General features: G+C 33.7%; 1 protein-coding gene, 1 long non-coding RNA gene and 1 pseudogene across 3 annotated transcripts in view; 1 reads left to right on the forward strand and 2 right to left on the reverse strand.

Moving 5' to 3' along the window:
* Window positions 1-9912: 9912 nt before the first annotated feature.
* Window positions 9913-29507, reverse strand: LOC133194630 (uncharacterized; annotated as a pseudogene).
* Window positions 29508-37470: 7963 nt separating this feature from the next.
* LOC133195096 (uncharacterized) lies at window positions 37471-53293 on the forward strand. Its single transcript, XM_061330972.1, has 10 exons — window positions 37471-37549; window positions 48930-49001; window positions 49248-49412; window positions 49585-50105; window positions 50228-50478; window positions 50664-50730; window positions 50859-50951; window positions 51196-51363; window positions 51462-51537; window positions 52899-53293. Exons 1-10 carry the CDS (start codon window positions 37471-37473, stop codon window positions 53291-53293), a joined length of 1887 nt encoding a protein of 628 aa, XP_061186956.1.
* Window positions 53294-69594: 16301 nt separating this feature from the next.
* Window positions 69595-72089, reverse strand: part of LOC133194631 (uncharacterized) — a 16967-nt gene continuing 14472 nt past the window's right edge. For both annotated transcript variants that reach the window (XR_009722141.1, XR_009722142.1), the window contains one exon: window positions 69595-71237. This is a non-coding gene — a long non-coding RNA (uncharacterized LOC133194631). The remainder of the gene's footprint in view (window positions 71238-72089) is intronic.

Consider the following 72089-nt stretch of genomic DNA (forward strand, 5'->3'; position numbering starts at 1 on the left):
ATGATACTCGACATCAAAAGTTATTTCGAAAAACTACCCAACGAGTATGACCTATGACCCCTTTCCGAGTTCTTGCCCCTTGTACGAAAAACCTTGTTATCGCTACTCCTTCGAAATCGTAAACCGTAGAGGTACAAAACCTTCATCAATGTCTTCGACTTATTGAGGGGACTCTTCAATCCTTTCATTGCGAAAGTATTCGTCAACCCATTTTATGAGTTATTGCCCCTGAAAGTTTTTGATGTTTACGAATAATTAAAAATTTTTCAAAACGATAAGTCGTAGAGATATGGGACCAACTGCATAAGATTCATTGACCTTTGACCTTAAAATATATGCAAAGGTCAAAGGTCAAGGTCATTCAAAATATGAGAAATTAAGCTCTTTTTATATCTCTTTTGTCTTTCAACATATATTAAATATCTTTGCATCATTAATATGTCCTCTAAAAACTATTTCAAAGATTTCATACTTGCCCCCTGAAATTTACCCCTTTAAAATTTATTGCCCCTTTTATTGAAAACCTCCGAAACCGTAAACCGTAGAGACACAAAACCTTCACTAATGTCTTCAGGGTCTTCAGACACAACTTCAATCTATTTAGTGCGAAAGAATCCGATGACCCCTTATATGAGTTATTGCCCTTTAACGTCTTTGCGCTTACTATTAATCTTATAACTTTGAAACTAAAAGTTGTAGAAGTATGGGGTCAAGTGCAATGTGACCCTTGACCTTTGACCTTGAATATTTGTTCAAGGTCAAAGGTCAAGCTCATTTCAAATTTTTCATTTTTTCTATCTTTCAAGCCATTTATGGATTCTTTTGTATAAAAATTTACTTTGGAGAGTAAAATATAAAAATTAAAGAAATTTAAAGAAGGTGGAAAGACCTCTAATTGTTCGAGAACAATTAGTCTACTAGTTATTAATCTTATTATTTTTCTTCCGCTGATTTTTTGTTTCGACATTTATCACAAAATATTTTTTGTTCATCGTAAAGGACATGAAAAGTTATGAACAAATTTGACCCAGCGGATAAAACCTATGACCCCTTTCGCAGTTATTGCCCCTTTCGCTAGAAACCTTGTTATCGCTACTCCTCCGAAACCATAAACCGTAGATGTACGAAACCTTCATCAATGTCTTCGACTTACTTAATACTTGCTTCAATGTATTCATTGAGAAAGTATTCGTCGACCCCTTTTATGAGTTACTGCCCCTGAATGTTTTTGAAGTTTACAAATAATGAAAAATTTTCAAAACGATAAGTCGTAGAGACATGAAACCAACTGCATTAGATTCTTTAACCCTAGACCTTGAAGTTTATGTCAAGGTCAAAGGTCAAGGTCATTCCAAATATGAGAAATAAAGCTTTTTTTATAGCTTTTTTGTCTTTCAACATATACAGTATATCTTTGCATCTTTAATATGTACTTTTAAAACTATTTCAAAGATTTCAATCTTGTCCCCTAAGCTTAACATTTTTAAAAGTTATTGCTCCTTGTGCGAAAAACCTTGTTATCGCTACTCCTCTGAAACCATAAACCACAGAGACACGAAACCTTCACTAATGTATTCAGGGTCTTTAGACACAACTTCAATTTATTCAGTGCAAAAGTATCCAGTAACCCCTTATATGAGTTATCGCCCTTTAACGTGTTTGCGCTTACTAGTAAACCTTATAACTTTAAAACTAGAAGTCGTAGAAGCATGCGGTTAATTGCAATGTGACCCTTGACCTTTGGCCTTGAATATTTATTCAAGGTCAAAGGTCAAGGTCATTTAAAAAATTGTAAAATTTTCATTTTTCCATCTCTCAAGCCATTTCTGGTTTCATTAGTATAAAAATAAACAGTAGAGAATTAAATGTGAAGAATATATAAAATTTAAAGAAGGTGGAAAGACCTCTAATTGTTCGAGAACAATTAGTTTACTAGTTTTATGTTTGTATTCCATACTTTATCATAATTGGAAGAATGAAGAATTGGTCTGTATGAACAACATGGCCGTAGGAACCCTCAATAATTTTGCCGATATTATAGTGTCCCAACTGAAAATGAAATTGCTTCCTACAGCCCTGAATAATAAAAACTTATATAAAGATATTTTATTAACGTATTTTTAAAAAAAGAATATCAAATTAAAAAAATCGGCTTGGAAGTACATGTAGAAAAACAGACTTTTTTTATGACTTTTTATGAACGGAACAAACTTAACCAAAAAAAAAAAAAAAACAAACAAAAAAAAAACAAACAAACAAAACACACACACACACACCCTTACGTGTATGACGTGCCGACTGAACACCTTAACTTCCCACATGCAAATGGACACTTTTTGTAAAAGAGAGTTAGAAGGCAGAAATGTTAATTTTTTAACTAAAAATAACAACTAAACATTATATCAGACCTGATATGTATCAAAAAAGGTTTATTTCATTCCTTGATTTTTCACTTACCAAGTGAACACTAAACTGATACACAACCAATTGAACACTTTCATTTACACACTATCAACTGAACACTTCTAAGGCACACAGTCAACTGAGCACGTCTGACACACACTGTCATCTAAACACGTATAATACACACAGTCAACTAAGCACATTTAGCACACACACAGTCAACTTATCACCACTGATACACACGATCAACTGAGCACGTCTGACACACACTGTCATCTAAACACATATAATGCACACCGTAAACTAAGCACGTTCAACACACACAGCCAAGTATTCACTTCTTAAATACTTGTACATGGTTAACTGTGCACCTCCAACACACTGTCAAACACACAATCAAATAACCACATCTGATACACACAATCAACTAATTAAAAGCATCTTAAACATACGATGAACAATACCATCTCCAGAAAAAACAACCTAGCAAGATAGAAATATTAAGTCGACCTGCCTCGTTAACATAGTCAGGTATACATGTAAATGTTCTTTATGGACAAGATTTTTTTTAAATGAAAAAAAACAGTTTAACAAGATAGAAATATTAAGTCGATCTGACTCGTTAACATAGTCAGGTATACATGTAAATATTCTTTATGGACAAGATTTAAAGAGGCTGGGGGGTTGTGGCCATTTTTAGACTATATTGATCTCCTTTAGAAGAAGAGCTCCATATGAAGATATAGAAAATGATCAAATTTTAAAACTAAAATTTTTGAAATTTTTCTTTGCCAAATGATAGTTGACAGCTTAAGATATCATATCTAAAAAATTAAGTTAAATCTGGTGGTTAATTTGTGGTTAATTTGTTGACCCCCCCCCTCCCCCAGCCTCCTTAACGCATCCCGGAATTCATGCATGATAACCGATGAACCGAATCGTACAAACAAGTGTCCACTCGTGTTTTGGTTTCTCATGGTGAGAACACTTACAGCGGAAAACGTTTAATCTTGACAATTGAAGCACAATAATATCAATAGAAATGAATCTTTTTTGAGAATTTACTTTGGAAAAGTCCATTAATTCATCTTATTCTGAATTTTAGCACAGCCAAGAATTGTAAATAAACATATTTTGAAATATTGTAAATATATAGATATATTAGGAAAGGTTCTACTTTCCCATTTTTCCGTTTGTCCACCTTTCATTCACCGTGCGTTCAACGTCCGCTCACCATGAGCTCATCATGCGCTCAATATTCACAGTTTTGTGTTCAGCGTTCACCAATCGCTCGCGTTAACCGATTTACAAAGCATTGTTTTGAACATATTTTATTGAGTACATCAAACGGATTGGAAGCAAGTTCTTATAACTTACTATTTTCTCTCCTTATGTATTACATTATGTCATGCAAATTAAAGAAAAATAATACAATTGATACAAGTGAAAAAGCAATTGAATAACATATCAACTAGATAATCTACATGTTTCGTCAATAAATTTATGATCAGCAGCAAATATACTATTATTCATCTGCATGCAAAAAAAGAAATTTTACACATCTTCATGTTTTCCACATGAACATAATGGACTATTAATAATTTTGTTTATATGGATCATACTTTAGTAAACACTCTACAGTAATATTGTAGCTTAGTAGGAATGATATTGGTATCTCGCTTACCGAAAGAAAAGTACGATGGTGGTTTTTTAATTTTTTGTTATCAAGTTTTTTTTCTTCAAAATGTATTTATTGAGATGGCTTTTCTGACCTCTATTTTTAATAAATCCCATTGATTTGCAGAATCAGGTACGACGGAATTTCTAAATAATTCTAATCTACATCTCGGAACTATATAATCTTGTTTGTCACGGGTATTGTATATGGATACATGATCACGCTTTTTGGAAACACTATTGTGCAAATATTCAGGCACTCTTCCCCTGCGAATTTTGAATATAGTAGTCATTTTTGCAATATATCGCCTGATCTTTTAAGTTTCCCAACCAGTTTCAGAATAAAGTGCTTCTCTAGACACAAAAATAGGAAGTCCTGTTACAATTCTAGCGGCGGTAAGTTGTACTTTTTCAAGCTTTTCAGAATATTGTTTAGAGCAGCCATCCCAAACTACTCAAGCATATTCAAGCATAAGTCTGATACATTAAAAATACAATTTTGATAAGTTTTTCCTACCTATTTTGAACTTCATTTTTTTTAAAGGCCAAGTTTTTATTTACACTGCAAACAACACAACTAAACATAATACTAGTATCAGACCTAATATGTATATAAAAGGTTGATTTTTCACATACCAAGTATACACTTAACTGATACACAACCAATTGAACACTTTCATTTACAAACTATCACCTGAACACTTATAAAGCACATAGTAAACTGAACACGTCTGACACACACTGTCATCTAAACACGTATAATACACACACGCAACTTAGCACATTTAGCACACACACAGTCAACTAATCACTATTGATACACACGATCAACTGAGCACGTCTGACACACACTGTCATCTAAACACGTATAATACACACAGTCAACTAAACACATTTAGCACACACACAGTCAACTTATCACCGCTGACACACACGATCAACTGAGCACGTCTGACACACACTGTCATCTAAACACATATAATTGATATATTAGGAAACGTTCTGCTTTCCCGTTTTTCCGGTAGCCCACCTATCGTTCACCGTGTGTTCAACGTCTGCTTACCATGAGAGCATCATGCGCTCAAAGTTCACAGTTTTGCGTTCAGCTTTCAACATCCGCTTGCGTTAACTGTTCACAAAACATTGTTTTGAACATATTTTATTGAACATCAAAAGGATTGGAAACAAGTTCTTATAACTGAATAGTTCTTCTAATGTACTTATACATGTATTACAATACAGTACTGGTATGTCGTGCAAATTAGGAAAAATAATACAATTGATATATTAAGTGAAAAGCGATTAAGGTCTGACGACACGTTCCTCAAATATTTAATTTGTTTCTCTTTGTACTGTTTCAAAATCTATTGACAATTGCCATTCTCTTGTGAATTCTAAACTATTTTGAAAAGGTTTTTGAAAATAAGTACATCAAAAATTGTGATTTTGGCAAACTCAAGCTATTTCTTATAGGATTATACAAGTAATAGCTTTTCAAAAAGCTTGCCTGACTAATCAATCAGTATCTATGGAACGTATAAGAAAGAGAGGTGCTAAACGTTTCCGTAATCAAGGAGCGACATAGATACTTTATTACACAAGATGTATATGTACAATTGACTTTCTCAAATGTCATAACCAAATACTACAGATTAACGAATATCGAAGACATGCCACTATTTGGTCATTTATTAGTTAGCCAACGGGCTGACTAGTTATGTTCGGATGAAACTGCAAGTGAGCTAGCGTAGACTGGAATTCTGGGAAAAATAGTCTGTTTTCCGTCGTTCTCGACGACGAAGTAAATTATGAACAGTTTTAACAGGGAAAGTTGTCTTGAAGTGTTTGAGACGAAAATGTTTCAATGCTGCTCTAGGACTCAAAGTAAATGGCCTGTACACTTTATAGCTAGAGCAAAACATGATACTAATACTCCCCCCCCCCGGACACAACTCACGCAATGATGGTCTACATACATCTATCATAAATGAGTTTAAAAGACATCTTTATGTACAGTTTTAAAATTTAGTTTTTCTTTTCCATCAATTTTAGGACCTTTCTCGTTTCTTCTATAATAACGTGCTTTTTTATGAAATGAAAATCAGTACTGATCATGATGTCTTCTTCATTTTGCCGATTCTTTACTAAGAAGCTTACGGGAGTGAATCCCATTCCTCTACGAGTACAAACCTAACCTTGTAACGTACATTATTAATAAATGTAATAATGAAAGAAATGATGGAAAACAGACTGAATCAAGAAGAGATGACTTTACTAGGTGGAGGGAGTTTGTTTATGATTGGACTAGTCCATTTAATGGATCACTGGGAAACAAAATAGTAACATCCACTGCTTTAGTGTTGCCTGCCCATATACAATGTGTTCTTTTAAAAAATGAGATAAAATTTGCAGTTAATAAAAAATACCTGAAGCTTAAGAATCAGGTTAAAAGAACAAACTTTATTTATTTCCATAGAGGTTATCAAACCCATTCAATAGAACAATTCCAGAAAAAAAAGCGCCAAGATAATTTACTTCTGACATTTGGCACGAAATGATTGCTCACCCTTTTCGTAGAAACAAATGGACTGATCCAGTAGTTTAGAAATGCAGACAAAATGTTACACGGACATGTCCGTACAGATAATCGCAAAGAATAAACATGTGCATAAAAAAAAAACTGGAGGAATTAAACACATCATTATTTTGCATCAGTAATATGATTTTTCTTTTGCAATCTGTATTTGTTTAAATGCAGGTAACAAATTCCGATGCAAATCAGCTTGCACAAAATCTAGTTCATTAAGAATGATTGCTTAGTTTCGGACCATGGAAAACTAATTAATCCTAATACTGCCTGACGCACGTGGCATCAGGCAATAAGAAACACCAACTGCTGGTATCTTGCAGAAATGCCTGGTAAGGTACCTCAATTTTTTTGTGAGGAAACTTTTTTAAGTAGCAATACTTCAATGACATATTCTTGGGGAAAATTATATATTTTTGAGGAACGTGTCGACTAACCTTAAATAACATATCAAGTAAGAGAATCTACATGTTTCTTCAATAAATTTACGAACAGCAGCAACTATACTATTATTTATCTGTAAAGGCAAATCAACATCACCACATAATAATAGACTTATATCAATAGTGTCCAATTCAAGCATGAACAAGCGATTGAAAAGATTAATTCTTGCATTAGTATATTTTTTACATTGTAAACCACAGATGGGCCATCCTTTTTAAAAAAGAGGAATAAAATTCATCAGCTAATTTCCAAAAAGACAGAAAAACCTTTTCTGACAAAGACCTACTAAATAACATAGTACGTGGATTAACAACAGTAAAAAAGAGTAAATTTTAACATTTTATGACTAGTACAATCAGGATTAATAGCTTTGTTTACGGAAAGTATTGATATATTATCTAATACTTCTTGTTCATCAATGATAATATTGCATAATGCACCACATACATGTTTGGCAGTGCTTCATTAGAATCATCAATAGAGGAAATAAATGAAAAATATGAATTTAATGCTTCAATCTTATTAAAGTCTGAATAAGCCACTTGTCTTAAACCTCGGTCAGTAAATATTTGTACGGTGGTATTTCGTAAGATAATTTCATATTAAATGAGTCTTTCATCAACTTCCAATACAACTTATTGTTATATTACTTGAATCTTCCAAGTAGGTTTCTATATTGTCATAATAATTTGATATTGCATGCTTTTTCTTATTGTGAACTAAATTTCAGTCCTTTCTATATGTGGACCAATCGGAATCTTTTTTTAGTTTTTAGTGCTTTATTACTAAGACGATTTCTAATTCTTTTTGCTTCACGTAGCACTGAATCAAACCATGGCTTGTCACGAAGAAGGAACGGTAATAGTTTGTTCATGTGAACATTCGTGAACACAGGAAAGGAATTTCAATGTAAAAATTTCAGCTGCAAGGTCTATAGATTCAGCTTCGTTGGTGCATTTAATCCAATAACAATTTTCGAGAGTTTAGTTTTTGAAATCTGAATTGTTATAAGCCCACACTTTAAACTTGTACGAACGATCATAATTTATACTGGAAGAAAGCGAAATATACTGAAAGGAAAAAAAAGCGCATGGTAAACTTTTTAGGTGAAGTAAGGTTATATGTTTCAGACGTATTTTTCAGTTTTCTTATCTAACATTAAATTTCATCTTTAATAAACATGTAACCAAAATCTCATTTGATTTTCTCCAATAATTCATGAGTTATTGAACCTCATATGACGGTACCCCCCAAAAGTGAAAATTGAAAATTCTCATTATCTCACATGTCTCCCTCGTGCATCTGTTACAGCCTTGATTCTCCCATTCAGTGTGTTTATCCTTCCAACAGGGATATTATTCAACCCTTCCGACAAGGCAGCCTTAAGTTGATTGAGACCAGCTTGGGCATTTTGAACCTTATCGTCCACGTACTCCCAAAGATGTCCGGAAAAGATGGACTTTACGGAGACCAGTCAAGTGGATGAATGTGATAGTTTGCGAGAAAGTCGACAAACCCTGGCAGCACTGGGACGGGGATTAACAAGCCGAAAAAAATAGGCAAACGACGCACGCGTGCGCGAGTGAGAGGGACACCAACGTAAATTTGACGAGCTCACAAACCAAATTCGCGCATGGATGTAACGACTATCATAGCCTTTTGCAATAATAGCAGTTTTGGGGTAATGTGGTGGTGATTATACAGGTGGCAGGATGAATAGCCAGATCTTGACATGGCGCTGTTACGCGTCAACGTCATCGACACGATTGATTGGAAACCATTCTACGCCCTCTTTGACGACAGATAAGACGTTCCATGGTGGAAAACACAACAAACGTCACAGAAACCTGTTGTTGCCTTTAACACAATCCAAAAATAAAAGGGAAAAATCAAAATTCCCTTTTTTTGACCCTTTTTTTCATATATGCAGTCAATTTGAGCAAAAAGACTAATAATGAGCCTTCAGGAGTAAAACTTTGAGGAACGTTCCTCTTTTTTTTACCTTTGAAGGTTCTTGATATTGGAAAGTGTTTAGAAAGAAGATGCTTAAGGAACGTTCCTCTTTCAAAGCTTATATTTAAACATCCTCTAGATTAGAGGAATGTTCCTCTTCTTTACAACCTTTTCGAATTCGTCTGGCATTTGGGGAACGTTCCTCTTTTACTTTCTGAAGGTTTCAAATCTTTCTGGAATTTGGGGAACGTTCCTCTTTTACTTTCTGAAGGTTTCAAATCTTTCTGGCATTTGAGGAACGTTCCTCTCTTAGATTTCTAAAGGTTTCAAATCTTTCTGACAATATGGGAACGTTCCTCTTTTACTTTCTGAAGGTTTCAAATCTTTCTGGCATTTGGGGAACGTTCTTCTTTTACTTTCTGAAGGTTTCAAATCTTTCTGGCATTTGAGGAACGTTCCTCTCTTAATTTCTAAAGGTTTCAAATCTTTCTGGCATTTGGGGAACGTTCCTCTTTTACTTTCTAAAAGTTTCAAATCTTTCTGGCATTTGAGGAACGTTCCTCTCTTAATTTCTAAAGGTTTCAAATCTTTGTGAGAATTGAAGAACGTTCCCCCTTTTACTGTACAAAGATTTGAAATCTGTCCAAGTTTTTTAGGAACGTTCCTCTTTTACTTTATGCAGTTTTCAAATCTTTCGGAGATTTCAGGAATATTCCTCTTCTATTTTACAAAGGTTTCAAATTTGTCTCTGATTATTAGCATCCGAATTTCAGGAAGGTGTCAATCTGAAGAACGCTATTTTCTTTACTCATTACATAATAATTTAATTTTTTAGGAACATTCTTTTTTACAGGGTATCTGGGCTCATTACAAGAAAAATAAGATAATCTCTTTTATGACAAAATCTTTGCAAAACGGTCCTCATTGCATTATATGACTCTAACATTTTTACAGTCTAATTAAATTAATTGATCAATTTAAATATAAAAAACAATTTTAATCAGAACCATTATCTCCATCAGTAATAAACGTAGTCATATACACAGGTTTAGGAAACATAAGTATTTCAAAACACTCATTCATGTATCTTTATGATAGACCTCATAACATATACTTTAAAAGATTAAATTTGTAATTAAATCCTCTATTTCAGTATAAAAACAATACATGTACTGGTATGTCTGCTTTTCACCAGATTGAAAAATGTTTATACATTGAAAAATGTGAACTCACTGTACATTGTTAAATATTTATTCCAGAGCTTTACCCCCTTATCATCTTTGAACCATTTATTTACCACTTGTTTAAAATTACTCAAAGAATGTTTAACATTATCACAAGTGAAAAGGAAAGACATGAAAACTATACAAGTCAGTTGAACAAACATCATCAAAAGAGAGCTCTATATTACAATATACATACAAGTAGATTCACATTCACATAAATGGTAAATCTATTTCTAGAGTTTACATAAAGGAATTTAGCTCTCTCATTTCTCATATCTAACATCATATGTATATAAATTTAAAATGTAAATAACAATTCTGAATTTAAAGTAAACGGCAAAGACATGTACTAGAATTGAATCCCCTTCACACAAAGATGTTTTGTGATAAGTTTGGTTGAAATTAGTACAAAAATGTAAAATTAAACAGACAGACAGATGAACAGCTATACAAATAGACAATGGACGAATCGTAATCGTAATCCAGGGCCCACATCGCTCACTTGAGTACTTTGGCTAGGAAAAAGCAAAAAAAAAAAAAAAATATCATTTCAGTATTGAAAAGTTCAAAAGTATAAATATGACCAATCGCAGCTTTGCTGTTTTCAAGAAAAAAGATTTTTAAAGATTTTCCAATGTATTCCTTGTAAAACTTTGATCCCCATTGTGGCCTAACTTTACCCCCTAGGGTCATGATTTGAACAAACTTGAATTTACACTACTTGAGGATGCTTCCATATAATTATGCCCAATCATGGCATTGCTGTTCTTGAGAACAAGATTTTTAAAGATTTTCCCTATGTAGCCCTTCATTTCAATAGACTTGAACCCCCTTTACCCAAGGATACTTTATGGCAAGTTTGGTTGAAATTGGCCCAGTGGTTTTTAAGAAGATGAAAATGTGAAAAGTTTACAAGAACAACGGCGACAGACAAATTCGATCAGAAAAGCTCACTTGAGCCTTCGGCTCAGGTGAGCTAAAAATGTAAATGTACCATTTTTTCAAAATTAACTAAAATATACATCTGGGTTTTCCTCTTCCTCTGTTAGAATCCGCTGAAGATGCTCTGGCACTGCAGAAAGGTCGTCATCATTTTCAAGTGACTCTTGAGCATACTTCGGAATCTTTGATAGGCCCCAAACGGCTCCTGTTCTTGAGTAGTTTCATGGGTTATTTGATGTCTCATCTAAGGTTTTGAGAAAATTCTCCCACCACGCAATATCTTCTTCTGCCATCATATTTTTCCAAATCTTCATGTTCTTTCTGAGATTAGGGATGTCAATTTTTTCAAATGTTGCATTTAACACTGCGGGTTGTCTTATTGGCATGCTGACAGAGGCATCTGATTTTTGATTAAAAAAGCTTCCATGCAGTGCTTTCCAAGAATGGTCAACATTTTTGCGATAATAAATGTTGATATCCCCAGTTTCCTCATTCAGTCTGTATCTGAAATGAATATAAATATAGAAATTTTAAAATTTGTTTTCCTTTCGAAATAATAAGAGTTTAGATGTCAACTATGTTAAATCATGTTTTGGAGAGTTAATTAAATAAATATTTGATATCATGACTACTTATTAACATGTTCCAAGAATGGCACAGTGGTTAAAGCATTTGCTCCGGAGTCGCAGAGAAAGGAGTTGATTCTTGCATTGCAGGTTCTGGACGGAAATTGAAAATGCAATCTTAGTACCTTCTTTATATGTTTAAAATCTTCATTTGTTAACAAAGTTACTGTATACATGTAGGAAAGGTAATATAGAAATCCATACTAGATAGGACTGTGCCATACTCAATACCAGTTATAAGCTGTGTGTCAAGTGACTCATACTAAAATAGAATTGTTCAGCTGAATTTTTAAATGATGCTAGTGCAAGGTCATACGCATGTTTTAAAGGAAAAAAAATGATGCACATTAAGAAAGGTTTACATCGTCTCCGAAAAGTGCTGGAAGGTAGTTAGTGCTATTTGGGAAGTACTAGCAAATCTGCCAAAAATGTGTACAATAGCTAAGAATCCCTACTTCGCTTTATTTTTGTTATGAATAAAGTTATGAAATCATCAGCTCCATGCACTTTTTAAAATAAACATTATATAAGCAATTGATAATCCATAATTCAGCTCAAACAGACTAGTCTATGCCCTTGCACTTTTGGGGCTCATTAGGAATATTCTCATCATGTTAGCAATATTCTTTATATTCCCTGTTGCTATGCAGCCTCATAGCAACTAGATAAATTGATATACATGTATCTATATAATTGTTTTAAAAAAATCCTTTTGTTTTATTGATTAAATTTATAAATTGACAATGGTTACATATTTATTTAAGGATTTTTGTAATTATTAAACCAGTGAATCTACTCCTCTGGATCACTTGTGCCGCGTCACACTGTACCAAGGCTAGTGACGTCATTTATGGCACAAGAGTAAGGTTTTATTACTTGGCAGTATTGTTATCAAATATTGTGATTTTTCAGGATTTTATAAATAATCAATAAAATAAATCAATGCAATTTGTTTTATATATATATATATATATATATATATATATATATATATATATATATATATATATATATATGCATCATCATGTGGTTAAATTGAATGTTGTTGTTTGTTAATGTTTTTATTACATCACAATTAAACTTCCCATATGTGACCTCAGACCCTCTGTAACATAATATGTGAGTTTGAATCCCACTGTGGGACGTGGAATCAGTCCTTTGGATGAGATTATAAACTGAAGTATCGTGTCTCAGTAGGTGCTGGTACGACAAAAGACCCCTCACTGCTCAAAGGTCTTAAGTGCCAAGTACAGATCCATATTTGCTGCCTCCACCGGCAAGTTGTGGCATCTCATAATGAGTGAAAATTCTCAAAGGGACGTTGAGCAACAAACAAACATTCAAACATATCAACAACTGCAGATTAAAATTGATTCTTAGACAATACAATAATTAAATACCTGAATGTATTTGTCCTTGTGTGATGTTTAACACCTCTTAGATGAGGACTTAACCAACCCGAGATATCAAAACAACCTCCGAGCTCTTCTGCATCATAGAGAATGTTGCTAAGTACTGGTAAAGTTGTAGCATCCTTATGCCTCAAATGGTCTGCGATAACACTAAACATTTGGTCTATATCTTCATGTGTATGGCCCACATGTAGAAAAGATAACTGAACCTGTGAAAAGTTTATATCAGTTTTTAATATTTCTAGTCCATCAGATACTTTGCTTGTTGTAAAGATATGTCAATACAAGAGGTCCATGGGCAACAACGCTCACCCGAGTTACTTTGGCCCTGCTGACCTGCATCAGACCCCCCCCCCCCCCCCCTCCTCCAAGAAGGTTTTTATAGATTTTTCCTATATACATGTATTTCAATCTAAAACTTTGAAACTATGATTCCGTATCTTGGCTCCACCCTACCCCCCAAGGCCATGATTTGAACAATTTAGAATCTATACTAAGGAACCTTCCAAATAAGTTTCAGCTCTTTTGGACAACTGTTTCTTGAGAAGATTTTTTAATGACTGCACTCTATTTTTGCCGTTTATTGATTATCTCCACTTGAAAGTAGGCTTGGCCCTTCATTTTAACAATTAGGAATTCCCTTCAAATAGTGATGCGTTGTACAAACTTTGGTTAAAATTAATCCAGTGGTTCTTGAGAAGAAGTTTAAAATGTTAAAGTTTACAGATTGGCGGATAGACAAAATGATGAACACCAGACACCAGGTGACCAGAAAAGCCCACTTGAGCTTTCAGCTCAGGTGAGCTAAAAAACTATACATTCAGTGTATTAAAATATGCTTATGTATTGTGTATAGTTAATGAAATTACCTCGTAAAAAATCCGTCTTCTGACTAACACCTCCAAGAAAGAGAGTACATACTTGTTTTTGTTCTCCCTAAAGCAGTTGTCTGCTTGAAGATACAGAACAGGTGGCAATGGTTTTCCCTATTAAAGAAGGTTTTTTAAATTTATAAGAAGTTGAACAATTTAATCAAAGCAGTTGTATCTAGAAACATAGATTGTCATACTAAATTATAATATATTTCAATACCTTTGAATGATTCCAAAGAACTTTAAGAAGAACATTCAGTGTTAGACTTGAATCATGCTTATACTGGTGGAAATCTGTGTACAGAATCTTCTTATTGCGACTATGGCTTAGGACCCCAGTCACGTGAACATTTAATTGTCTTGTAGCTGCGAATTCCTACAGTTGCAAAATATAAAAAAAATTCCAATACGATATAAGAATTTACAATATACTTTATCAATTCACAGTTATAAGTTACAAGAAGTATTTGATTTGAAATTAATAATTGTAAAAACAATACTAGCTAAATCCTTACAAAAATATTGACCTCTGTAAAGGAGAAACTTAAGATGTACTGTTCTACAGTATAATAAAGAAGTGCTGTAAATCACATGTGGATTGATCTTTCTCAAAAATTATAAAGAACTTTTAGAAAATTTAAAATCACCAATTTTTTCTTAAGTCGGTAAAACAGTGTATTATTTGAATTTGGAATTATTTTGATTATTGGAATTTGGGGTTTTCAAGAAAAAAGCCCTTAGTCAGATTAACTTAGACAACTAACAAGAATTTCCATTTCTTTTTGTGTTAGTCTTTACTAACTTAGTTAACTAACAATAATTTTTCTAATAAATGTTGGGTTAGTCTTAACTAACTTTGCCAACTAACAAGAAATATTCTAATAAATGTTGGGTTATTATATAGTAATACCACTAATAATATGTTTGAATTCATTCTTTCTCTTTAATTTATAATGATTTTGTGTTTATCAATTTTATTTTTCTTATATAATGTTGTTTGTGCTGGTGTTCTTTTTTATTTGGACTTTATTTTGTGGACTTGGCCTAAAACCAAGGCTTAGTCAGCGTTTGTTCAGTCTCAGCAGGGTTAGTTAGCGCACGCGCACCATAGGGGTTAGTTGTGCCAGGCATGACTAACCCCCTCGAGCCTTCAACACTACAACAATAAAAAACGTCCCAAAATCATTTCAACATCCGTGTTCTGAATATTATGCAGTCTTTGCACTCAAGATATTCAAGAATCCTCACCAACATGCGTAATTTTCGTAATTTCTATCGTAAGTCATTTCACTGGGCATGTCATTTCAACGTTCTCGAATTTTTCACTAACCTTGCAGATTACATTCAAAAAATCCCACCTGTCGCGTCAATATCGCCGAGGAAATGCTGTAATAAATAAAAAATGTTAACAATACGATTACATGCGTTGAAAATACGGCAAAATACGAAGTAATGTAGCTGCCTTCGTCCTAAACACAGCCACTGCAGACGTCACTTCCGCTGTGACGTCATATTCACTCCCTGCACTGAATGAGAGTATGTAGGTGGATCCAAGTGTAACGGGAATTGCAATTTCATTCATAACATACTTAAGACGGTGTTAGGCAATAATTTATCCAATGTTAATAAAGGCATACACATAGAGACTTGTAATGAAAAGTTTTCGAAACTCTATCACGCATAATTTAGTTTTAATGCACAATAAATTATCTTTCAGTGTTTCAGTTTTTATTGCAGCCAATATCACAGGTATTTCTGTCCTTCTAAGTGTTCACTTTCCATCTTTTGTTCACTCGTTTTCAATGTTGAGTTTTCCTTGGTGAAGGTTGTTTAAATTTAGGTAAAATAAGTCAGTTGAAAAATTTTAAAATATGCTAAATACGGAATTTATGAAGGGGTTAAGCCCCTGTGAAAAATTATGTTTTATGTCAGAAATACAACCACCTACTTTCATGTTTCAAAAATAAATAAATAAAAAATATTCATAAAGTTGATTTGACTTTTGTAGAAATATCACCAAGTACATGTGTAAGATGCAGTGATTGCAACTAAATCTGAAAAATATGGTATTACATCTATAACTACACGTACTTTGCCAATCTTTCGAAAATAATAGCAAATATCTTGTTTTACTAACCTTGCTCCAGAGATAAAATATTTCAATAAAAGAAAAAAGGCAGAGGAAATATATTAAAAGCATGTTTAATATTGTAGGTATTACGGATTTTTCCCCTTGCGATAGAATGTGACCGGTGCCATATGCAGAACCAGGAATTTTTGGAGGAAAGGGGTTGGGATGTGTCCATCCTTTAAAAAATCGACCCCCCAAAAAAGAAGGGGGCATCTTTTTATTTACTGGGTACAGTAACTTTATCTGACAATTCGCATTATTTCATACAAGTGTACACAGTGTCTTGCAAGGGTATACGTATTTATATGCAGTTACAACTTAAAAGGAGGCTGAGTTTCCGGGGGAGAGGGGTTAAGATCATCTGAGTGTGTGGGGTGGGGGCCACCTTCCCAAAATAAACTGACAAAGCAAAAAAAAAAATAAACAAAATATTAAAACAAAACAACAACCCCCCCCCCCCCCCAATTTACTGCCCAAATCCTGGAATTTGCCGGTGCTCAACCTTACATGCAGCAACAAAAAGTGGAGGGGGGAGGCAAACAGCATCTAAAGGTAAACTTTCTATAGCTAAATACTATACTCAGAAAAAAAAAATGAGGAGGGGGGCGCCCCACCCCCGTGTTTACGGGCCTGATGACTGAAAATTCAAAATGGGGTCCGTATCTACTACCCTCTTGATCCGCACATGGGTGCAATTGATCTACCATTTTGAATTCTTCACAAACCAATGTGACTAACAATGTTTATGTATGATTCTGACTATAAATGAGAATATACTGAGTGAGGAAGTACGCTTCCTCGTTGGTTATTACTAAAACGCGGAACGGAAAGTGGAATGGAACGGAAAACAGAATATATGATACCTTGATAATATATAAAATATACCAAAACGATATACATTATATATGTTGTTAATATTTAACCTTGATTATCAAGAACGAGTTGATTTATTCATGTTTATTCTCATATGAAGATTCCTGTACAAAAACGGAAAGCGGAACGGAACGGAAAACAGAAAATATGATACCAGTTTTAATCCCTTGAAAATATATAAAATATACCAAACCGATATACATTATATACATGTATGTTGTTCATATTTAACCTTGATTATCAAGAACGAATTGATTTATTCATGTTTATTCTCTTATGAAGATTCCTGTACAAAAAGCAAAGCATAGGGTATACTGAAAACACAAAATATAATGCGGTACACATGGTACATATACATGTATATCATAAATTATCATATGATTGAATAATTCCCATCTCTGATTGGCTGAGATCCAACAATGTTAGAAAAATACTACGTTAAATTGACCTGCACGTGATCTTCCAGGTCAATATAAAGAATTATTTATTCTACATTGGACTAGAAATAGATAGGGAAATTCCAAATCGATGAAAATAGTTTTGGAAAATTATTTCACTTGCACCTGACATCCACTCATATGACCATAACATTAAGGCACATAGATTCTTGGGTAAGAGGTCGGAGGTGGGGGGATGCAGGAGGCCTGCCCCTCTCCCCACCTTTTCAGAATGTTTTTATTCAAATTCTAAGGATAAAAAATTCAATGAAAGCCCCCCCCCCCCATCCCCTCGAAAAAGTTTATGGACCTTTACACAAAATTTTGATTTGAGATAATTCTTTTCCTTTTTCCTTTTTTATGGGGGGGGGGGGGGGCTAGTCAAAGATTTGTTTTCAGGTTAGTCGTCATTCCCCCCCCCCCTTTTTCAAAATCAATCGTATACATGTGCCTGACATTTATTTTTTCTACATAGCACCTAAACTAGAACAAAAAATTCCAAAATAATACAATACAACTCCTTTTTTTTAAGCCCGTTTCTTTCATAATGTTCGGCTAGTACTTCAGTAGATGTGAACAAGTAAGACTGCTTAATAGTGTGTGTCATTTAATCATTGAATCATATAATAAAACAATTATTGCTTTTTTCGGTCAATACGATGATTTAGCCACCTTCGAAGTACAATACTCACCTCGCCCTTCGGACTCGGTGAATATTGTACTCCTCAGGTGTCTAAATCCTCGTATTGACCTCAAAAACCAGCAATGTGGTAAAATATGAGTGAAGTAACTTTTTAAAAGACCACTCTGATCAAAATGAATGGCCAGTATTCGATATTTATACGGGCGAACACAGCCTAATTTTCGATACACAGGTTCCAAAAGCGTGGATAACCATGATATCGTACAGCTCTGCATCCTCATCCCCCATATTTGGCCAAATTGTGAAACTAGAAAAACAACACAGTATAACATTGAAATTGTTATAATGGAGGAATCACACATTTTCCAGAAAATGCACTCTTGTAATTTATATAATATTATTTGGTAGGGAGGGGAATGAAGCATAAATGTAGTCTACGTTGTCCCCGCTCCAAGTGCCTGACGGTGGATAGCGCGTATCCAGGATATTTTTCGGGGGGGGGGGGGGTCAAAAAAAGCGTTTAATGTATACTTTTCCCATTAACTTCACGGGGGGGGGGGGGGGCAAGGTCATTTTTCTTTTATTTACTTTACTATGTAACATAACTCCGCTAATTTCAGGAGGTCCTAGCCGCCTTTAAATCCGCACATGCCTGTAGTTGTAATAAGCGTGTCCTTTATTCTTTCCTTAATGCCAGTGATCGTTGTCTAGAACACAAATGTATACATAATTATTCTCTTATCTCTGCCCCCTCCCTCCATCTGTTTTAAAACACCATTGCCTGTTTCATAATTAAAAAAAGAGTTTTGTCTTTGGTGAATTATTAAGCTTTAAAAATTAGATTTGGACGAGTGATGAATAAGGCGTTCAGATAGATACATGTACTTGGGCTGTGTGTCTAATTAGTATGTATTTCATTGACCAGCGCATGTGGTTCTTGGGGGGGGGGGGTCAAGAATAAATTACATTGTTATGTTATTTTTTTATGAGATATAAACTGTATGATAAAGAATACTGGTTCCTGTATGATTTATTTATGCACGAGGTAAATAATTTGATACAAAATTTTCCGTTCCGTTCCGCGTTTTAGCAACACTCTTCTTCGGTATAGAGGTTTGGTTCTAGGTAAGACTATGGCTGGCAGTAGTACATGAACAGTGGTTCATGAGTGATACACTAAAAGTATACTTCAACTGATCGTAGCCTGAGGTAAAATCGTCTTCCCCTCAAAACGTATAATCACTAAGTCAATTCTGCCTGTTCTTTATTTCCATAAAGGGCAAAGGTTGGCGAGTAGATATTTAGAACAAGATGAAGAGGAGGAAAAGCTAAAGATTTAAAAATCGTTTTTAGGACATTAAATTAATATTTAATTATATAGGTACTCCCCGCATCATTTTCCAACAGAACATACAGTGGTGTCTACAGCCCCCCACCCCACCCCCATCTGCTACAAGTTGTCATATGGTTGACGACCCCCCCCCCCTTTCCTCTCTTTTCCGGCCTTTCTCGGACAAATGCATAAACACATCCTTAAAAATGTATATACTTTTTTCGTTCAACATTTTTTTTTGTTATATAATAAGCCCTTCAACCACCATAAGCATTCTCATTTAATAGTAAGATACGATGATTAACTTTGCGACAATCTAGAAAAAAATACATAATCCATGTAATCATTTTTTTCTGCAATAACTGCAACCCTTAATCGCCATAAAAGTCATTTCATTTTGTATATGTATATATAAATTATTCAAAGGGTGAAATATGTGAAGTATTGTATTATCGATCTGTATATGTTACATTGAAGACTGAAACAGTTGACCTTTGACACATATAAGAAATCTTTCATAGCAGTGACCTTATAAAAATCGATTCTAACTACTGGTATTTAAAAGTAAAAGAAAACTTCGAAGTGCTCTATTGGACAACCGGTCAATAGTTTGCGACTTTCGGACCGGTGATCTATTGACCGCCAGTCAATAATTTGCAAATTTGGGACTGGCGATCTATTGGATTACATGTAGATGGCATGGAATGCTTAATCATTGAATCATGCATATAATAAAACAATTTTTGCTGTTTTCTCGGTCAATACGATGATTTAGCCACCTTCGAAATGCAATATTCTGGCTCGGTGAATATTGTATTCCTCAGGTGGCTAAATCATCGTATGGACCGAGAAACAGCAATAAAACGATATATAATGTACTTCTCATATTATATACAGTATATTCATCGTAATATGTAGTATTTCTTTTATGATTGTGATGATGATATTTAAATATTATGCCCAATCCTTTCAGCATTACGGTATATTTTGCATTTTGTTATGATGTAGACACAGTATTTTATACAGTGCTTTCTTTTCTATTTCTTTTTTCTATTTTCAGTGTCTATGATCTTTCGGAGCTCTCTGTTAATGTTCGGTTCCTATTTTTATCGACCTCCAGAACTTTGACCCTATTCCTGTTAAGTAAAATAAATTCACGCATATTTTCATCTGAAGTTTGACAAAAGAGCACCTAGATTCTTCAGTTTGCTCTACAATGTTGAGGAGGTCAAACGGTCCAAGATAAAGATGCTTTTTAAGATGAATATCCAACTAGGGAGTTCGTAAGAAATACACATGTGAGCATCTTACAGAGGACAAATGTTGACATCATGACCCAAAGATCATACATTAAAATCTCACACAATCCTCACTGTGGTGATGACCTAGGATTCCGAAAAATATCTGTACGAGGAAACTTAAAAATGACTGTTGATGATGTATTGTCATATTGATGTTTGGGAGCGGATTCAAAAAAGGTGTTACTGAAGCTCCATGCACGAGTCCTATGTGGATTTAAAGGTGCTTGGACACAGATTTGAAGTTAATATTTTCTCAAGTTTTTGGTATAATATCATGACTTATATGTTGCAATAGCATTTCAAACGGAAATAAATAAAAAAAACTTATTTTATCTGGAAATTATTGAAACTACAAATTTCGGGACGCGTTTGATTGATACATCCTAGCACTTTCATAAAACAAACTTTATCCTTAATGCTTAAGAAAAGTAAAATTTTTTTGTATATTAATGAAATATATTCAAACTATAATCCAGAAAATTCAGAGTGGAAATGTAAGAAAGCAAAACCAACTCACCAGTACTGTCAGTCCGTTCTCAGTGATGTGTGCAGAGTTTAACAAATTGAACACACCCGGTGAAACGTTAAACATTAACAATAACAGAGCTCTTGCCCTGATTACAAAAACAGTTTACGTTTCACGGGTTTTGCTTTCTTACATTTCTACTCTTTATTTTCTGGATTATAGTTTAATATTTTTCACAAAATATATTTGTTATATAATACAGGATTTTTGCATCCCTAACATGAGCACAGGCACGCGCCCTGTATTGCACACCCTGTATCAGCACCCTATATTTCACCCTTTATCAGACCCTTTATTACACCTTTCCGGAACACCTCTGTATTTTTCATTCGGAGTACCTCGGATCTTTTCCTATTTCTTTCCAAAGTTTATTCAAATTGTAATTTTATTTCATCAGACATATTATGTTATTCAAAATTATCATTTGTTTGATTTATAATAATTTCATTTCGTATCGCTGAATGCATTTATATGCCTTTAAAAAAAGATTGAGAAACGGAAATTCAACAAAAACAGAACACATTCAATTATTAAAAACTCAGTAATTAATTTACAAGTTTATATATGATTTTTAGGACACTATTTTCAAATATATAATAAAAACAACAATACAAGACAAAATCTGTATCACACCCCATATCAACCCTTGACCAATATCAGCCCTCTGGCCTTCGGCCCTCGGGCTGATATTGGAGTCTCGGGTTGATATGGGGTGTGATACAGATTTTGTCATGTATTATTCTCTATTAAATGCACAACAAAATTTCTACTTTTCTTAAGTATTGAGGATAAAGTTTACTTTGTGAAAGTGCATAGATGTGTCAATGAAACGCATCCCGAAATTTGTAGTTTCAATAATTTCCAGACAAAATAAGTTTTTTTTTTTTACTTTATTTCCATGTGAAATGCTATAAAAACATATAAGTCATGATATTATACCGAAAATTTCTATCACCTTTAATAGCAACCAAAATTATAGGGTGCCCCCATATCGAGAATGAAGATCGTGTTCAACATAAGACCGGGAATTCTAGGGCTGACAAAAGTTGTCGTCTTAAGTTTGTGATGTAACTGATGTTATGTACTTTTTTAATTAATTAGTATCATCCCTAAATTTGTTATTACAGTATCCGCAAAATATATTCACATATAAATTGTTCTTGAAATCAAACAAAGGTATACGTACTATAATACTGTGTCATTCATGACCATTGACACTAGAAATACATACATTCAGTTGTTGCATTACCTTTTTATTGTCCTTTACATGTAGTTTTCATATTGTACAACGTGCGAAGGGGGGTGGGGGTGGGTCCACATCCATACAGTGTCAATTCTCCGGGACTACTTTTCCCTTACGAATAATTATATGGAGTTGTAGCGTAACGTAATACTAAGCTGTCTGGAGCTTATACATGTGTTAAAAAATTGTTACGAGTTTCCGGATAATAAATAGTGAAATAAAAAATGTTGGAAGTAAATTTTGTTTGAGTATGCCTCAGCTGCAATTAACACAATTTTTTTTTCAAAGCTTCTCACTTATTGTGATGTCCATTATTTACCGCGCCAGTCCATGTGCTGATCCAGGAATCTTTTCAAGGGGTGAGGTCCACAGCAACCAAAACAAATGCCGGACTAAGAAATTTGTTGACAAGCATAAAAGAGAGACAAGAAAAGACTTGTCAAAACATGAAAAACCTTTTTTCGTGAAAGAAAGGAGGAGGGGGGTTATTACCGTAACTAAGGATAAATTACTTTCATAATGTACATGTATGCATGGCTCTCCTTACTATATTACTAGGGGTCCGTGTTTCCTAGGGGTGTCGGGTGTCTCCAAGGTTTTCAATCTCTTTCGTTTTACAGAAATTTGAAAACTCTTCATATCCCGAGAATCTGCGGAATCATCACACGACATTATATCAAATAAATGTAAAAACAGGCCATTGCAATTTTTGAGGTTCTTATTCATTGTTTAAAAAAAAAAACAACTTTTGGATCTAAGGTATTTACATGTAGGAAAGTTTTCTTTGGCCGAAGTATAGTACTACAGTATAGATATAGTATATAAATGTCTCCCTTTTCCTCGATACAGCTAATTCATCGGTATAACATGACATATCAAAACAAAATGAACACATATCGGCGTTTTTTTTCTCCATTATTTGTATTACTTACCACTGGCGGATTTAAGGGGGGGGGGGGGGGGCTGGGGCGCACGCCCCCCTTCTAAAATTTTCTAAGTATGACATGACTAATATTAATAATGCCATACTTGGTTTTATAATTAATGGTCAATTTAAAAAATGGTAATTTTATTTAATGACCAAGTATCGGTTTTCTTAAAAATCAAGTCTGAAAACCTTGCATTCCCTAGGCTATAAATATTATCTCATAATTATTCAAACTGGAAAACGTCCCCCCCCCCCCCCCCCAATCACAAATCCTGTATTCCCCCATGCTTACAATTATAAGATATATGAATTATCTTAGACCTAGCTATAAGTCTGCGATTTCTTTGCTTCAATATTCTACAGCCTTTTCCACTTGTAGCTACTTTATGACGTAACAATAAAGTAATACGTCACTTTTGATACCAAAGTTCAAGATTTGCATCCTAAATTGCGTCTCTTAACTGACAGTGAAATGAATAGGTGGATCACAGACCTTCAATTTTTTCGTTGCTTTTTTTAGCACTAAAACATAGTAGTATCATTTCCTCCTGTGATATGTTGCCACTATCTTTAAGGAGTATCTCTCTACACTATCAGAATTTATTCTTGCATCAAAATAAATATTCTTGAACTGACATATTTTTCATCTTTATGAAAACAACATTCACCAAGGAAAAAACAAACTCAACAATAAATACGAGTGAACAAAAGATGAAAAGTGAACAATTAGAAGAACAGAAATACCTGTAATATTAGCTGCAATAGAAAGATAAATTTATTGTGCATTAAAACTAAATTATGCGTGATATAGTTTCGAAAACTTTTCATTACAAGTCTCTATGTGTATGCCTTTATTAACATTGGATAAATTATTGCCTAACACCGTCTTAAGTATGTTATGAATGAAATTGCAATTCCCGTTACACTTGGATCCACCTACATACTCTCACTCAGTGCAGGGAGTGAATATGACGTCACAGCGGAAGTGACGCCGAGTTGTGTCTGCAGTGGCTGTGTTTAGGACGAAAGCAGCTACATTACTTCGTATTTTGCCGTATTTTCAACGCATGTAATCGTATTGTTAACATTTTTTATTTACTACAGCATTTCCTCGGCGATATTGACGCGACAGGTGGGATTTTTTGAATGTAATCTGCAAGGTTAGTGAAAAATTCGAGAACGTTGAAATGACATGCCCAGTGAAATGACTTACGATAGAAATTACGAAAATTACGCATGTTGGTGAGGATTCTTGAATATCTTGAGTGCAAAGACCGCATAATATTCAGAACACGGATGTTGAAATGATTTTGGGACGTTTTTTATTGTTGTAGTGTTGAAGGCTCGAGGGGGTTAGTCATGCCTGGCACCATTCGGCAAACCTCGGCTGATTCCGTCACCTTCATCAAACCTCGGCTGTACGAGGAAACTTGATATGCGTCTCCGCTTAACATTTGTGATAAGGCTGCCTGTTTACCGCTTAGGGAAAACGTAACGCTTTGAAAACGATAATAAACAAGCATCTGACATACGATAAAATTTTTCAAAAGCAGTAAGGTAACACTAAGAATAACACTTACAAAGAAGATAGCACTTAGTATCTTTACATAATCACATGTTTTTTAGCGGATCGAATTCAGCACACTGTGCACATGTAATTATAGGGCGCAGCCATATTGCGTATAAAGTAGCTCCGGTTCAATGGAGGTTTACATGATACAGCCGAGGTTAGATGAGGTACGAATCGGCCGAGGTGTGCCAGGTACGAATCGGCCGAGGTGTGCCGAGTGGCCTGGCACAACTAACCCCTATGGTGCGCGTGCGCTAACTAACCCTGCTGAGACTGAACAAACACTGACTAAGCCTTGGTTTTAGGCCAAGTCCACAAAATAAAGTCCAAATAAAAAAGAACACCAGCACAAACAACATTATATAAGAAAAATAAAATTGATAAACACAAAATCATTATAAATTAAAGAGAAAGAATGAATTCAAACATATTATTAGTGGTATTACTATATAATAACCCAACATTTATTAGAATTTTTCTTGTTAGTTGGCAAAGTTAGTTAAGACTAACCCAACATTTATTAGAAAAATTATTGTTAGTTAACTAAGTTAGTTAAGACTAACACAAAAAGAAATGGAAATTCTTGTTAGTTGTCTAAGTTAGTCTGACTAAGGGCTTTTTTCTTGAAAACCCCAAATTCCAATAATCAAAATAATTCCAAATTCAAATAATACACTGTTGTAAGATCAAAACAATCATATTTCCTCAACTTTATACAACCATTCCTCACAATAAATAAAAAAGTAGCTTTTTTATATTACAGACAACTGCTTTTTCAATAAAGAAGGAAATAGTGAATTTTGTATCTGGGGACAGGTCATGACCTATGACCTATCATTGGGTCGTATTTTGGCTGATTGTGTTTCATACCAATGGTTAGGCCTTTGGTTTTTAATATTAAATTTGAAAGGGGGGGGGGGGATTTATGTGTACATGTAACTGAACTTATAACTTACATTGCGATATGTAATTAACCCCACCCCCAGTGATTTGTACCTTTGAACCATTAAGTAGACCCAACTGCTGCCTCCTTATAATTTTGAGAACCCTTTGCTTTACAGGTATTAAACATAGAACACTGGTAATTGCTAGAAACATTGTAAAAGAAATTAATGAAAGTTTTGAGTTATACTGGTTTATAGTTGATATGACCTTTAGTGCTGACACTAGTTGATGCGAGTGTATATGTTTAACAAAACTCTTAGAAGTAATCTCTATAGTTAGAGGAGATTTAAAGAGGATTTGCTGTACCATATTGGCATTAACATCTAGTTTAAAAGTTTCTTGATATTTATAGTAATACATACCTTACTTTGTCTTCCCTTGAAATGGGGAATGTTTGTTTTAGATTGATCCATTCCATCAATGATTAAGCTAAGGTACTTGTCTGGCCTGCGTCTGCTTACAACCTTTCTCCTATAATATGCTGTCTTTTCCTTCCTAGATTAAAACATAAAAATTCTCACAATCAAATCAAAAAAAAAAAAAAAAACAACAACAGATACATGCATATACCAATACAAGACTGCATACAGTATAAGCATATCAATATAAAGGTTCTTAATTATTTTTAATGTATTTTAAGCACTGGTTTTGAACAAAAAGTAAGTCTGGTAAATAATAGCATTTATTTAAGAAATAAATAATAAGTTTCAAAAGTTCACAGGGAAATGAACTTGGTTGGTCACAGAAGCCTGAAGGGCTTCCCGGTAAACTTGATCACATATCAACCAAGGTCGTTTCCCTGTGAACATTTAGTTCCCTCTCAACAAAGTTGAAGGGGATATAGTAATGCACTGGTGTGTGTGAGAGAGTGAATGAGTGCATGCATAATACACAGATACATATTTGGGGACTGATGTGCTCATTTTTGGGGGGATGCTCCACTTTCCTGTGTCCTTGTTAACCTCTTTATTTCTTACTTATACAAATTAATACTTTAATAGAAATATTACAAGATCAACTTCTCATATCACTATGTTATGACATAGTAATGACCTAAAATTATTTAAACAATGAAATGCTTTCTTTGGTTGTAAGTATGGATCATGGGAATAAATATTGCAGCTATATTGCAGAACTAGATGTGTCGTAACGCCATTAATCCCCCCGCAGGCAGCCAAAATTTGAAATGCCATATTTAGTTTTTAATAATTTTATTTGCTCATTTTTTTTTCCAAGTTCAAGGGGCATAACTAGCATGTTAACCTTATTTAGGTGGTTTTATGCTTCGACGCTTATACTTTTTATGACACTGCGTAACAAGATGGCAATTTAAATGTTTTGTGAAATTGTTTGTACATGTATAGATCGATTTGGCCAACTATTATCATTTCATTAGAAATTTCATAAGATATTAGTAATACATGTATTAAGTGGATATAAATATTAATTCATGAAAGTTTCATAGCTTCAACATTTAAATGTTGCAATCAAATTCAGGATATTTCTGTTTATAATCACAACAATCTCTATTTAGACTAATCTTTCTACTGGATTTTATGAGTTAAATTCTTTATATATTATATATGTGATGTCAAATGAGTAGTATTTAATTAAATGCCCGTATCAGTTTAGGCCTACAAACCTTCAAAGGAAGATTCTTTTGGGTTTAGGAAAAAAAGTGCATTTTTAATACTGTTTGAACCATTCTTCAAACAACGGGAATACCTAATACTAGACATCCAATGAGTAAAAAAATACCCATTTTTTTCAAGTTTTCTATCCCTGTAATCACTATCAATTTAGTTATCAATTTGGTTATAGAACTGTTATGAATTTTACAACTTTTAATACAATGACCTTGAACTTGCCAGAATGACTTTTGGTCAATCTCTGTACCAGGTATAAGCTTCAATGCTTCTATAATATAAATTAATAATCCAGACAAGATTGCTTAGACAGACAGCTAGACAGACAGACAGATGGCAAGGTGATTCCTATATACATGTACCTCCAAACTTTGTTAAAAGGGTGGGGGTATAATGAATGTACATGTACCATTAAATTCTATTGATGCTGTTCACATTTTTTGAAAGAAATATATATACTTACATTTGCCTGTGAAGATGATCTTGTTTCTTAGTCAATATGCTTCTTTTTTTCTCTGGATTCAATTGTTTATGCAACTCCCTGTCAAGTTTGTCACATGTTGTACATCTTGTGAATAAGCTACTCTGAAAATTAACAAATGAATTTCTAAGCTTATTGACACACCAATAAAATAGGTATACAGGTACATTTACAGTAATGAAAGCACATTGTTAATTTAAGGGGGGTGCTCAAAAGTAACTGAACCATAAATTTAAAAAAAAAAGTAAGCATAAACTACTTGTATATAATAAAGTACTTAATATGTTACATTTTTTCTAGTAGTTCATGTACATTTAAAATATAGGTCACCCGTCGAACAATAATAATTGGTTTGTTTTCTTTAAATGCTAAAAAATTTAACCTCATTAACTTCAATATAAATTTGGTTAATTATTTCACAAATTCCTATGAAATTGAACATGTTGAATATTATATTATGTTGTGAAATTGACTTTGGTGTGCATAAATCAATGCAATTATTCAACTAAACTAAATTAAAGATACATCTGTATGTAATATATCATATTTAGCACTGAGTTCTGTTAATATTGCACTTCTCAAATTTGAATTGTGTTTAAAAATAGTCTAAGAATGCAGTCTTATCAATATCATTAAAGTTGCATCATGTTTTAAGTGTGAGCCAATAAAAATTACATATGTAATTTCTATACGGAGATTTGTTTCTCTTACCTGTTTTATTCTTACATGCGAGTAATGATCATTCCAGATGTTCAGAAAGGTTTGGTGTGATACACACTCTTTATCATCCAGCTCCATTTCCATTTTATATGCTTGATATATTTCATTCTTACGAAGTCCAAAAGGAAGCCAGATCTCTTGAACATGTGGAGGATTCTCTCCCCTTGATGCTACATACTCTCCAAACCAATTCACTGCTTCCATTTTTTTCTCTCCCAGTGATGCTTGTCGATGACTTGGAACTTCTTTTTTCATCCATATCCTCCTTTGTCTATAGAAGATGGATTTTGAAAGACCATGGGCAATTAACCAGCTCCTGAGGCAGACAGAATGACCCCTTAACTTGAAGACAAATTTTCCTCTCCTTAAACTTTGGAAATCTTCAAATTTTTTTCTGAACCAATGTGTCCTGTCCTTTGGATTTAAACTCCATAATGCATAATGGCACTCCTCTATCATCTCTTTAAAGTAAAATGTCCTACTTGTGCATCTCTTTGGACAATCACACTGCTCTGCAGTGGCCTTTTTCAGTGTAGCTTTCGATGTTTTTTTCTTCTGAAGCTTTAAAGACCATTCACCTGAAATATATTATAAAGGTTTCTAGTGCCAACAAAAATATACATAGACTATTTTATAGCCAGTAATTTTCACATGAATGAAATAAGAATAATTTATGAAACAAGTTCAAAGAAGAAATAATACACACTCTTATAGTAAAACTATCAAGAAGCTTATGATGCATCATGGCAGACTTTATAAACATATGCTTTGCTAGCAAAAATATTTTTCATGGAAATAGAAAACAATTTGTCTGAAAAAAAAATAGTCATTACCTTATAAAAATCAAAGACCATTATTAATAATATAAATAAAGGCAAAACAATTCGAAATACAGGAGAATGCAGGTCAAGAGAACAATTTGGCCATTCTTGCAGCATAAACTCAACACTGAAACTCTTACATCGGAAACTAACAAAAATATCCCCCCTTAAAATTGTCAAAGTTGACGTAAATCATAGTTTCTTCAAGAAAATGTAAAAATGTCTACTTGGTAGACCTCATTTTTACCCTACAAAATCTCTAGAATCCAGGAGCTTAAGGGGGCTTCGCCCCCGTGACCCCACCAGGGCTTCGCCCTGGACCCACTGGGGGTCTCAAGGCAGCCCCAGACCCCCTGACTACTTTTTTGCAGCCCCTCTAACTTCAATTCCTTGATCCGCGCCTGGATATATCTGCCAAACCGTATAAAATTTGGCATTGACATCCAAATTCCAAATTGAAAGAACACAAAAAGTGAAATTAATAAAAATATCATAAATAATGTTTAAACAAGTTTTTTTTTTCTATGTCATAGAGATAAAATACTAATATTTAGATCAAACTAAATTAAACTTAAGCTGTTGAACAGATGATCAATCCTCCAGTATGATTTTTACAATATATTTGGAACCCCCAATGAGCTGTGTCTAATCTGCCTGTGTAAATGGGTGGAGTTTCATTCACATCTGAGCTAACAAATAACATAGCAACATGTAGGCACGTAGCATCAGCCCCCCCCCCCCCCCCCCCCCCCGGAATAGGATTTTTCAAGTTTGGAGAATTTTCCTTTTTTTTTTTTGCTTGTCAAGCTTTTTCAGGTAAGTTGATTTTTTTTCTCTGGCTGACCCCCCACTTTCAAAAACGATGCTACTTCACTGACATGGGGAACTCCAGAAATAGAAATAAATCTCATTTATCAAAGAAGTTACGCAAATATATATGTATACATACAATTGTAAAGTTTGGTCATTTAATTTTTCCATATTTAATTTGTATTTAAATTACAAATCTTGACATATTAATTTATCACTATAAATGGTGGGTATTTTGATCGTATGTATTGTATGTTTATTACTTGATGTTCTAAAATTTGATTCACAACTTTTCATGACATGCATATCCTTTTGTATTTAACAATGTCTTTGTTGAAATAATTGCAGAAATGTTGTGTAACTAGTGTATAATCTACTAGAAGTTTTAATCAAATTACGTTTTTGCTGGTATTTCACATGTACCTGTATTGTGCAGACATGTGTTGTAAGCTGCAGACGGTCTGCGTTCTATTTACATAACAATGCAATAAAGGTGAATTTTCGCGATCATTTACTTCTTTGATCCGCGCCTCTTATGTATACGCAGACAGATTTTTCTATTAATTAGAAAAACGAGATGTAACGCCTGTAAGGTAATTAATTATATTGAATAACATATTAATGAATAAGAGTTATAATTTATTGGTATTTTAAACTTGTTAAAGTATTCTTTTATAGACGGAAACTATTTTCCGGTGTTCCATGTTGTTTTGGCGGATATCCGTGGCAAGAAAACTCGTCCGGTAAAGCTTTGATTTGAACTCAATAAAAGTGCAATTAACGCTGATCACTCAAATACCCATGATGAGAGTGATTCGAGACAACTGACGGCAACAGCTTTGAGAGGTGGATCTAAAGTTCTTCAGCTTCCCTTGTTGAAGTCAAAACTTCTAAATGTTATTAAATATCATTTAAGTTTTTTTTTTCTTTTTAAAATGCATATTTGGAATTTAATTAATGCTAGTCGTATTCAATTCAACCCACACAAATACTTATTTGAACTTTATGCCTATTATTTCAAGCAGTCCCGAACACGACCTTCTTTTTCCCAATGTACACCGTCTCGCCACTGTAGGTCTTATCTGTTTCGTATGCTCTAAACTGATTATCTTGATTCATTTAAAATATGAGAAAACCCAATTAAGAAGTTTATCAGAAAATCGGCATTTTTATTTTACATCAATCAAATAACACAAGCTATTTTCTACTCGGCACTTTACCACACAAACAAAAAAAATGTCCACCGTACCCGATGTTTATTAAAAGAGAATTCTTGTTTTTTATAGATTTAATGTTCTTGCAGTTTCTTCTTCTTTTTTTCAATTCAAGTTATATGGAAACATTCTAGAAAGTAGAAAGGCCTCTAAATATTCAGTGATCAATTAGCCTGCTATTTTCATATTTGTTTAATTTCAATTTTTAATTTCCTTTTTTTTAATCGATTTTTATTTCAGAGCACAAAATATAAAGAGCACCCCCCCCCCCCCCCCCAAAAAAAAAGGAGAACAGAGATTGAAAGCCTCAGATTGTTCAGTTCCTGCTGTTAAGTTTAAACGTTTTAAATTTAGGATCCCTTCCTCAAAACTGCAGATATAGATAGTCTCGCACCGCGCTTATGGGAATATCAAAGATTAGCCTAAGGGTTAATTGCGCTTTGATTATGTTCTGTCTAAATCTAAATCGGAGAAAATGCGCAGAATTTCTTGGGATGGTTCCCCAGGGGGTATATAAAGGAAGCACGCGTTATACAGGGATTCCAAATTTTTGGGTTGTTTCAGGGATAAGATGTAGGTAAATATTTAAGAACTAGGGGGATTGTTTTCTTTATACTACCACACAGTAACTTGAAGAAAGCTAAAGCCTATAGTTATCTATTAGAGTCTTTAATAAATCAGGGAAGTATGAAGTTAAATATTTTGGGCGAATTAAGAGTTAAGTCGACTGCAGTATTGTATTTTTATTGACTGAATTTTATCACTTATTAAATTTCATTTAATTTGTTAATTAGAGATTAATCCAGAATAAACCACCATTTCAAGTTATTTAAAAGGTATTTTAATTATTTACTGGAATCTATCATTTAATTTAAAATCAGTTGGTTTAAAGTTCAGTAAATTTTAGGTTAATTGTTCACAGTACCGTTTATACATCTTAGCGATATTTTGAGTGCCATCCCGTTATACATTTATTATAATGTTTAGGTCAACTGTACTCTTGAAGTTTTATGGATGGCTCAAGGTATTTCCTTGGAAGATGTGGGGGTGTTCTATACAAAGTATTTTCATAGGCACTGCCAGGCAGAAGGTCTGGGGCTGCCTTGAGCTCCCTTAAAGGTCCAAGATGCTTCTAAACTTTGAATTTAAGTCATTGTTATCTTTTAATTAACCTCTATATATAGACATTTTAGTCTTAACCCTACCCCCGCCCCGCTTTAAACTAATTAAGCGATAATCAAGTTATCGAATCCTGAAAATTTTCTTTATACCTTCATAAAGTTCTAATTGATTTTGTTAATTTACAAGTAAAAATGGTGATCATTGATCACCATGCAAGAATTTAACACTTCACATTCCATGGGTGCTGAAATAAATTTAAAGAATTTCTGAGGCAAAATCAGCAGTGAGTGCATGTCTCAATATGTTTTTGAAGTATAAAATTTTCTTGAAAGGCTATTTTAGTAAAATAAAAGCAGCAGATAATTTATTGCATCTTTTTTTTCACAGTGGGCTAGGAAGTTGGTTGGTTGGTTGGGGGGGGGGGGGGGCAGGCAAAAATAAATAATTTGGTGACAAAGAAAAAAAAATTAAATGGTAAAGGGGAGTATAGGGAAAATAACTATTTGGGTAGAGATACAAAGGATTAAGGTGGTGGGGCAACCTTTCTTTGAAAATATATTTCTAAACTGGCATTGCTATAACAGCAAGTCAATTCTCAGAAATAAAATGGCACCCCCAACATACTGCAGGCCTGATTAGAAAAATTTGTTCAAAAGCCATGCATATATAGATTACAATAAATTGCCTCTTTTTTATTAAATACAGGGTTTTCAGCAAAAATGTACAGGTACATGTATAGCCCCCAAGTCTGTCAACCAGATTTATACCAGAGAGCTAGAACCACCTAATGCCTGAGAGAAATTGTCTTAAAATGGTTTTGGTATTAATCTAACCGTGAGAGGTCTGCATTGTAGAATATGTCAATTTATAGGAAAACATTTCTCTTGTGATATAGATTGCTTGAAATCAAGTACAATCGTGAAAAGTTGATTGTACAAAATTCCCAAAACTTGTATTAAATAATAACTGTAAATTCATCTGGTGCTATTCACATTTTACACAATTTTTTCCTTCATATCCATGCCTGACTAAATTTTTAAAAAAATTATGGACAGGGTGTGTGACTGCCCCCTAAAATTATTCACATAGTTTAGGAGGAATGTTGTCCAAACTGTATTTTGGGGGAACAAAAATCTCAATTATTAATCATTATAACTTTAATTAATAGGTTACTTTTATCACCAGAACACAATTTCTAAAATACAAAATTTATCCAACACATTGATTTAATTAAAAATTGCATTTCTCTATGAAACCAGCTCTTTGACTGAAAGATGTGGTATATATAGGTCTAACAAGAGCAAGATTAATGCCACAATGTACATTCTTTCACATTGATACTTGATATATATATATATTAAACAAAAGAAAGTTTTTGAAAAGAATGACTTACTTTTTGATTTCTTTGGAGTACTGGTCATCAAGGGTTCAGTAAAGTGCACATTTCCAAACGGTTGTGAATCTGTTGAACTCCCACTTGTGTGCAAATCAGATGAAATAAGTGAAACCTCCTTGCTAATGCTATTGCTTTGTTCACTGAAATATTCATACAAATCTTCATCGCAAACGGTGGGCGCACGAATGGCAGGTGGTGTATCATCGCGAAAAGAGAACATATCACCAGATGCATTATTTTGAGACACAAAATTAAAGGAATGTTCAAAATTTGATATTTCCTGTAATGATTTGTCAGCATGGTCAGTATAAATGTTTAAAATATGATCTAAGGAAGACTCATATTCCTCTGCTTCAGTGAGAGAATCACCCATTTCTAGCTAAGTAACAAGTGTTACATGCAACCTGAAGATGACTGGTATCTCTGATGTTACAAACATCAGATGCCAATCACAAACTGGATGCTGATAAGATTTTAGGGGCGTGAACACTCAGAGTAACTGTAGCCAGCTTTCTACTAAGATATTACAGATTTTGTACTGATACAAAATGTGGTCCATTTCCAAAGGAAAAAATAATGCATTGTTCATGAAACAGAATGGAAACATTGTAGGAAAAATTTGGGATATAGGTGTTGCAAACAATGCAGGATGTGTCAAGGTAATATTTTTTTCTTTATTCATTTGTTCAGTATTATTTATTGAATTTATTCCCATGGATTTCCATGAAATAGATAAATTGATAGATTTGCTTGTTTGTTTAATGCTTATTTGAAGGAAAAGTTATCTGTTTTAAAACATTACTAGAAAATATTTCACATTTTCTTCTAAAACAAATTGATTGAAGATGTATCATAATAAACTTTAAAGGTTATGATGAATGGCCATGATAAAATACTGCGCCTAGAAGATTTTGATTTGAGTGACAGTGATTTTTGTGGATTGTTTGCTGGGCATCTGACTGGACGAAGTGCATTTGTACAAAGATGGAAAACACTTCAAAATTCAGGTTTGTTAATCCCTTACTACATTTATAAATGGATAATGTAATCATATCTCAAGGAGCTTCAGACATTAATTACCACTATTTTAAAAATTGTTTTACTCTTCATAAATAATGTATTTCCCATTCTGGAATACATACTGTGCAATAATACATGCACTTGATTGTTAAAATTATGCCATCTGTCCTCGCCACAAAAACCAGGCACAGATCCGGGAATGTATTATGGATGGAGGGGGTCCATCCCAGTCAAAGAAAAAAAATCCAAGAAATTTCTTGACAAACAAAAAACAAAAAAAACCTAAACCCCAGATGTGAAAAACCTATTTAGCAGGGGGGTCGGTGGAAAGGGGGGGGGGGTAGCCATTCAATTCTACTTAAGCTTCATATGTATGAATTTTCATATCCACTTAACACGGGTTCACGTTTTTTTTTTTTTTTTTTTTTGGGGGGGGGGGGGAGGGGGATGGTCCAAGGTCATTTTAGTTGGATTAGTATATACATTTAAACTCTGCAAATTCCAGAGGGGGGACCCCTGACACCCCCCCCCCCCCCCCAATTAGATCCGTACATAAAAACTGTTGGTTTTATATCCGATATGTTTCAATTTCTAAATGTTATGCTTTTTTATTTTCTTGCTTGTATTGCAGATCTGTTTTAAAATGAATGATTTTCAACTTTATGTTATGAGTTCTAGCAATTTTGACCAGATTTAGTTATGAGGATTTAAAGTAAATTCATTTATGTTACACTTTTGTCTGAGAAAAGCTATAAAGCAATGTCATCCCCTTCTTTAAAATATAAATAGAAAGGATTACAAAAGGGGAATTTGAAGACATTGCTGTATAATAATCAATGATGAATTGCTCCACAGCTTTAAAGAAATAAAAATGTAATGACTGTCAAACAGAAAATTACTATAATTAGTTTTTCATTTTGCAACACTTTTACCACAAAACCGATTTAGGTACAGATGTATATAAAAGCCTTCAACTGATGTTATCAAAATAAATTGACAATGGTTTTACAGTTCCTTTGCAATATATAGGAGTATTTAGGAATCTGTACACGATTATTTAAATGATTTTTATACAAAAATTTAAATTAAATACACACTAGGGCTGGGTATTGGCTAGAAGTTTTGTATTGCGATATTTTGCGATATTTTTTTACTGTATTGCGATATGTATTGCAATATTTTCAACAAAAATTTAAGTGGAATTTTCTATTTCAACTTCCTTCTACATGTAAAATGTGTACATAACTATTATAAATAACCAATAAAAGTTACCCTGTTGATTGAATTACAGTTATGCAACTAAATACACCCAGCTTTTTGTCTTACTGTTTGGCGTGATCGCAAACCTTTCTGACAACTTTTCTTTATATTTTATGTTAGGATTCCTGAGTCCAAGCATTTTGCCGGTATTCAGTATTACAAAAAATGTATTGCAATACGATATTTTTTTGTCAACATACCGTAATACATGTATACCGGAATATTGGAATTATTGCCTAGCCCTACTACTCACACAATACCCATGCTCTAATGTATAGATCAGGATGACAGTAAAATGAGTCTCACAGAAAGTGAGAGTTTCATAATAAGTTCGTATATTCAGTTGCCCCTAAAATTTCCTAAAATTGGTAATGAACATACAGATAATTTCTGTAATTGTTATTTTTTTCTTTTACATATTGTCTAAATCTGTCTTGTTATACTATTCATAATGGGTTAGTTTGATACATGTTTAAGATTGACTTGAACATATTTTTATTGTGACAGTCTATAAACTTTACAACTGGGACTGGGTAAAAGTTCTAAAAAACTTAGAAATATATTTATTTAATTCATGCTTTCATAAGGATTTTGTAATTAGATGGTTTTTCACCTTATTTGCATTGAACAGATTTTATTGATAAGAAGTCAAATTGATTAGATTAATAGTTGTTCTTTCTGAAACCAACACATTAATTCAAAATTTTAATTGAAAGCTAGATCAAAGATTGAATTTAATTATATATTGATTTATTAATCCCAGATGCAATGAATAGTAACAAATATTAATTTTACACATTTATTGTGAAACAATGATTACATTTTGTGGCGACTATTTGTCACAATCTATTTATACATAGATGTAAATACCCCGGCGGAACCCAGGGAATCACTACCTGCCTACCGGGATGACCTCCCTAGATCCTTGGCGCGATAGCGCCCCCACAGGTGACTGTGGTGGGAACAGACCTCTTGGTACCAACAAGAGTGAGTGCCACATCAAATGAATGAATTCAAGTTCTGACTCGGGCCCTAACTCTATACCTGCCTCCCCTGGAATACAACAACAACATGGGGATAATACCCCCAGGGGTAGGCCCCAAAACTTGCCTTTGGTACCCACAAAGATCAAGCTGGTCCCTCAGGTACCGCTGAGGTAACCCCAAATTAATCCTCCCCAGTACTGAGGATAGATTACCCAGAGTTTTGAGCCAGACATGAGAGAATTCCTCATTCGTGGTAATCCCCGAATTCCGCCGCCCCCATCCCAGATTGTGACTTAAGAAACTTTACCATAATCCCAAAGCAAGAAAATTCTCAATATATATTTACAAGCTATACTTGCTTACAATACTTATTAAAAGTAACACTGTACAGTAACACTGTACGTAAACACATAATCATCAATGATCACCAATTTCACTGAAGTACTGATTATATATCACACCATAGAAATGTCCAATAAAACTCAGGATTGAATCATTTACATTGATTTCAACAGAAAATGTCCAATTGACACCAAATGGTCCCACCATATACATAATGACCACATCCTTTCTTTGCTAATGATACAACCGCTAGGTTGTTCCACATACACATCTCTTTCCATGTAAGAATAGGCTTCTGTCACTGAAATTACAGAAGAGAAAGCAGCAAAAATCTGTAAACATATTTTAGGGAAGGGTGGGTGGGTGAAATTTTGCAACATGTCTGCCCTTCTAGCTTTTTTGGTAGACTATGAAAATCGGGGTCATAAGGTGCTTGATTATATTGCGTCCTCTATTTAAAACTCATGGTCTCAATAATGTTTAACCACTACCAAGAACGCACGAGTTATCGCTCTTGCACTGGTATTAAAAGCATTTATCACAATATGGTGATAAATGCAATTAATCCCAGATGCAATGAATAGTAACAAATATTAATTTTACACATTTATTGTGAAACAATGATTACATTTTGTGGCGACTATTTGTCACAATCTATTTATACATAGATGTAAATACCCCGGCGGAACCCAGGGAATCACTACCTGCCTACCGGGATGACCTCCCTAGATCCTTGGCGCGATAGCGCCCCCACAGGTGACTGTGGTGGGAACAGACCTCTTGGTACCAACAAGAGTGAGTGCCACATCAAATGAATGAATTCAAGTTCTGACTCGGGCCCTAACTCTATACCTGCCTCCCCTGGAATACAACAACAACATGGGGATAATACCCCCAGGGGTAGGCCCCAAAACTTGCCTTTGGTACCCACAAAGATCAAGCTGGTCCCTCAGGTACCGCTGAGGTAACCCCAAATTAATCCTCCCCAGTACTGAGGATAGATTACCCAGAGTTTTGAGCCAGACATGAGAGAATTCCTCATTCGTGGTAATCCCCGAATTCCGCCAAATGAACTTGTCTATACAAGTTCACCCGCCACTAACGTGTTTGGTGTATACATGTTAATTTTTAATTCATTCCATTTCACCCACCTGACCTTTAAATTTCAAATTTTATAAGTGTTCATGTATAATAGACACTTGTTAGTTGTTCCATTTAATAAATCAAGACTCATCTTGGATTAAACTTATATCGGACCAAATAATTGACATACTTCGGACTAATAACTTGCAGCATAAGCAGGAACATTCCATACTATGAAACAATAATGATCCAGGCGAGGTGCCCCGGTCCTTGAAACCTTAATGTACCACCCAAGTGCATTTTAATTTATTCTAAATCAAAGAGTCAAATTCCTTCAATCTAATTTCCCTGACTCCAAACCCATTTTTTAAAAAATCAAATCGAGGGCTTTTTCCTCAAGGACCAATGATGTCACTTTGGGTAGCTCAGTATCCTATGAATGCCATTTCCCAGACTACACACAATCTACAAAAACTAAAATTTTTATATGGATAGATGTATAATACGTTTAAGCCAAAATTGAAATTGAGCTATAATATTTTAATTATACAAATCTCACACCAATGTTTGAGGCATGTATAGTTATGGATTCCACCCGCCCAATTGTTTAATAATTTGTTCAGGAATGCCCTATAATACTGCTGCTGAAAAGAGTGTGATCTAAAACAGTATTTGTTTATGTTACAGAAATGAATAGTATTGCAATTAGGGTTTGATAACTAATAACACGTTAGTCGTTAGGGGATTACCATTGAAATGTACCAAAAATTGGCCATGGCTAGGTGTACCAAGTTCAGACTCTATTGTTAATGATTTGTTCATCAATCTAGCTCAATGATGCCAATGTGACATTGTTGAAAAGGTGTGAATCAATTATTGAAACTTATCGTTTCCAATATTGACCTGAGATGCACGAGGACCCAAAGCCCAAAAATGAAGCCACTGTCAATGTAAAATAGAATCTGCAATTTAATTTGATATAATAACTAAGTAATGAACTCTGCTTAAATATAATAGTGAAATAAGTGATATTAATTACAAGTTTCTAACCAATAGTCTGACTTTAGCAGAATTGACTATTTGCACGACCGATTGCTTGTCAGTATGTAATAATATCCTGTTGTTAGCCAAAGGTACCTGAATAAACATTTATAGGTATCCCGGAATTTGGAAAAAATTGCATGTTATTAATACTCATATCATAATGGCATTTTTCTTATATTTTTTTCCAATCATTATATAACACATACCTGTAGTGTAAAAAGCATGTGCTATCGTTGGAAGACATCAAATATCACTTCATATTTCATATCATGGTTAACAAAGCAAGCTTGAAGGAATTCGATTTATCTAAAGATTTTTAAATACTTTTATGGGACACAAATGTCAACTTTTCCCAGTTTCTAGACTACGAAGAACTTGAGTTGCGTGAATAAAAATTGTTGCACGAAAAGATTGAATTTCAAGCTTAATTTGAGTCTTTTTGATTAAATGATCTTTTTTTTTTTTTTTTTTTTTAAAAAAGAATTATCCCTCTTGGCTGGGAGGCGGATATTCGATTACGAAAATCAGCTACATAACTTCATCTACTTTATTTTTAGTTATTTTTACTTAATTTGTGTTTAGCATTCTAGACACCTATCCTGGGATTGTTACATAGCTCAGTCAATGTATCTTGAGGTAAAACATAAGCATAGATATAACTGTCTCCATTCTATCCCTTAGAGTCAAACCTGATGAGAGTTGTCTTGTCATTAGATATTCCACGTTCAACACAAACCTAGTACAAAAAATCTAGCATATGTTTACAAATAGTGTCTCCCAATTTTCCTGTAAAAATAAAAATTCATCTATGTAATATACACTATGTAATAACATTATTAATAAAAATATTTCAGAGCTCTTAAAGACCAATGAAGGCACCAATAGAATTTCTTAATTAAATATACACTCCATGAAGTTTAATATCATTGGATATTTCTAAAATCTAAATCATTTAATGCCCAATCCATATTGGTAATATAATTCTAGCTAACCTTACAGCTACATTTATTTGCAATTTTGATACTTCACCGGATAAGAATAAATGACAGTGGAGTGTATTATAACTGTGTCAAAATTATATCATTTCTGTTCATATTTTAAATTCTGCTCTATAAATGCAAGGTGATTATATATGTAGAATTCCAAAAATATCTATATCATTGACAATTCTATAGATAAGAAACCTCTAGAAATCTCAACACTATATGAATATATGTATCTTATTCATTTTATGCAATATATTCAGTTAAACAAACCCAATATTTAGGGGAATAAATCCTTTGAAATAAAACCCCGACCATATAGGGGTACAACATCTTGTCTGAATTCAAACCCCGACCATATAGGGGTGCAACATCTTGTTTGACTTCAGCCCCGACCATATAGCCTAAGGGGTGAAAAATCCTGCTAAAATTAAACCCCGACCATATAGGGGTGCAGGATACTGTTTAAGTAAACTTCAACCATACATATGCAAAATCCTGCTAGAATTAAACCCCGACCATATAGGAGTGCAGGATATTGCTTAAGTAAACCCCGACCATATAGGGCTGCAGGGTCCTGCTAAAATTCAACCCCGACCATATAGGGGTCAGGATATTGCTTGAGTAAACCCCGACCATAGAAGAGTGCAAAACCTGCTATAAATCAAACCCGACCATATAGGAGTGCAAGATCCTGCTAAAACTAAACCCCGACCATATAAGGGTGTAAAATCCTGCTAAAACTAAAAATTTATGGTTATTCTTAAATAAGCTGTTAATAAATAATACACAGGACCCAATTAAACAACCCCAACTTTACAGGGGTGTCATAAATGTATAAATTAAATGATATAATATTTATATGGCTATATGCATCATTATATTAGATTGCATTAAATCACCACTGCATATGTGGATTTTGAAAATAAACAGATGAAAATTGAACAATGTATCGTTAGACTAAATATAAATGCTGCACAAACATGTACCCACCATTATTGATAGACTTTATCAAGGAAACAATAACAGCTCTCAAATTATTATAATTTTCCTTATTTCCCTGATTATTCAAATGAACCCCATCCACAAGAAATACCATCCTATGATAAACCAGATAGGCGAAAGAATGCTGCTCCCTCTACATTCTGCAAGTAATAGGACATGCGTCTATTTAATTCAACAACTCTCTTGCACTCTGTGTCCACATGAAACCTGATACGTCTTGTCGGGGGAATTCTATGCAATGTCTGAAGCACCACTACTTTTTTTACATCTTCCGCATCACGGAGTTAAATTACAAAGTCCGCAAGTTCATGAAAAATGTCTTCCACTGATGTGTTTCTCCGACACAAATCGTTTGATACAGCTTGTAACAAAACAACATCTGGATGCAAGTATCTTACGTAACGAGTGCCTTGCGCACGAATTTGAGCCAGTGACGCTCCCCCATAACCTAAATAGAAAATCTGTAGCTCCTCTGAATTAAGATTTAAATTCGGCGTCACCCGATGGTCAGAACTAGTTGATACAAACAAAGTTCTCAAATCTGCGTATAAATGAATGCCCCAGAATAAGGACTTTCAATGTCATTCTATCCACAGCATCAGCGCGTGATGTACAGTCACAGATACCACAAAGTGCAACGATCATAAATTCAAGCCTTTATAATTAGGGGCATCATGTTATTGTTCGCATAAATTACTTACAGTGTCTATAAACCGTATCCTTGGAACAGAATAATGCACAAAAATGGAAATAATTTTGCTGAACGGTGGGTCAAAACATTTTCCTTCCAAAGTGTGCAGACTAGAGATGAAATTTTGCAACATGTCTGCCCTTCTAGCTTTTTTGGTAGACTATGAAAATCGGGGTCATAAGGTGCTTGATTATATTGCGTCCTCTATTTAAAACTCATGGTCTCAATAATGTTTAACCACTACCAAGAACGCACGAGTTATCGCTCTTGCACTGGTATTAAAAGCATTTATCACAATATGGTGATAAATGCAATAATGTTATATATTGATTTCTCTATTAAGAAAAAGGACTAAAATATTTCAAACAATTTAAAAAATCGATTTCCCCCAAAGTATTTTCATTAGGTTTAACAAAACAAAGAGAAATGGAAACCAATACCGACAAAGATTCTCACGAGTGAATATACCAGATGGATGTGGTTTTCAACAGAATCTAAAGATAAAAATAAAAATAATAAACAGATCACCAACACTGTGATCATGAGAAGGCACTAGTAAATTTATATTCTTCTTTTGACTGGTCCAGGGTCAAACACTCTCAGATGTTTATTGTGGTAATTAAGTTTACACTATAGTCTTGAATGTCTTCATCAATAATACAAATTTCAAATTAATTTTATACTCATTTTAATTCAGATTTTGTTTTTATTCGCAATTAGTTATTAAACTGAGCTGGACAACATTTATTTCTACATAATATCAAACAATTATACATTCTTCCAGACATATCTGTAACTTAATTATTGTTAAAATCTTTTGCCAATGTTGATAAACATAAAGATTTTTTTTTTTATATAACGAGTTAATTGAAGTCAAAATTTATTTTCTTTTTTTTAATGGATATCCAATGTTATCTCAAAATAAGAAACACTTCATTTTTATATTAAAAAACGAGCTCAGAATTTGGTCATAGAAAACTCCACTAATTAAATCTTTCTTTGAGGAAACATTCACTTGATAAGATAAATACAGTATCTCTTTTAATCTCAAATCCCCGGTCATATTTCATCCCTGCTTTATAATTGTTGGACATAGTGAATTATCCCTGCTTTAAATTAGCGAGTTGAAACCCATTAACTGCCTCGCTTGAACAAATCATTTAGAGCTATCATCCATTCTCTACTCACAGACATGTCTAGCTGAGATAATAATTGCACTGGGATTTGATGAGGTGCTATAAGACCAATTTAACTGCATGGAATGGCCAATCTATTCTGGGCGGATCTAGTTATTTTTACTTGGAAGGGTTGGTCTTCACTTTAAAAGGTTATCAAACTGTCAAAATACAGAATATTTATAGGTTTAAAAGTTTTTGTAAAATGTGCTTTATAAATAATAATTAATTTTATTACAATGTATATCAGTAATGATCCTCTAATAAAACTAATGTCCAAATAACTGAATCTCACTTTCCTTCTCAATGACAGTGTAGTGTAGGGTGATGCCACTAGAATTCCATCGGCATCAAGAGTTTTTGACTGGCCTAGATGGCCGAGCGGTCCTAGCGCGCTGTTCATGTGCTTCTAGGAAACAGGTTCCATAGGTCGAGAGTTCAACCCCGGGTTTGGGGGTATGGGGATATCTTTATAAAAGTTAATATATAATATATGACACTATGAAATAACCTATTTTATGTTATTTAGAATCAAAGAATTATCAAGCTGCATAAAATAATTCTATTTTGTCTGCAAACTGGAAGTCTCAAAATCCATATATATATACATATATATATGATGCAAACTTTTCAGTCTATAGGTTCAAAGAGTAATCTTCCCAAACGCTCAGGAATGAAACTCCCTTACTGCTAAGGGACAGCTGTTAACCTCAAAATATTTTGTAATTATTAACATAATCAAAAAATACACCATTTATTTAAAAAAAAATATACATCTGTTAATTAATAAAAATATACAGAGTATCGAAAGCTACATATTTTAACACTGACAAAATATTTCACCTATAGAAGTGCCAAAATTGCATAAATCTGTATTTTTCACCTAATTAATAACATCAAATCTTATGATGTACTGCTCTTTTCAAAGTATTATATAACGATCGAGTCAAGTTTTTCTGTAGTGTTCAAAGTATTTTTTTGTTTCTTTAGTTTTAAATTTGTTATAGTGATTTTATATTGTGCTTCAAAATATTTTTTCAGCATCATTTGTTTCCTTTCTTTTTGAAATACACTGTTGGGTCACATAATAATGCATAAAAAAAATTCCCCTTTCAAAGACATTTTTACATAATATCTGAATTCTTTTTGGCCAATTAATAACACTATCATAATTTTTAAGAAACTCACTTTGTTAATGCTCAAAGTTTATAATTTGTTATCATTTATTGACAAACTGACTATTTTAAACAGAATTGAAGGAACATTTCTTTGGAATCATTTGACGGGGAATTGACTATTCTTAGCAAAAACCGAGTGAACATTACTTTTAGGTACTGGTATTATATCAATTAAAGCTGTGAAGATTTTATGGCTTTGCTGTTTGGGATGACAGAAGTAAAATGTTTCAATATCAATCAGCATCTGTAATGAAATCAAATTGGATATGTATGTCCCGACCCTTCTGATCACTTAAAAAGTTACACTATTACAGTATTTTGGAATTCAAGATCGGGTCTATCAATTGCAAAATTATCAAAATTAATTTGATATATTATCAAATCATATTTTTTTAAAAATATTTCTAAACAAATTGCTGGGTGTCATGACTCAGATAAGAAGTGATTGTTATAGACAAAAAAATATATATACAATGATTTCATATTTTTGATGTTTTTAGATTGACCATCTTTCATAAAAATACATTTTTCTTACGAGTCAGTATTTATCTACAACCCGTGCGTACATGTTATTGTATCTGAATTATCTCATATTGAACAGTTGTTAATTATTTCAATCTTCTGACTTTTGTTTCAACTTAAGCTTAAATTAGATGGATAATATCTTAATTAATAATGTATACTTCAGCCTTATTCATAGTCTGTCCTTTAAAACTTTTAAGATTTTGGAATTTCCAGTTATAGTCATATATTTTCTTGTTGTTATATATAACTTTTGCAATTCATGATGTCAGTTTGCAAATTCTTAATATTTTATGTTATCACTGAAGTAAAATTAGACTTTTCAATGAAACTATTATTATCTTATATAAGATTGAATTTTTCTACAGACAAACCCTTTTGAGACTACCATATTTAAATGTTCAGATGCAACCGTTTGTATCGGACAGGGATGGGCATGATAACTGAAAAATGTAATCGATTAATAATCAATTACTTAGAGGAATTTTGTGTAATCGATTATTAATCAATTACACTCATTTTTCCTGTAATCGATTACTTTGGAAGATGTAATCGATTAATAATCGATTACTTCCAAGTTTTTATCCCGGCCTTCAAATATCAAAGAAAAAAATATTTAAATGGTAATGTTGTTGATATCCACTGAAGTTTGAATGTGTTCCTGCAGTTTCAGTGCAGATTCTTTTAAGGATTTATTCTGGCTAACATTCTCACTAAATGCCCAAATGAGGGATTCTCTACCATGGAAAGTGGGGGCATGATTCCTACAATAAAATATGCCAAGGAATTAATTATTTCTTTTAACCTTGGATCTAAACTCCCATATTTATTGACTTGTTTCAAAAATTATTTAATATTTTATTGTGAATTACTTCATTAGAAGTATTCGGGCTGACAGTACACATTAAATATTCCTGTATGTGTCTTCTTACAAAAAAAAAAAAAAAATAAGTAAATTAGAACTCTTAGTAATAAACATGTAAATTAAATGTGTCTTTAAGTAATTAAACTAATAGCACAATTTCATTCTGTATTGAAATTGGTGTTTTGAGAGCTATTAATTGTTTTAGTAATACCGGGATTGTTTGTCTATGAATTATAAAAGTTAAACTCAGTTTACACCTCATTATCTGCAAATCAGGGATGTCTCAGTCAATTAATTAGCCAATTAAGATAAGCAAACACAGTGACACGTACTCCCTCTCTTACAGACACTTATAAACTCTCACTGATATAAAAGCAACCTTACAATTTTGAATGAGAACATGAGAATGATTTTGCAAATTTTAAAGTTACTAAAACACAAGTTTGAAGTTGTTTAAACATTTTCAGATATGAATAAGTATTTCCATCTTCTTTTTTTCAAGTACAATGTAGTTTATTTACTTAATTATTTATATTTAATACAGCACTTAAATCTGTTTTTGCTATTTTTAATTGTCTATTACAAGACAAAGTTTTTCAACATCTGAAATATGAAAAAGGACATGCAGCAGGAGGACAGTGGGTCAAATGTAAAGTGCATACGAAAAATCTGTAAATTTTATTAATAAATGGTTGAAATACACTTCTGAATTATTTAATACTAGACCAGTAGGTTTATAATGCAAATTTTATTGAGAACATTATTAAACTTATGATATAGGTAATCCAAACATTACACTAGTTGGTTTATATTTGATATTTATGTGTGACTGACTGGAAATAATTCTCCAAAATAACATCCATTTACGTATAAAATAATCGAAAGTAATCGAAAAAGTAATTATAATTACATTGAAAATTTTAGCTGTAATTGATTAAATAACGATTACAAGTAATTGAAAATCTCTTCGATTACAGATTACTGTCGATTACTTGCAAAAAAGTAATCATTACAATCGATTACGATTACCCGATTACGATTACCCCATCCCTGATATCGGATACAGTGATATTATAGCAGATGGTGTATAGGGAACTTATACTGCCTCGCTAGTGAGGTTTCAGGCAAGTTAATCAGTGGCGAGCCTGTATAACACTTGGATGGGTGACCGCTTCTCATTCCAAAATCAAATGACCTTGAACATTGAAAAGTTATCTACATTAAAAAAAGAGTGACAAAATATTTTTCAGACCTCGCAGGTAGGTTAAGGCTTCCCGAAGAATATGACAGTGCACTCTGTGCCTTCACATCTCTGAACTACCAAAATATGACATCATAATGGAAAATGACGTCAGGTCACTGCAAACTTGAGGTGTTATGACGGGGAGAGTGTCATGAACTTTACGCTTTATTTCAAACTGCTTGTAAAATGCTAGATAGATATTGCAAAATTCACGGGTCGTTAAAGGTTTTTTAAGTCTTATATGTCCGAATATTTTAAAAATACACCGCTTACCTACCCTTGATTGAAATTTATCATGTTCAAAATGCTCATGAAAAATATACTTTTGAAATGTACTCTCTTTTATACCCGTGGTTGGAGGTAGAATTTATTTTGTGTGTATAAAAGAGTCTGGCGCAGGTGATTATTGAGGATTAATCTGAGAATTTTTGTGGAAATCTGTAAGAAGAGGTTGATCTCTAACTGAATCTTGCTTGGGAAAAATGTGTGTTGGCTTTGTTTTGATACAGATTACGATATTGTGTGGAAAATACCCTCAAATTTGTAGGTAAGTTGAATTTCTCAGGAAATATTTTGTACCCAAGTAATACTAAGACTTTTCCCAAGCACATTTCGGATACACAAGGATACGATGAGTTTATTTATATAACAAAATGTTAATAGTTATTGTGTTAATCAGCTGCGCCGAAGCGATTTATATGAAACACTTCCAAGAATTATAAATGACCGTCACGTGATCAACAAAGTCATGTGATATCATAACAAATATGCTAATATATAGCCGAGGAAACCCTTTATATAAATTGGAAGTACTAAAGTTCAATACTTATAAATCAAAACCAAAACCGACCTCGCAATGACATATTATGTTTTGAGCGCATTTTACAGCTTCGGGAAGCCTTAACATAGCTGCGCTTTTTTTAATTATTTGCTTTTTAAATAATTTATTAGTTAAACCATTAAAATTTAATGAGGTAATTTTACTTGTGTTTGCAAAAGTTCAAAATAAAGACTTGTTTGATACAATTAGTCTGGTTGTATTTTCATTGTATTTATAACTTTTACTTCTCTCTGTTATAACTTACACTTCACTTCCTAGTACAACCATTTACAAAGTAATGAATTGAGAGAAAGAATAAATGATGATTTCGTGACAGACTTTTTTTCAAAAGCACATATGCAAAACATATTTAAATGCACTTCTCTAAATCTTCAAATATGTTCATTGAATTTTTCTTTTCTTTTTCCAGATCCTAAAAAACCAACTGATAGCTCTCCAATAAGAAAAGATTCTACTGAAGTGAATGAAAGCAGCAACAGTGGTATGTGTATTTTAAATCATGAAAATAAGTGCAGTTAAGTATACATTGTACAATTATCGGTGCAAATTATTCCTCATTTAAACCCTTCAATTTTTTCCTTTCAAGACAACACTCACACCGTCCCTTACACACACACACACACCCTCACACACACACACACATGAACACACTAAATGCTGCAAATCCTGAGGTTCAATATATTTTAACAAGCTTTAATTACTAAGCAGAACATTTTTTTTGTTTAAGTTTCATCTGAGGAACAGAATGTTATGACAAAGAAAATTTCAAATGAAGACACAAATGTCTTGCAAGAAAACACTTCAAATGAAGAAACAAATGTCTTGCCAGAGGAAACTTCAGCAGAAGTTACCAATAAAGAAACTATAGAAGGAATTCACGAAAAGTTTAAAGGTAAAAAAAGAAATCAATGATTTTTCATTGATCACTAAAATTGATTCTGTATTATGGCAGAGATAATTTTATTGCTTAGAATTTAATTTGCTTAGAATTTTGATTTATGATATGTATATTGCGGAATCATTTAGACAGCACTTTGAACAATCAATAAAATTTGATTTTATAGGCTATAAAGAACTACCAGTGGAGCACTTAGTTCAACCTGATTTCATCAACCTACTTAGAGAGCCAGACAAAAAGCATGTTAAAGAACTGGAAGAGGAATTTCTTTTAAGACCACATAATTACTTTCAGTTGATGGTTGTCAACATCTGTGGCGATTTTGATACCAACTACGATAAATGCCATCTAGAAGTTATTGGAGGCAACCACTCTCGACAAGCACTCCAAAACTTATTAAAAAGGGATGATGTAACGAACAAATCCCCATTTGAATTGAGAATGTGCCTTATATACCAAGATCTTAGCCCTGATGAGGCAAAGTACATTGCCAATCAGCACAATGAAGTTAGAAAATTGGGAAGTGATTTGGATTTGGTCAACAGGGCGACCTTTTTTAGGTATGCTTTGTTCGAAAAATCTGGAATGAAGTCTGCCCCTGAGACAATCGCCACTCAAACACCAACAGCTAAAGATGTAATTAGAAAATGGAAAAAAGGATTAGAAATATGCATGGGATCAATCAGTGTAGGTTATTCCATTATTACTTCTTAATACTAATCAGTAACAAAACATTTTAAGTCAACAAGTAATGTTAATTGTATTAAAGAAATTAAAGTGTGTATTTTAATTTTTTTAATCATTTACAGAGGAAAACACTAAACAACAGATTTGGATTCGAAATGCGGTTAGCTCAGCTTCCAAGTGAAGTCTGGGAAACATTTCTTAAATGTGTCGAAAAACTAAAGCGGGAAAGAAAGATAGCGAAAGTGAGCGGAAGGCTTCTGAAGCCAGTGGATGGAGTGAAAGACACCGTCCTCCTAAACACATTTCTTCAGAAGTATATTGAGGGTGAAATCAATTTTAAGGAGTTGACTGTTCTTTGCAACAGGTCAAAAAAGTACGTATATGAGTATATATATAAAAAGTATGTATATATATATATATATATATATATATATATATATATATATATATATATATATATATATATATATATATATCAAAAATATTTGAATTGTGAAATGAATTTAAATTGCTATTTTTAAACATAATACATGCACCTATTAACCTCTACTTTTCTAGCTGCGATGAAGATAGTTCTTTAAACACAGAACCTGAGAAGTCATCTGATTTGCAAGTGGAAGAAGAGGTATTATAATTTTATATATCTAAAATATCTTTGACTAGGGAAAGGTGGACCACTTTCAAAATAATGCAAAACAAACAACAGAAATTATCAAGTGCTCAAACTAATTTAGCAAAATTTATCAATTTTAGGCAATGAATCAGACCCAGGAACTGGATCAAGTTGATAAAAATCAAGAAGATGAAGACTCGGTCAACTACAAAATCATGTACATAGCATTGAAGGTAAATCGTCCATTTACTAAAATCATCTGGATATTCATGATGAAGTGCTAGTGAAATTCAGATGAAATCTCTTTTATTTGTCCAAAATTGTTTTCAGATAATTGTTATTTCAATATCTGCTTAGACCATCATTATAGTAACAATTTTTGTTTTCATTATTCTAAAACCATAAGCCAACTTGAAGTTCAAGTGTCAATGTAAGATATGACAATTAAATGTGTTGCATATTGTGTATTCATAATAGGAAAGAGAAGCCAAACACTGTGAGGAGATCAATGATCTAAAAATGAAAACGAAGAAACTGGAGGATAAAATAGAACTGATTTCAGTGGAGAAAAATAAAATAAAAGAGGAACTTTCAGAGAGAAATGCAAAAGCAGAACAACATTTACATGAAATAATTTCACTGAGGGCAAGTTCTTTTTTTCCAGATTAAAAAATAACAAAATATGAATATTAATGCATCAAAAGTAATCTGAAAAAAAAAATTATATGTATTTTGTTTCACAGGAAAAATTAAATAAAGCTACAAAGGAGTGCAGAATGATGAAAGAAATGCAAGAAAAATCTTGCAGCAAAAGGAAGAGTGACAGAGGTAATTTCAAAATGTCAATGCCAAATGTCTACATAAGAATGCTAAATGTCTGGTACTCATCTCCTGAGCAGCCTGGAGACAAACTGTTGCTACTGATCTATAGAGTAGGCATGTTAATTTCACAATGATGACCTGACTGAATCATTGGGGGCTTTATTTGAGAGATAGAATATGCTTGTACACTCACATATGATAATTTAGGTATGACACCTCAATAGACAATCTGAAAAATAACAACTTAATTTAACCAAAACTGAGAAATCCCTCCATCTTGCTAATAGGTTATAAGACTTCTTTTAGGTCACCTGAACTGATCACCTTTTGTCTGTCTTCCGTCCGTCCGTCCAAAAAAGTTCTTTACAAACTGTAGCTTTGTTCAAATGATGGCCCCAAGATAGGGTGGGGTTACAATGGTGTATCAAAGTTTTACATACGAATATGTAGGAAATCTTTACGAAAAATGAACTCTAGATAGGCAATCAACCAAATTACTTGTTAGAGCCATTAATTTGAAAAAAAAATTGCTAAAACAAAAAAGCCTGATGTTTAGTCATACTGATATGGAAGCATCCTCAGACAGTGTAGATTCAAGTTTGTTCAATTCATTTCCCCCGGGATAAGGTGCGACCACATTGGGGGGTCAAAGTTTTACACAATATATAGGTAAATTTCTTCTCTAGAACAACAATACCATGTTTAGTCATACTGATTTGGAAGCATCCTCAGATATTACAATGTAATTCAAATTTGTTCAAAATCATAACCCCTGGGAATAGGGTTAGGCTACAGTGGGGTATCAAAGTTTTACCTAGGAATATATAGGGAAAGGTCTTTAAAAATCTTATTCACAAGAACAGCAAAGCCATTATTAGTCATATTGATAATGATGCATCCTTAGGAAGTGCATAATAAAAAAAAATGGGTGATGAAAAACACCAGGGCCATATAGACCCAGGTGAGCATTGTGACCCATGGCCTCTTGATGTTTTTTAGGCATATACTGAATATGTTTAACAACCATCCATTCTTCTTGAAGGTAATGCTGATTAATAATTGCAGTTGTGTCAAGCGAAATGGTATATGAAATGAGAAGAGGACAATTTTCACAAGTCTAGATTGGCCCCCTACCTCTTCTGGAATTATTAACTTCCTTAAAATCTGGTTCATATCTCCAATTTAACCAAAACAAGTTTAATATTTTGTTGAAGACCAACTGAATTATGCAAATGAAACTTTATGCAGGATTGATCTGCATTTCAATTCTGAAACTGTCTGATATTTTGAAAACGATTCAGTTTACCTCCTTCAACCCTTACTGTTATACTGTAATAGATTCAATTTTAACAATTTAGAGTTAAAATGTCAATTTCATAATACAGATTCCACAGAAGATCTGGACATTCCACCACCAAAGAAAAGCGCTCTCAAGCCAGATCAGTGGGATTTCAAAGAGGGTCATGAAGATGTTAAAAAGAATATGGTTGTGGCCATTAAGCCAATCAGAAAGAGGGATATCATCGATGGGGAACCTTGGTTGGCACTTGTCAATGAAGTCGCGAAATCTAAATTGAAGGTTTCTTGGCTAACAGGAAGTTACAATTCCACATGGGAACTCAACCCTGAATTTCTTGGATGTGACCCAGATGTTGTCCAGAACACACGTGTTGCCTGCAGATTTAATTTCATTCCAGAGAAAGTTCTGCCTGAATATATCATAGATAAGCTCAAAGCAATCTTTAAGAACTAATGCCACATTGGTAACTGTGTGTGTTGCCTCACAGTGGACGAAAAATGTGTGTTTCTGCTTGTCTGTCTGCAGCTATGGGGAGTTATTTTATTGCTTTTTTATAAAGTTATATATCTTAAAATGTAGTACATTTATAATAATAAGGAATATAAGCCTGCAATAACTTTTTCTCACTGTACTTGTGTCATTGAAAACTTATCAATATTATTTTTTTAGTACAAGTAATATTACTCTAACAGTTTTTTTTACAACTATTATATGTGTTTCAAACTTGTTTCTACTGATTAGAGCTAGTATATGTATATGTCACTTTTGTTTGTTTTCCTTTTCTGTGAAAACTGTCTTTTTTTCCCCTTAAACATAGGAAGTTCAATCAGTGTATGGGAGTGCCTTTATTGTCATAAACGGGCACATTTTGTTCTCTGTGTATATTTAGGCATTTGAGTAATAAGGAATTCCAATACAGTATTTGAAAAACCAAGAACTTTAATGTATCTTTTCTTCTGTAAATTGATAAGTATAAGAACCTAATATACAACACTGTTATCATGAAAAGAAATGAAAACTGAAAATGCTTTCGAAAACAGATGACTTTTACACCAATCAGAAGATTGGTTCAAATTTAAAATGTTTGTTTGTTTGTTGTTTAACGTCCCTCCTGAGAATAGAATATTTCACTCATATGGAGACGCCACCACTTGCTGGTGGAGAGCTGCAAAATTTTTACCTATACTCGGCACTCAGGGCCATTGTGCATCGAGGGATCTTTTTCGTGCCAGCACCTACTGCGACACGGGACCTCGGGTTAATACGGTCTCATTCGAAGGACGGGTCTCCTCTTTCCACAGTGGGATTCGAACCCACTACTTAAGGATCAACTCCTTACTTCGCGACTCTAGAGCAGATGCTCTACCACTGCGCCATGCAGCGACTTTAAAATATGAAAGTTAAAACGTTCTTCAATTGCTTAGTTAATGAAAGGTAATATGTTCTCGGTTAGTTTTGCTATTCCAAGGTTTTGCCATTCCAAGTTTTTTCAATGTTTAGCATCCGTGGATGGATTGATTATGAGCTTATGAAATTAAAAACAAACACACAAATTAAAATCAACGAAAAATATTTTAAACACAATTTTACTCTTTTGCTATAGGCAACTCTCTCTTTTAAGTGGTGTACCAAAATTTTTATGTATCAATAAACTAGTAGTTTAACTTGGTTACAATGCAAGGAGAATTCTCATATGATGATAAAAAATTCTAGAATTGTGCTTAAAATGTTGTGTTTTTTTCCCATTTGTTTTGTGTGTCATTTCCGGATAGAAAGATAGGTTTTCGAATTTAAGGTGGACGCAGACAGAGAGAAAACTTGGAATGGCCTTAGCTTTCTTTTTGATATGAGGAAATTTGATGCTTCTCGCTTATTTTGCTTAGATTTCAGTCCAACTGAAAAGAGGAATGTTCCTCATATTCTTTGTATAGATCTCAGCCAGAATAAAAAGAGTTCCTTGGATGTTTTAATTTTGGTCAGATTGAAATGGGGAACACGACTCAAATTCTTTTGCAGATTTGAAATGAAATATATTGTACAGATGTCTGCGAGACTATAAAGGAGGAACTTCCTCAAAATCTGTTCATAGATTTCGGCACTGAAAAAAGGAACTTCCTTAGATGTATTGTAAATCTTGGAGTCTGAATAAAAAGAGAGGAACGTTCCCTAAATGTTTTGTAAATCTTAGAGTCTGAATAAAAAGAGAGGAACGTTCCCCAAATGTTTTGTAAATCTTAGAGTCTGAATAAAAAGAGAGGAACGTTCCCCAAATGTTTTGTAAATCTTAGAGTCTGAATAAAAAGAGAGGAACGTTCCCCAAATGTTTTGTAAATCTTAGAGTCTGAATAAAAAAGAGGAACGTTCCCCCAATGTTTTGTAAATCTTAGAGTCTAAATAAAAAGAGAGGAACGTTCCCCAAATGTTTTGTAAATCTTAGAGTCTGAATAAAAAAAGAGGAACGTTCCCCAAATGTTTTGTAAATCTTAGAGTCGAAATAAAAAGAGAGGAACGTTCCCTAAATGTTTTTTAAATCTTAGAGTCTGAATAAAAAGAGAGGAACGTTCCCCAAATGTTATGAAAATCTTAAAGTCAGACTAAAAGGAGGATCGTTCCTCAGATCTATCATGCAGGTTTAGCCAAATGAAAGGGGGAAGGGAACGTTCCTCGGATGCCTTGCATAGCTTTCAATGCATTGAAAAGAGGAACGTTCCTCAAATGCTTTGTACAGCTTTCAAGCATACTGAAATATTGCTGCAATCTTTTGGACAGCTTTCATGTATTCTGAAAAGAGGAACGTTCCTCAAATTTTCTATGAAGTAATTTCAATCAAAATTGATAAGGGAAATTTTCTGAGTAACAGAAAAATTCAATAAGAAGTGTTTTGGATGAATTCATTATTTTCAGTGTCTTTGTAATGCTTTTAGAAGTCAAAGACTGAGGAACGTTCCTTATACCTTGACTTTTGAAAGCTTATCCTTTGCTTGTTGCACTGAAAATGACTGCAGATATGAAAAATTGGGTCAAAAAAAGGGAATTTTGATTTTCCCTTTTATTTTTGGATTGTGTTCTTTGTCCTTACTTAGGCAATGCAATAGGCAGACCCCATGGAACTCCGTCAACCGTACCATGATTGCAAAAAATGCACATCGTCTGTAAATACCGAAAAACGATGTGTATAACTTAAGTGCAGCAAATGGTTCGAAAAGATGTGTTGAAAAACATGTCGTCATCAATATGTACGTGTTTTCGACTTTTTACCACTTTCCCTACGTGACGTCATACATGTCACGGTTGAGTAATTTTGAACACTGATTTTAATGCACAGTAACCAAGATATCCCTCTGACCAATTTTCATAATTTTCGGTTGAGCAGTAAAAAACAACTCTCATATTATGTTACCCTGCGTTTCTTTTTCCCTCAAGTATATAAGTTGCTCTATAGTCACTAATAGAAGCGTCTATTGTTGGAGTGCCCGAATCGCATATTTGAATGTCAACAGATGTAAGAATTGGGTCAAGAAGCGTGCTCGACGTGTGTGAAGTTCTAGTCGGTTCAATGTTAAAAAGATTGTGTGTTGAAACGATTTCACGAATTATGTTTGTTTGTGGAACTTAAGAAGATCTGCATTCAAGTCACCTACTAATAATATTTGAAGTTCGTCTACTTTGTCAATGCACCATGTGAGTTTAGTCCAAAAACTTCTATCCCAGTTTGGAGGGCGATATATGCAACATAAAAAGGATTTACAAGTATGGTTATCTATTCCAATCAACAGACAGTTTTTCCCTATATTTACATTTTTTAACTGATCCTTAATTCAATAATAAGAAATCTCAGCATCCCCGCCAGGTGTATTGCAGCGAATTTGGGATGTTTGACATTTCAGTCCCATTATAATAACGTGAAAAAATACAGACTGAATATAAATCTCAGTGATCACATGTAATCCATAGCCATATAAATTGTATATTTTCATTAAACTATTACAGCATGTTATTTAAATATCAATTTCTTAAAATTTGAATCTATAATAAAATAATATAGATGCCTCTTTGTATAATCTTCAAATATAAATCACGGGGAGGAGGTGTCCAAAGGTATCTGCAGAAAAAATCATCGTGGAAAATAGTAAATTTGACTACATGTATAATTTCTGCGACACATCCACAGACCTATGAAAAATATTTCTGATTAAGACACTTTTTTATCATTTCACACCGAATCGCCTTTGTACAGAAATGTGCTTGTAATTCATTTCGTAAATAGGCCATCTACTGTTCTGAAAGGCGAGCTATGTAATGATTTTATTGGCCAAAAATAATAACCATGTCCATTTTATAGAATAATTTTCTTTATAGTAACTGGCAGAGTTCGATATCTGTGACAATGTTCCACGGCGATCATTTTTCTGTGACTACATATATAATGTACAATTTTTTGTTTACCTGACAAAAGAATACAATGGAATACGTATAAGGCAAGGAAATTCCGAATAAGTCTTTCATCTTTCGTTCACTTTGCGCTCCATTCGCTTTCTGTGTACGTTCAATCACCCTTCACCAAGTTGCGTTTAGTGTTCGCTCGCCGTTTACTCAGCGTTCGATCACCATTCAAGTGGGAAAGTAGAACGATTCAGGGACTGTAATACGTTTTTTGATTACTAGTATTTTGTTCGCTTCTAGAGGAGAATTGCATATTTATTTTGAAAGGAAATTAGCACTGAAAAAGAAATACAGAGATGAGAAATATTTTGACTGTGAACTTTTATGCTATTTACAGTGGCTAAAACTTATTGTCAACAAAGAATTAATCAAGTATCATCGTTTGTGTAGCGTGTATAGTCTTGTATGTACATATCACAATTTTAATTTTGTTTAATTAAGGAATTTTATATTTGAAAGTAGAATAGCCAAGGTAGATTCCCCAAGTCGAATATAAAATATAGTTATACCTTTATATTTAAGATGTATTATACTCTTTATGATGATATTTCGATAAAAATATTAACTAGAGGTAGTGTGGAAATTGATATCTTGAAATAATTCTTTATATCATTTTTCATGTAAATTAGGTTAATTAGTTGAATTTGATTCGAGTTACATTTGTTAGAAAAACAATATTACCATCTAAATGATGAAACCACGCCCCCAGCATGGTATAGAACTTAGCAACAGTCACCATAACTTATGCACATAGCATAATTTTGAAACTGGGGGACAGCCGGGGGAAATGACAACTTACATGTACCTGAAAATCTTTGACCAAAAGAGGAAAATTATCCAAACTCGAAACCATGTTTCACGGGGATGGTGGTGGTGGTGGTGGTGGGGGGGGGGGGGGGTTAAGGAGATAGTTTTCAAGAATTTTCTTTTAAATAACATTAGCATCGGAGGATTAATTGGCTCTGCTGCAACAAAAAGTGGGGAGGGGGACCGCTAAGTCAATGAACTTTTTCCATACTATATTATCAGTTAAAAAGGGGGCAGCTATACATGCCTGTTACTTGACGACGGGTGATATTACAAAAAAATCATGATGCGTGGAATTACTACGCGTAAGGTGAACCGTTAGATGTATTTGTATAAAATATTTAGTATAATATAATAAATATTGCATGTAGTTGACAATGAAAATTTCCACCCACCAAGTTCAACCGCGGCTGCGCCTCCGTTGACAATTGTTTCCTTGGGGTGAAAATTTTCGATGTTGCCCTCAACTAAATGCAATATTTATGTAAAATTACGACAGTGTGTGATGCAAAGACGGTTAACACGGTTTCTACGGTTAACACATTAGCTCGATTAGTAGAGGACTGGACAAACAAGACGTCCAGGGTTCAATCCCAAGCACAAACGGATTTCTCTTACATTTGATGACCATAGTTGTGACTGTGTATTTTTTATCGGGTGAATGTGAATGCCCCCCCCCCCCCCCGGTCTAGGAACTACCCTTCATGTTTTAGCACTCCTTAAGAAATAAGGACATATCTATCTCTGGAGGGGTATAATTTTGTATTGTGTGATACGTTGATTCCTATAAGCTTGGGCTAGTGGCTTTATTCGAATTCCTTAAATTGGAATTCTGTTGAAAGAGTATTGGACTGGCATTTTAGAGATTAATTCTGGGTTCAATCTCAAGTGGAGGCACAAATCGTTTTGTTACAGTATCTTCAATGAGCTCCATATTTCATCCCCGCAAACCTGTTTGGGACCCTCTATATTTCGGTGTTCAATAAATTATAATACAAGTTGATTTATCAGTACATGCCACTCTGGCAAGACTTCAACTAGACTACCAAAATATAAGTTAAGAACATACGCAACGTACCTTACCTGCTGATAATTTTTCAAGATATTCTTAATTTAAGATTATAGTGTAATCAAATGTTCGTAGACAAAAAATCAGCATGCATTACCAGGGGTTTTGAAAAGATATCAATTGATGAAAATTCTTGTATACTTCAAAGAAAAATATTCAAAAATTACTAAACATATATTCTAGATGTTTTGTTTATCCAAACTTGTTTTAGAAGAAATGTACAACAGCATATATAGACATTAAAATGTAGCACACAGTTCCTTTAAGTATTGGAACTCTTCAACTCCAGGGGAAAAGACAATAAAGTTCAAACTACGTTGCGTATGTCCTTAAATAAGCTGATTAGATAAATTATTCACGGAAGTGAACATGTAGCCAGAGAGTAGTGTTTTATTGACTAGCATTTGATGACTTGTCAACAGGAGATTATTTCGTTTCAGTTTTCATCAATTTGCAAATACACCTGAATATTATCTTTCTGGAGTACTCATTCAAACTTCTTCAATCGGATATTTATGTCCTTGATCAGTAATTATTTTTGCACTTTCAATTATCTATCAAAAATTTTTTATGTCTTTTAAAACATATATACATACGTAGTTTCAAAACAATAAGCATTATAATTTACAAGAAAAAGACCATATAGCGATAATCTGTTTACTGTAGAATTTCTTGTGAAAACTGGTTAAAACCTATATCTTTTAAATGGGCCAAGAGAGAACTGTAGCGGCACATATTGTTGCTCTGCATATATTGTCACTGGCGACATTTTACGAAGAATCGAGCTGTGGCACATATTGTCGCCCATCGGTACAATTTACAGGGATAAATTATACCTTGTGACGGTACATATTGTCGTTTTGTACATATTGTCGTCGGCAACAATATGTACCTACCCTCACTGCACATATTGTCGTCCATCGGTATATTGTCGCCTGCGACAATATGTACCGAAACGAGCCTTATTTTCCTCCTGCATAATGGACGACAAAATGTACAGTCAAGCATAAGCACATATTGTCGTCGGCGACAATATGTACAGTCAAGGTCGGCATATATTGTCGTCGATATATTCTATTGACGAATATTTACTTGAGAATTTGACAAACATACACGCACAGAGAGAGACAGACGGCATTACTCGCAATACTGTAGGGAGGAAACTTTTTGGTCAGAAAATTGTGTCCAGGATTGATATACATCACTATGATATGTCAAGATGCCGTAATTCTTGAGATATCTGATAAATCAGCCTATTCTTTTTCTTGTAAAATATATTTAGAGATAAAATACATGTGTTAGTTTTTTGTTCAGTAGATATGATTTTTTGGAAATTATTCTTTTTGAGTTATTCTTATTTACAATCATGTGCCGATATAATAGGTATGGGGTTGACATATTTAGATCACCTGAACTATACGTTCAAGTGAGCTTTTCTGGTCACATTTTATCTGACCGTCCCTCTGCCTGTAAAATTTTCAGCTTCTTCTCAAGAACTGCTGGGTCAATGTCAACCAAACTTCCACAAAGCATCCTTGGATAAAGGGGATGTAAGTTTGTTCAAATGAAGGACCATGCCCTCTTTCAAGGGAAGTAGCTAAGAATTAGGAAAAATTTTCTGACATCTTTTAAAAATCTCCTCAAGCACCACTGTGTCAGAAAAGATTGATTGATTGATTGTATGTTGTTTTACGTCCCATTCGAGAATTTTTCACTCATATAGAGACGTCACCATATACCGGTGAAGGGCTTCAAATTTTGACCTTTACTCGGCACTCAGGGCCATTGAGTAGTGAGGGATCTTTATCGTGCCAACGCCTGCCGTGACACGGGGCCCCGGTTTTTAAGGTCTCATCCGAAGGACCCGCAACTTTCACTTCAAAGTGCCGAGCGCATGGCGAAGGAACAGTTGCTACCCATTTTTTATCGACTTGGGTCTGTCGCGGCCGAGATTCGAACTCACGACCTCCCGATCACGGAGCGAGCGCTCTACCGACTGAGTGTCAGAAAAGATGAAACTTATGTGAAAGCTTCATTATGAAGTGTAGATTCAGTTTTATTCAGATCATGTCCCTCAGGGAAAGGGTGTGGCTACAATAGGTGATTAAAGTTTTTCATAGAATGTTTAGAAAAAATTCTTTCAATTTTTTTTTTTCAAGAAGTGCTTGGTCAGAGGAGACGATACTTATGTGAAAGCTTCGTTACGTATCGTACGATCAATTTTGAGGTGCTGGCACGAAAAAGATCTCTAACTGCTCAATGACCCTGAGTGCCAAGTAAAGGTCTAAATTTGCAGCCCTCCACCGGCAAGCGGTGACGTCTATATACGAATTAAAAATTTTCGAGATGGACATTATAACAAAAAAAAAAAAAAATCAATTTTGTTCAAATTATGGATAGGGTGGGGCCACAATGGTTGATAAATGTTTTACATAGGAATATACAAAGAAAATCTTTAAAAATCTTCTCAAAAACCAAACAGATGTAGCACCGGCGCACCCCCCCCCCCCAACCCCGCCCGGTACCGTATATACTCGCCTATAAGTCGGTCCGCCTATAAGTCGGTTGTATTTTTTGAGGTTAGTTTGGAGGGATTTGCCAATGACCCGCTTATAAGTCGGTATATATTTTTGCCAGAATCGATTGAAAATTTCAAATCAATGCTCTGATCTTTTACATCAAATGTAACCTGGTTTCAATTACATTTTAAGAAATGACGCAGATATGTAATCTTAAGTCATTTAAAAAAAATAAGTAATGCAGACTAAAGATAGAAATAAAGTTATGAAAATATGTGAATACTTGTACCTTAACATGTGTAAATGCATAATCTTAGAATACATAAATGATACAAAATATCCACAAAATGTTTATAAAATACTACATTTCGCCCTTCAGAAATATACCAATCTTTTTATGACTCGCCTATAAGTCGGACATAGAGTTTTGGACCAAAATTTAACTCCCAAAAAACCGACTTATAGGCGAGTATATACGGGTAGTTTGATTTTGTTTTTTCTTCTTTGGTAAATTCTGTTTGTTTAACTTTTAGATACTCTCAAGTTAGTTTACAGGTAAAATGTCATAATTAAATAATTTACTTAACATATACACTAACACACCTTTTCACACAAATGACTTTTTTGCTTGTCAAAAAAATTCTGAACCGCCCGCACCCACCCCCCACCCCTCAGTCTGAAATTTCTTGATCCACCACTGAGAACGGCGGCGACAATATGAACAGGACGACAAAATGTACCGTCACAATCACGTTGCATGAAATAGCATACGAGACACGTCAGTGTGATTCAGACACCAATTGCATTCACAAAACTACCAAAACAAAAAAAAACAAAAAAACAAAAACAAAAACAAAAAACAACGAAAGAAATTTTTAAGCAATACTATCTTTGGGGCGACAATATGTACAGTGAGGGTGAGGCACATAATGTCGCCATCGACAATATGTACATGTGTAACTTTTCAGCCGGCGATAATATGTACCTATGGACGACAATATGTGCAGTGAGGGTAGGTACAATTTGTCGCCGACGACAATATGTACAAAACGACAATATGTACCGTCACATACCTGCACACACTGTCGCCAGCGACAAAGTGTGCAGACCCTTGTGACACATGTTGCCGGCCTGAACTTCAGAGTTTGCAAGATGATAATTGCTGGTTGCAATTAAAATTAATTTTACTATTTAGCAATTAATTGAAAATTCATGGCACACACCGTATAGCCTGTAGCGTCATTGTGCAAAATTGTTCTGCACACATTGTCACTCGTTCGGCAGAAGAAAAATAAGGCATAATTATTATATAGGCACATTATGTCAACGATGACAATATGTGCCAGTGAACGACACTATGTCACTTTAAAGGATGGTTCTTCATTACATTGCGATTTCGCCCCTTTTTTAACACAAAATTTACCTTCTCAAATCAGAACATTGTCATACTTTAGTTGAGAACTCTAAGCATGGTCTGTATAGATATGCCTAAAAACTAAAAGTTTAGCTCGTGTTCGAGATGTACTAAGTTTTATGAGCGAAATTCAGGCCAGGCCAGAACCATAAATTCATTTGCAACTTAATGGGTCATAACCCGCTCAAACTCCATTCGCATGTGTGTTATGCGGTTACGCTATTACAAACGTCTTTTCACATGCAACAGTACCTTTTCCGGTCCTAGTCAATCAGCAAAACATATGGTGGAACTCTTTATCAGCTCGTTCAATGTTCACCTGGAAGCTGAACTACATGTATGCGGTCTTCCAAAAGATGAACATACTTCTTAGACGACCAACACTTATCCTGTATGAAGAGGAGGAGATCGAATTTGAAAAACTCAGTGCTCAAATGTTGTCACATCCAGTGAACTCTACAACAGACTGCAGGCATGAATTTGTCAACGAAGAGTCAAACCCCCTTGTCTGGCTAACCTTTACTATAAAATTGTGTACCAAATAAGTGTTATTTTCTGCTTGTTGCATTTTTGTGTATTTTTTTCATTTGTATTTTAATTATTTACAACACATTTTCCCCTCTTTATATCATGATTAATTCATAATTTAGTTATGATGTAATTGTCTTGCTAAAAAATTTCTGTTACAGAGAAAATCAAAGATGAATGATTTAGTGCATAATTAGAATATTTATTTCATTGCATATACATTTTATTAATTAGTTTGGCAAAATCCAAGTGCTCCGACAAATATGAGGTTGAAATATAATAGAGAACTACGCTCTTTGTGTAAGAAATAAATCTTTGAAAAAGTCAAATTTCAGTATCATCGCTGCTGGATGATGAAACATCAGTGTCAGTATCTTTTGCAGAGTCTGGGACGCATTATTTGTTTCATAGGGCCATCTTTAAAAAAAATGTTTGTTTGCCCTCTTCCGACCGACCGGCTAAAAATGGCCCGACTCAATTTTTTTTTTTAAACCTCCAGGAAACGATATATTTTTTTCCTTGTTTTTTTCTGAATTTTTTCATCCCTTCAACGTGTATGTTGAAATTTCTAGGGGGAAACATTTTTTCCTACCTACCTATCGACCCACTATTTATTACCCTGAGTCAGGAAAGGGCAAACAAATATTATTTTAAATGTGACCTATTCCTTTTTTTTTTATTCCAGTCAAGTCACTATAATCTTCATTATTTAGGGATTCATTGTCGAAATCCACTGATGTACTTTCTGATTTTAACAAAATATCCCTCCAGTGAGAGAAATAATTCTCATTCCAATTAAGACATTTTAACGCCCTATTTCATCAGTCCTATGGAGGTTTTCAATAACATCTATATCTCTAATCATATGTACATTAGACAAGTGAGAGAGGGATGCACGTGCATTGTCGTGCAATATCACATTATACTTCAAAAATAACTGTGTGCAGGCTTCCTTAGAAACAGTTTTTAAGATTTTTTTTCTAAATGATCTACAAAAGGTACATTGTGAGATTTTGTGTCGATATAAAAAGTTTTAGCATTTGAATTGCCATCATCAGAAGAAGTCTGAAGCTTCGTCTATATATATTCCAATTAAGGGTGCATTTTGTGCTAATTTACTCATCCACAGTGACTTTTCCTCCGATAATACGGACCATTTTGGCACTAGCTCCGTACTTCGTTATCTTTCCCTTAGGGTTTCTTCGACTGGAAGCATTTGTTCGCTTTAATTCACCTATAACAGTTTACTTTTCTAGACATGATGAAATGGTGTTTTTCCAATATGGTTTACAAAATAATGTCAGTTTTAGTCGCCAAAATTAACTTTTTTATCTCCCAGCATTTAATGAACGGAGCGCTGATTTATTTTTAGGAACAGTATATACCCACAGTACTTTAAAATTTAAGAGAAGGAAAGGTGGTGGCAACAATACACATACAAAGTGGTTTCTTTTAAAATTCTGTGTTTGTGAAATACAAGCAGAAAGTGCAAATTTATATGCTATAGGCCCCCATTATACATCGATAGATACTTACCGATAAAAAAAAAAAAAACTAAGAGAAATCGGGAAAAATAACGCTTAATAACAAGTAAATAAAAAAACTTAACGCAACATATAGATATATCAAGTATATACGTTATCAATATATCTTGATTATTAGAAAAGTTTTCTCCCAGAATTTTATCCGATACAAAAAAAAAAAAATATATTGTACCTCTACTGATTTTCACCAAATAAGAGTAAATTGACTCATTTTCCTGATTCTCTGAAAATATCTTTTGTATCGGTGTAATAAAACAGCTAAAGTATATCATTGAAGGAGTCAGCAAGATTCAAGTTCCCCTCGAGCAAGCCTATTTCCCTCGGCTTCGCCTCGGGAGATAGACTTGCTCTTGGGGAACTGAAATCTTGCTGACTTCGCCTTGGAAAATAGGCTTGCACGTGGGACTACAGTACGTGCATATTCTAATACTATTGTCGTCTTAAATGATTGATTAGTCGGGAAAAAATATGAAACTGTTCAATTCAAAAAGCCTTTTACATGTATCTACTTATTACTGTAATACATGTACATGTAATAGTTTTCAATAGTTTTTTAATAGAGACAAATTTGTTGGAATATTAAATTCAAATCCGTAAATAATAAAATAAAATAAAAACGTTTTAATCTTTAAAGTTGTTACAAATAAAAAATTATCAAAAGGGGTTTGTATTGAAATAAGTCGACCAAATGGGGTGGGGTGTAGATCGAGTCATATGTTTCGGAGGGTGCGTATCATTACCGCTACATTTTCAAAATTTTCATTACAACTACATACTCATTACCGCTATAAAAAAGATTATTACCGCTACATTGCCTCGTTTGTTATAGCCAGCAGCTTTTTCATGAACATATTGATTAAAAGTTAACAACAAACACATGTATAAGACTTTTTTTCTGCTCACCACGAGGGAAGTGAATGTAGGACTTTCAGCAGATTTTTTTCTCACTTTTTTACTAGTATATAAAATCTACGTAATAAAACGTTTTCGAAAATATTAAAACAGAGAAATTGTTCATGGATAAAAGCACAGGTACTTGTGGACAGTACCCCCCCTCAAAAAAAAAAACCTCACTATACATTATAATGTATAGTGGGGTATTTTTGTGTGGAACGATTATTTTGGGGTTTTCACGATTTTTTCCTATGGTACACATGATGAATAAGTGCAATAAATCTAATTTGTGAAAAAAAATGTCCAACAAGCCCCAGGGTTGAATATCGGGGGGGGGGGGGGGGGTCCTGTCCCGAAGTACCTGTGGATAAAACACACAGTCTTCACAGAATTGATAGATCTATGAAGGCCATTTGCTTGACGTGGGCCTAGTGCTCACAGGCACTTGTTTCGTATACGGGGCACCCATACTTATTTTTACCACAAGGTGCCTAACTCCATTTCAGGCACCCCCGCTTCAAGCTCGTATTTTGTTCATATATCAATCATTAACCTACTTTAAAATTATATCGTTCGCTTCGACAGACTTTTTTCTTGTCAAATAGTTCCTTTCAGACGTCTGTGCTAGTGCTGTCTGGAAATCTCATCATTTTCATATTTTGCGTACAGTTTTTTTCTGATTCGTGTTGTTACTCTCCTTCCGGCCTGAATAGAACTCATGCATATTTCGTGCCATTGCTGGCAGATTTGAATATGTAGCGGTAATGAGTTGTAATCGCCAATAGTTTTATAGATAAAATGTAGCGGTAATGATCACCCGAAATTTCAAAGAAATGTAGCGGTAATGAGTTGAAATTTTTCGCAATGTAGCAGTAATGACCTCCCGTTTTGGAATACACAATGTAACTGCATTGCTCCTCGTCCGTTTAAATTTTCACCGAAGACATATTATTTTTTTAATATATCAATAGGTTTAATTTAATTTTACCTCGTCTTAACATTTAAATATTCTTGAATAATTCCTTTAAGTCCTTATAAAAAAATTATCTGATTTTTAAAATCATATCTCCATTCGAAAAAAAATGTAGAAAGCGCTATTTTTCTAAATACGCATTTCCACAGTAAAACAATAATAAAAAAAAAATGCACAACAAACTACACCGCGTTTATAGTAATATTTCAATTAACCTAGATAGGCAAACTAAATAAATAATACAGATAATACCGTTATGTCTCAAAATGCACTGAACATTAGAACAATTAAAATTTTGGGATATGTTTTCTCGTGAATATTTTTTCCCAGTAAACCCGCAACCTATCTTAATTACGTTTTCTAGTTACGTTATGCACATTATGCTGACACGGCACAGTGTTTACTGAATTGAATTTCATTTATGAAAGATACTAAATAAACATGTATGGAAAATTATTAAAATGAAACAGCAAATCACATAACTTGTTTGTGTTGACACACGCGCTTTTGAAGAACTTCTTGTGACTATTGTTAATAGATACAGTGTACTCCGCATTACAAAGTAAAACATGCTTGTAGCCAGGGACGAACAATTTTAATCCGTTATAAAGGTAATTCATTATATCGCATAAACGAAAAAAGTGACTTCTTTGGTTATAGTATCCATGGACATCATATTATATAAATACTGCATGTATATAGTTGAGGGTAACATTGTAAATTTTCAAATGATACCCTCTACTACATGTAGTATTTATTATATTATTCTGGGTGTTTTATACAAATACTGTAAATAAAGATGAAGCGCTCGCGCATACATTCTGGGCGGTATTTTTCTTGGGGGGGGGGGGTTGATATCACTCGTCGTCAAGCAATGTTGACTGTTACTAAATTCTATCTAGAAGGCGTGGTTTCATCATTCAGAGGGTAACAGTGTTTTTTAAACAAATGTTTCTCAAAGAATCAAATTCCAGTAATTTACATAAAAGTATAATATACCAAAATAACGATGTTGTATTTCCGGGCCCTCAGATACTCTTTCAAAAATCTATAATATACAGGCCAACGGACTAACAAGCTCATTTCATTAGGCCACAGTAAATAAATGCTGTGTTTTGCGTCCCCGGGCGAGCAGGGTTTTTTCCCCTTCAAATTAAAATGTAGTAAAACTGAAAAAAAAAACTTCCCAGAAATACAAATAAATTGACAAGTAATACTTGTACTTCCTTTAAAGAGAAGTGACTGATGCTATCAAAATAAAGCATGCATTGAATTAGTTTTAAGCTCTACTTGTCGATTTTATATGATAGAAAGATTTTATGCAATGGTAGTGTGGACTTCTTGTATCTCTTCCGACAGTTAATTTTGCCCGATTTAAATAAAACTTGGTATATACAAGTAGAGTACGCTAAGATACACAGAATTCTTTGTTTCACTTTTTTTATTTCAGTGAACGGTGTTGCCATGGTCACAAAAAAAGAATTTCTGTGACGTTCAAAAGTGCACTATGATTTCACCAATCTTGTAATTATAGGTTTAACTACATGGTGCACATGAAATTACACCAGTCAACGTTGTACATGTAGTGGTTATCTACATACACTGTACTACATAAAATTTCTTAAATACCACAGTGACTGGGATATGATCTTGATGCATACATAAAACACAAAGAGGAAGGACAACAATTTTATACCCAGTCTTCAGATAATGCGTTCATTCGTTGAACTTTATGAGTTTTTTTTTTTTTTTTTTTTTTTTTTTTGGGGGGGGGGGGAGGGGCACTGAAACTCGTGCTAAATTATTATTTTTTTTTATTTTCATTTTGAATAAATAAATGATGAATTATTACTAAGGAATAAAATCAAGACACTTCAACTCTTGTAGCATGAAAATTGAATTTAGTGAACAGAACTTTTGTGGATTTGTGATCTCGGCAATGTGCTATCAATAGAAGGAAGAGAACTGGTTTTAGGTTCCTTAAATATTTCCAGAATTTCTTTAATGGAGTGTGCTCCAAAGCCCTGGTTCAATACCACCTGTATCCAACCTTATTAAATAATATATTATTTTTCTTAACCCCTTCCATCAGTATCATCAAAGTGGAAATTTGAAAAAAAAAAAGTGGGGGGGGGGGATTCTCATACAAGTACACAAAATGTGGAGTGGGGGGGGGGGGAGTTGAGGTTGCTTAACATTGTCACTGATTTCTTTATCCTCACTGATTTGATATCCTCAATATCACCCATGAAATTTAGTACTCTGTATTGTAGAAAAACCAAGGGTGTGTCTTTCAGTAGCATTTTTTCCTTGAACAAAGTAACTCTCATGGCCCCAGCCATCACAGTCTCAAACTTCACCACACCCCAAGTCATACGTAATTTCATACACAATTCACTAGTTCATCATAAACTCCAAGTTGTAAAGGACGGTGGCAGGGAGAGTGACACTTTTTGGTCCCTAGATTTGGTAGGGCCAGCCTGAGGCATGTTACCGGATATTGCAAATGCAAACAAAGAATCTTTTAAGATATACATAGATATTTGATAAAAATGAATACAAATTTACTTTATTACTTTATTAATTCATTTATATAATGAGAATATTTTATCACATTGAAGAATACGGGCTAGGCTAGGAGATCAAATATTAAAACAGACTGATATATTTCAATTTTGGACCTCAAACATTACTTCCACTGAGACTTGAAATATAAATAGTAAATAATGCCTATCTCTTTACATATTTTCAAATTTGCTTTAAAAAAAAAATGATAAAAAAGAACTTGTAATAAAAAAAAACACCTGACCAGAAGGATCACTTGAATCTTTACAATTAATTTCATTAATAAGTCAACTAATTCTGAACAATATTTGCATATAATATACTGGTTTACACAGATATAATTATGTGCCACACACAACCAAGTACAAATTCAAATTACTTCTCAAATAAGTAAAAACCCTCACAAAGACTTCAAAATGAAAACTGGACCTTTATGACTAGGCTTAATTCATCTTTTTCCATTAAAATCATTTATTATTTTAAAAAATTAAACTCACTTTGTTTCTTCAGAAAAGCTAGGGTGTACTTTTATGATCTTAAAATTATATGAATGAAAATCTAATACACTGAAGATGCCAAAAGCCAAAATGCTTGCCTGAGACATTTTGTGTCTACTGTTCTTAAAAAGATTGTTTTTAAAGATTTTCCCCCTCCATATTCCTATAAAAAATGTTGACACTTCTATACATGTACAATTTAAACCCTAATTTCAGTCCGTTTCTAACCCCAATGCCCATAAATTAAACAAATTTAAATGTTGACACATAGATACATGCAAAATGAAAACCTTACTTTTAGCCCCAATGTCTATAATTTGAACAAAATTAAATCCATATGATGTTGTAATGTTTGCATATGACTTTGATTTATGTCACCCTGCTAGTTTTTCACTTATATCTATTTTTATGCAAAACATATAACCCCTTCTGCAGCTCTACCCTTTCCTTAGGGGCAATGAAAAAAACTTGAATCTATGCTCATTAAGAAAACTCTTGGATAACATTTGTCTTATATGACCAAATAGATCATAAAATGAAAGTTTTTAAATGTCTTTGACATTATCCCATTTTTCATATTTCTTCATTATCTCCCCTTGGAAAAGGATGCAGCCCTTTATTTGAATAAGCTTTATAACTCCTTTTAAGCTGAGATACATTGTACCAAATGTGGTTTACATTGACCAAATGTTAAAAAAAAATAGAAAATGTTAAAAGTTAATGGAGGTAAACACTCAAACATATAAATAATGCATTGTTGGACACCAAAGACTTCTTTTTATCAGAATTGTGCAATTGAACCTTTGCAATTGAGCCTTTGGATCAGGTGAGCTAAATTCCATATCCATGTTTAGCTATGGACCTTACTGTTAAACCAGGTGTGTTGTATCTCCTTGAAATAATTACACCATATACAAATGTAATTTTAAGGCAGTATGTTTTTAAATGTACTTTTAAAGCTTTAATTCAATTGTCACAGCAGATTTGGTGTAACTTCCAAGAAATATTTTCCGCATTGGCTGGCTCTCTCAGTTGGGCATTCAAGCACTCAAAATGGCTGCATGATTCGATCATTTTTTCTGATGAACACTAGGAATTTTCATTTGTCCTGGTTTTCTTCTTCAGCCCACCATCATGCATGCATCTATATTGAAATTAAATTTAAATGATCATTTAATCAAGCATGTTTTAAAAAAAAACACTTCCAATCATAAAATCCTTCCTGCATATTTATACATTATCATTTTATAAACTGTATGTTGCCCTACAATGTACATGTACTTATGATGTGCTATTTTTGTTTTAAATGTTATCCTTATACATTCTACTGTTATATGTATATGTTAATTGTTATTTGTAAATGAAAATAAATTTCAAAATAACAATCATCTTGAGAGTATTGCATAAGCCTACTGGCAAGTCACAGTAATCTGGTTCCCAAAGGCTATAATTCTGTCAAAAATCAACAAAGTGTAATGAAATGCAAACTTGATCTGTAACTTATCCAGGTACACTCACATATACTTAAAATCAGCTGAATACACATGTATCTGTGAGTGTTTAGAAAAAAAAAATCCAGAAAACCAAGTGACGAAGACTGACAGACAGACTGATGGACAGATAAGGGGGAAACCTATACTCCCCTCCGGTGTCACTGGTAGGGGATTAAAATAATTACATACGGTGTGCAAATATTTTGAAGACTCTCTAAAACAGTAGTTTATTCATTAATTTAAAAATGAACATCATAAAAATATTGATCCCTAAGTACATGTGTACATGAACATGATGTGTCATATACATGTAGAACATGTAGAACATGCTTACTAAATAAATTAAAAGGAAAACCCCACTTTTCAGAGCATAGCTGTAATAAAACAAAGAAGTGTGGAAAACCAAATGGAACAGACTGACAGTTAGACCGTGAAGGAGAAAACCTATAGTCCCCTCCAGTTTCACCCACAGGGGATTAATAAAATAAGAAGTTTACACCCCC

The sequence above is a fragment of the Saccostrea echinata genome, unplaced genomic scaffold, assembly GCF_033153115.1.
Source record: "Saccostrea echinata isolate AGI-Se365-2 ecotype Australia unplaced genomic scaffold, CSIRO_AGI_Sech_v1 ptg000029l, whole genome shotgun sequence".
Taxonomy (NCBI): domain Eukaryota; kingdom Metazoa; phylum Mollusca; class Bivalvia; order Ostreida; family Ostreidae; genus Saccostrea; species Saccostrea echinata.

Bases quoted from the DNA above. Each gene is read 5' to 3' on its own strand.
- LOC133195096 (XM_061330972.1), top strand. From the start codon at position 37,471: ATGACCTCCCTAGATCCTTGGCGCGATAGCGCCCCCACAGGTGACTGT. The intron at 50,731-50,858 runs GTATTATAATTT...TATCAATTTTAG, and splicing joins ATTTGCAAGTGGAAGAAGAG to GCAATGAATCAGACCCAGGA. The intron at 51,364-51,461 runs GCAAGTTCTTTT...TTTGTTTCACAG, and splicing joins ATGAAATAATTTCACTGAGG to GAAAAATTAAATAAAGCTAC.